This window comes from Melospiza melodia, unplaced genomic scaffold (genome assembly GCF_035770615.1).
Source record: "Melospiza melodia melodia isolate bMelMel2 unplaced genomic scaffold, bMelMel2.pri scaffold_18, whole genome shotgun sequence".
NCBI classification, from domain to species: domain Eukaryota; kingdom Metazoa; phylum Chordata; class Aves; order Passeriformes; family Passerellidae; genus Melospiza; species Melospiza melodia.
Genome location: NW_026948525.1, coordinates 8912832 through 8983224, shown reverse-complemented (window position 1 = coordinate 8983224; position 70393 = coordinate 8912832). Strand labels below are relative to the sequence as shown.

The 70393-nt window shown below is 51.5% G+C and overlaps 1 protein-coding gene across 3 annotated transcripts; it reads left to right on the top strand.

The window, feature by feature from the left end:
* Positions 1–32120: 32120 nt before the first annotated feature.
* Positions 32121–34480, top strand: LOC134433457 (UDP-N-acetylglucosamine transferase subunit ALG13 homolog). 3 transcript variants are annotated; one of them, XM_063182311.1, is made up of 5 exons: positions 32121–32201; positions 32609–32774; positions 32952–33087; positions 34024–34036; positions 34382–34480. In XM_063182311.1, exons 1-5 carry the CDS (start codon positions 32121–32123, stop codon positions 34478–34480), a joined length of 495 nt encoding a protein of 164 aa, XP_063038381.1. The 3 variants fall into 3 exon arrangements, with proteins under 3 accessions (XP_063038381.1, XP_063038382.1, XP_063038380.1); XM_063182312.1 differs by lacking the exon at positions 34024–34036 and having other exon boundaries at positions 32952–33086; positions 34368–34480; XM_063182310.1 differs by lacking the exon at positions 34024–34036 and having other exon boundaries at positions 32952–33106.
* The last annotated feature ends 35913 nt before the right edge of the window (positions 34481–70393 follow it).

Sequence of the window (70393 nt, the reverse complement as noted above, 5' to 3'; positions counted from 1 at the left end):
TCGCCAAAGCAGCCCAAGCTTCCCTCCTCTGTTTAGCCATCTCCCCCTATGGATCACGGTGTGCCCCTGGGATGGGATCTGGCCCTTTAAGGGTGCTATGCTGCTGGCGCTTCGGTGCAGACACCGAGGTTTCGCGCGGGGGGGGCAGTGAAGCAGAGGCTGGCTCGCGCGGGGGAAGCGGGAGCCCCCCCTCCCCCGCTGGAGCTGACAGTGAAACCGGAGCCGGCTCACACGGAGCCAGCCTGCGGGGGGCAATCCGCCCCCCCGCTGGAGCCGGCTCTGGCGGGGGAGGTGACCCCCCCACCGAAGCTGTAACCTGAGCCGGCTCACTGAGGGGTAGCGGCGGAGGCAGGGCTGGCGGCGGAGGCGAAGCTGGCTTGCTCCTCCCCCCACCATCCGACCCGCCTGAAGCTGGTGGCGGAGGCAAAGCTGGCTTGCTCCTACCCCCACCATCTGACTCGCCCTCCCCCTCTGACAGGAAAGGTGCAGATGGTTCCACTGCGCCTATAGAGAAATCCTCCACACCACTTTGCTGGGGACTCTTAGGCATAAGTACCTTAGTTACAGAGGGTTCCAGGGGATCATCTTCACGACCATACCCTATATTCCTCTTATGAGCTTCTGTTGCCCTTTCTGCTGCCTTTCTCTCAGAGACCTGCTGAAGTAACGTGTTATACACCACCCGCCATAACTTCCCGAATTTCTTTGCTGACTTATCATCGTCTAGTACTGTATCCCACAATATTTCCCCAAACTTTCTCCACTCTGATAACTCATGAACTGTATGAGGATTAGAAAAGATACCCTTAGCATGGCCATAAGCTAATAACCCTGGTAACTCCTTTTTTAAATCTATCCCTTTTATCCCACGCCGCTCTAAATAGGCGGTAAATAAATCATATGCCGCTTGCCTATCCATACCTATTAATCAGCGCGCGCTGTTGCAGCTCTCCAGGCTCCTGCGACACGTATTGGCTTAAGTCACCGTTGTGAACCTTAAGGGTGCTTCAAATTCCGGCACCGTCCTGGCTGCTGGGACCCAAACCCAACTTCCGGACCGTGGCGTAATCCCTTTTTCTTTTAATCCGAGAAAAAGGGCAGAGATTCGGTTATGCCCGCATTCTCCACCATTTGTCGACGGAAGGGAACCAGGACATATTTTGATCATCACAGGCTCGATTTTATTGATCAGTACGGCGGGTTAAATACAGTTAATAATGAGCTTCATACATATTGCAAAAGTTGAGCTCAGGATTGGTCAGCTTGCATATCAGCACCTACGCCTACTTCTACATTCCTATGGTTCTACTTTTGATACTTTCTACATATTCTTAGGATGTATTCAGGACTAATCTCAACTCCCTATCCTCATGTTGCAGCAAGGTCACTGCTGACTCTTCCTTTCAGCTTGCTGACTGCTGACTTTTCTCCTTCAGTTTAACCAGTGGCATTATATCAGTGTGGCCTTTCTCAGCTAACCAATTATTAATAATGCTCTCCACAGTAAGTCATGCACTCCTGTAGATGTGTTTTCAGACATAGATATTTACATATATATGCCTAGTGAATGGCCTCCTGGGGAGCAGGAACAAATGAGGAAGGAAACTGGGCTGATAAAACATGCTTCTGCTTCAAGAAAAACCCCCCAGTCTTCCCTTTCCAGAGAAGTCTATAAACTTTTTCTAGATTGGCCTAAAGGGGATAAACAAGTCCCTCCATGTCCTGATCTTTTACTAGTCTCAAATTATTTAGAAAAGTTTTAATTTCTATTTCTGCACTTCAGACCTGTTCTCCCAGCAGCCAGGGACCTGCACAGCTACTGTGGGTGGGGCAGGTGCTCAGGTAATTACCAACAAGTGCTTGGTAATTGCTAACAGCAGTTGAGGTGAGAAGTTGGCTTGTGCCTGGCTGAGGGCTTGAGGACTGTGGTGAGAGAAGGGATAGGGAGTGAAGTGGAAAAAATCAGTTACACAGGCAAATCTGAGGTGTAGGTGGAATTTAACTGGATTAGGTACTGCATTTCATGGACTTGATCTCATGAAGAACTGAACATTTAACTATGAGATAGGACTATTTAGTTGTTATTCTAAATGCTGCATTTACTAATATGTAATGTAGTTTCTTTGTATTTTGCTCAGAAGCTGTCCCAAAAACATTGAAGTCCAACTAAAGTCTTCATAAACACAAGTTAATAGCTTACTTTTTGTTAAAAACAGAAGCTGAAAGGGCCAATGGCTCTTGCATTCAGTAATTCACACATTTTAAAGGAAGTGGCTCACTCTTCTTCCTGTGTCTAGCTTGTCTCTTCAGGCTAGAAAACATTTCTGGGAGCATTTCCCTTCTGCTCCTATATCTCTATGCCCTTGGAATCTGATGGTAATACTATATTTTTCTAAAATTAGAAAATTTTAAATTTCTGTAGGCCCTTTCATTTTGTAATTTGCACCTGTCACTTGGGGCGGGGGGGGAAGTCTGATGAGTTTTTTTTCTTGTAGGCCTGTCAAATTGCAGTCCATTGCATTTAGCTGCAAAATCCTAGGTCATGCTAGGATTGCCTAGCATGCACAGAATGCCTGAAATGGACACTGGTAGAGGGTAAAAATATTGCCTGATACAGATACTATCAACTATTTTTAGTTCCTGACAGTCCAGTATTTCCCTTACCTAAGGGATACCTGTTCATATTTCTTTCTCTTTTTCTTGCAGCTTTCAGTTCTGTGATGACTGAGAAACAAAAATACAAAGTAAGGGTGTGCAGAGTAGATGGACTTTATGAGAATTAGGGGGCAATTTGACCATACACTGATCTGTATGATTGCCTTCTTCTGTGAGATTGTAGTGATGTTGTAATATATGTTGGGAAATAATTCATGCTATAAAAGTGTGTATTTCATAACAATTGCAAAATCCAAACAAGTCTCTGACCACAAGCAGCCTGAGAGGCAGATGTCTATTCAAATTCCAAAATTCCTGAAGGTGGCCAGATAAGATCGGCACTTTAGCCCAAGAATAGACACACCCAGCGCAATGATCACCATTATCCCGAGACATCGTCATCCTCATGTCATCGGAAGACACCCAAGAGTGATCATTGCCCTGTTGATAACATCGATCAAGATAGCCAAAGTCGCCAGAAATATACCTGTGAATACGTGACTTCCCTGAATCCGATCAGTGCTGGCTATCAACAAGGAAATGGCGATTGTCCAGCTCTGCACAGTGAAAGAACCAACTATGAATATGCAGAGTTACAAAAGAAACTGGGACTTCTTCGCTCAGGCATAATAAACTGTATAAAGCATCCCTGCAAGAAGCGGTGCTCGTGAATGGTGGAGGGTCCGATGCAATAGAGGTGGGATCCAGGTTCACCCAGCACCAACCCCGGGCTCAACACTGTCTCTTTGGCTGTGGTGGTTTTGAAGACCATATTTTAGTAGTGGAAAAAGATAAAGAAATCTTTTCAGATTTTTTACCAATTTGGCTTTTGATTGATCATTCATAACAGTTCATGATAAGCACCAGTACAAGCTGGACTTCCCAGAGCAGCCAACTGAAAGAATCTGAAAAGAAATGCAGGAAATGCCTTGGTAAACCTTGCCTGGAAGATGGGTGACTTTTTTTCAGTAATCTATAATCCATTCCCTTGGCCTTTGGCTTTCTTAACAAGGCCATTTGCATCCCAGATTCCCCATGAAGTGCAAAGCCTGAGCTTGTGGAAGTGGCTGAAAGATGCCCTGTTTCTCTGCAGGGACATTCAACTGGAACAGGAGCCAGAGCGCTGTCTGGGGAAGCCTCCTCCAAGCTGGAATTTGTGCCGTGCTGGGAGAGGAGAAGGAGGGGGAGAAGGCTGGCGCTGTGTGGCAGGAGCAGGAGGTTTGGGCCGCAGGACATTCCATCTGCACCACTGCCCCGCAATGGGCGGCTGTGCCCGGGGCTCTGGGCCTGGCCCCGTGTGCGCTGAGCTCCCTGGGCTGGGCTCAGGTTCCCGCTGGGACTGGGCAGAGCCTGGGCTCAAACTGGGGGCAGCAGCAGTGCAAAACACCTCTGGGCATCTGCGTTTCCTGCTGCTGGGAAGGAGCAATGAAGCGAGTTTAGAAGTTCTGGTTTCTGCTTCTCCTGGTTGATTTTTTAATTTAACTCCACACTGCGGAGGCGAATTCTGTGACAGCCACTGTCAGCTTATTCTATTTCAACAGTGCCAGCAACAGGGCTCTGTTTGAGCCCTGCAAATGTGGCCTGTGAAGCTTTAATTCCCCTCATCTTAGTGTTTAGGAGCTGGTGAGCATTCCAGTATCTGCTGATCTTTATGCCTGTGCCAAAAATACTGACTTCACTGTCATGAAAGCACCGTGGGTAGCACCAACTGAAAGCAGCACTTGCAGTTTCATGGATAAAATTCAGGTTGCAAGCAGAAGAGGGCCAAGAGCAGCCATGATCTGCAATTCCCAAGGCAGAGGCACCAGCAGCCTCCTCCTGTCACCTCAGGGTGAGTCAAACAGAGGTGGAAACAGTGCTGGAACCCAATCCTTTCTTCCTCTGAGGGCTGGCTCAGGGCAGCACAGGCGGGCCCTGAGCAGTCAGGGCTGTGTGTGAGTGCTAGTTGCTGTGCTCCAGAATTGAGCTGGAAAAAGCCCTTGGGAGCCGAGGCAGGAGCAGGTGGGAAGGGGCCGGCGCTGCTGCTGCTCCTGGCCGGGAGCCCCGGCTGGGCCGGGCCGGCGCCCCCTGCACTGCGGCTGCTGCTGCTGCCAGAGCTGGGCGGGACTCGGGGACAGGGAACGGACACGGGGGGACAGCAAAGGCCTGGCGGCTGCAGGGATGGTGGTGCTGGGGCCGGGGCCAGCACAGAGCTTCAGCCCGCAGTTAACCCCAAGGAAAACGCTGGGGAAAGGCTCCATTTCAGCCTTTCTGCACTTGTGGCTGTGAAAGGACTGAAATGAAAGGAGAACAATCAGGGCCTGACACCTTCTCCTTTGGGAGGAGCCCTGCGTCTGGGGCTGTGAGGGGCCATGAGGGACTGTGAGGGGCCATGGGGAACTGTGAGGGGCCATGAGAGGCTCTGAGGGGCCGTGAGGGGCCGCGAGGGGCCATGGGGAACTGTGAAGGGGTTGTGAGGGGCCATGAGGGGCTGTGAGGTGTCACTCTTGAGTCGAGAATGTCACAGGAACAGGCAGGAGGCAGTTGTGTAGAGAGAGTGAAAGAAGGTTTTATTCAAGAGAACTGTGCAGTTTTTATAGAGAAACAGAAAGACAAAGTAGAACAACACCACCTGCAGATTGTTTATACTTAACAAGTTATTACATCCCTACCATACCCTAAAAATTCTCACATGCTGCTGTGAGAAACACTTGCTGTTTCTCTCTCTCTCTTCCAGGGCATCCACAGTGAGAGGCTGTGAGGGATCTTGGGGAACTGTGAGGGGCCATGAGCTGTGGGAGGCTGTGAGGGGCCATGAGGGGCCATGGGGAGCTGTGAGGGGCTGTGGGAGGCCAGGCTCCTCATGGAACCAAGGATCCATTGTGACTGCAGTACCAAGGAAATCATTGTTGACAGTACAGAACCTCATGGAACCAAGGGGCCATTGTGGCCCAACAAGGCCTTGTGGAACCAAAGGGACCATGGTGACACTATGGAACCTCATGGTACCATAGATCCATTGTTACACAGCAGCCACAGCAGGGCCGCAGAACCAAGGAGATCATTGTGACACTTCACAACCTCATGGAATCAAGGCGTCTGTGTTACACTACTGAACCTCGTGGAGCAAAGGGTCCATTGTGACACTGTGGAACCAAGGAGACTGTTGTTGGCAGTAGGAAAGCTCGTGGAACCAAAAGTCCATTGTGACATTGTGGGGTGTCATGGAACCATGGAGACCATTAGGACACTTCAGGACCACTGGAATCAAGGGGCCATTGTGACACTGCAGGGCCTTGTATAACCAAGGGGTCCTTGTAGCATGGCAGGGCCTTATGGACTCAAGGGGATCAAAGTGACACTGTGGGGCTCCATAAGGGGCTTTGGAGCTCCATAAGGGGCTGTGGGGGCTCCATGAGACCACGGGGCCATTCTGACCATGGAACCAAGGATACTGTTGTTACACTACAGAATAAAGAAGGCCACTGTGAACCAGCAGGGGAACCCACTGGGACTATTGTGACACTTCAAGGGCATTGTGGAACAGCAGGGCCTCGTGGAAGCGATGAGACCATTGTGACATCCCAGGGCCTCATGGGAGCAAGGGGCCATTGGGACACTGTGGGTCCTCATGGAACCAAGGGGCCAGTGTAACACATCCTGGGGAACCCAATAGAACCAAGGGGCCATTTGGAGACTCTGTGACCACATGGAAGCAAGGGGCCATTGTGTCATTGTGCAGTCCCATGGCAAGAAGGAAACCATTTGGACACTGCAAGGCCACTTGGAAAGCAAGGGGCCATTGTGCCACTGCAGAGCCAAGGAGACCATTGTTAAATCACTGGGCCTCATGGAAAGCAAGATCTGTGGTGATCCTACAGGGCCTCATGGAACCAAGGGGCAATTTTGATGCTGCAGGGCCCCAAGGATCCAAGAATATGGAAAAGGTCTGGGTGGCTGGGCCTCCTGGGGGCTGCTTGACTGGTCCAGCTGGCCTTGGCATGTTGAGAGTTGCTTCTTATCAACCCCTGAAACCCTGGAATTCTGTGCATTCCTTCCTGTAGGAAAGAACTGTCCTTCTTCAGGGATTCAAGGCTGAAATTGGGATTCCTCCTCCAAATTTGATTATATCAAAGGAATTATTCCCATATGAAACCTGCCAGGACAGACAGCTCTGGCTGGCCTTGGCCTCTTGGGGGCCACTCCTCATCTGCCTTCAAAACACTGGGGGCCCGTTCTTTTCTTCCCATTGAAAAAAACACTTTCAAGTCCAGCAATCCATGGCCAAAATTGAGAATCCGCCTCCAAAATTCCGTATATCCAAAGATAGCTCCCAGGCAAAAGCTGCCAGGGCTATCTAGGTTCCCTTGGCTGCCCTGGTGGCCCTGGTGTTGCTGTAGGGCCTGAGTGCTCTCGGGGCTGGGCACAGCCCTGGGGGTGGCAGTGCCGGGGCTGCAGCAGGGACAGCCCATGGGCACTGCTGGGGCAGCGCTGATGCCTCAGGCCAGGCCCTGGGGGCTCCAGGCTCCTTGCCCAGGCCCTCTCAAGAACACAGCCAGGCAAATGCTCAGCACAGAAGACCCCTGTAAGCAGGCCCAGGCTGGCCGTGGGCAGGCTGGGGGCAAACAGCATGGCTGGGGCTCTGCAAGGGCCCTGGGGCAGACGGGAAGGAGCAGCAGAGCAGGGGCTGATCCATCCCCAGTGTGCTGCACAGCCCAGGGCAGCGTCCCAGAGCGTCCTCATGGAGCTGCCAACAACATCCCCCCTCTGCAGCCCTGGCCTCTCCCCCAGCTCACACAGGTGCCCCATCCTTGCAGGCACAGACACAGCAGCACTGGCTCAGCAGCCCCTGTTTGCATTGCACAGAGCAGGCAGGAGCACCCCCATGCTGTTGCTGTGGGGACATGAACATGAGGGAGCACAAATGCCATCAGCCCCTGGGGCCAGCAAGGGCTGGGGAACACCAGGGAAATCACTCAGCTTTGTCCTGGCCTCTGCAGACAGCCAGAAAGTTTGTTCCCATCAGCTGGGAATTTCCTGTCCCACTGCAGATGCTGTTGCTCAGGGCCAGGGCTGCCTGGCAGCCACCCCCAAACTGCCCTGAGCATTTCCTTTGCTTCACCTTTGTTTTCTTTCCTCTTCCTGATACAAATGTCTTCCCAATGCCCACCCCTGTTCCCTCCCCTGCAAACAGCCCATCCCTGGTTGTCCTTTCCTTTCTGGCCTCATTCTCCATTGCAGTTCCTGACTTGGCACCATGGGAATGTCCCTTGGGGAGCAGGATCATCCTACAAGTGCTGCAGGAATTGTCTGCAGGCTCCTGCAGTGCCTGGTGCTTCTCCCTTGCCAGAGGGAACCCCAGGCCAGGGGGGCACATCTGGGCTGCTGTGTCTGGCTCTGGGGCTCCCTGTTCTGGGCAATGAAGAGGAGCTGCAGAGGCTCTGCAGGACTGACAGGAGGGGCTTTGGGGCTGGCAGGAGAAGCTGAGGTACCTGGGCTGCTGGAGCTCCCCAAGAGGAGGCCCAGGGCTCCTCCTGCATCCCAGAATCAGCAAGGTTGGAAAAGACCTTGGAGATCCTCAAGTCCACCCAATGTCCTGACACTGCCTTGTCTCCTATCAGCCTCCTCCAGGACAAACAACCCCAGCTCCCTCAGCCCCTCCTCAAAGCTCTTGTGCTCCAGACCCCTCCCCAGCCTTGTTGCCCTTCTCTGGACATGCTCCAGCCCCTCCATGTCCTTCCCAAATTGGGGCCCCAGAACTGGACACAGCACTCCAGGTGCTGCCCAAGCAGTGCTGAGCACAGGGGAACAATCTTTGCCCTGCTCCTGCTGGCCACACCATTCCTGATCCAGGCCAGGAGCCATTGGCCTCCTTGGCCACCTGGGCACACTGCTGGCTCATGTCCAGCCTGCTGTCCATCAGTCCCTGCAGGTCCCTTTCTGCCTGGCTGCTGTCCAGCCCCTCTGGCACCTTGTTGAGGGAGGGAGGTAGGGACGGAACGGGTCCAGATCCAATCCTTCCTGAAATGTGGTGTTTGCTGGCACTGCCAGTTCCCAGATCTTGATATTTCCCTATTCTGGTACAGCCCAAGTGCAGCAACTTGCTGGCAAAGAAAGCCAAAACCAAGCAAAACCTGCTACCTACAGCAACCCGATCTTGGGTTTGCTGACACCACCAGTACCCAGATCGGGAATGTTTCAGATGCCTGCACAGCCTAATTCCATCAGTTTGCTGCCACAGAAAATTAGCATCTGGAAATTTCTCAGTGCCAGCAAAACCTAAATGCAGCAATTTTCTGGCAAAGAAAGCCAGAACTCAGCAACTTCCCAGTGCTGCCACCAGCACCACCCAGGTCTGGTGTTTGCTGCACAAATGCCCAGATCTGGAAATTTCCCAATGCTGGCACAGCCCAAGTCCAGCAATTTGCTGGCACAGAAAGCCAAAATCTGGCAATTTCCTGATGCCAATACAGGTGCCCAGACCTGGTGTTTGCTGCCACTGCCAGTGCTCACATCTGGATATTTCCCTGTTCTGGCAAAGCCAAATCCATCAATTTTCTGGTAAAGAAAGCCAAAATCTGGCAATTCCCTGCTACCATCATTGGCAATGCCAAGATCCGGTGATTGCTGGCACCACCAGTGCCCAGATGCGGGAATTTCCCAGTGCCAGCACAGCCCAAGTCTTGTAATTTCTGGCAAAGAAAGCCGAAACCTTGCAAATACCTGGTACCTACAGCAACCCAATCTTGTGTTTGCTGACACCACAGTGTCCAGATCCAGAAGTTTTAAGGTTCCTGCACAACATAATTCCAGCAATATGCTGGCATTGAAAGTTAGCATTTGGCAATTTCCTGGTGCTGGCACATTCCCCACCCAGATCTGGTGTGCGCTGGCACTGCCAGTGCCCACATCTGGCAATTTCCCTGTTCCGGCATCGCCCATGTCCAGCAATTTGCTGGCCAAGAAAGCTAAAACCTGGCAATTTCCCCTTGCCAGCACTGGCCAGTCTGGGGTTTGCTGGCAGCGGGACCCCAAGAAAAAGGAAGGAAAGAAGAAAGGAGGAAGGGGTCCAGATCCAGTCCTTCCTGGAGCCTGGAGCCTGAAATGAGCTGTTTGCTGGCACTGCCAGTGCCCAGATCTGGAAATTTCCCTATTCTGACACAGCCCAAGTGCAGCAATTTGCTGGCACAGAAATCCAAAACCTGTGGCAGCTTCCTGCTACTGGCTCTGGCACCACCCACATCTTGTGTTTCATGTAATCAGAACCCAGATTTGGAAATTTCTCAGTGCCAGCAGAGCCCAAATCTGGCAGATTTCTGGCAATGACACCACGCACATCTGGTGTTTGCTGGCAGTGCCAGCGCCCAGATCGGAAAACTTCCTGGTGCTGGCACAGCCCAAGCCCAGTGATTTGCTGGCACAGAAAGCCAAAGTTTGGAAATCTGCAGGTTCTGGCTCCAGCGCCACCATGATCTGGTGTTTGCTGGGACTGCCAGTGCCCAGGTTTGGAAATTTCCCAATGCCTTCACAGCCCAGGTCCAGCAATTTGATTTTAGCCACCTTAGGAAGAGAAGTTCCTCAGACTGTGACTTTCCTTTTTCTTGGAACTGTTTAAACCTGCTCTAGACTGAAAACCCAGACAAACACCGGCAGCTCACACCTGTGGCCCCCTGAGCTCTGGGACGCTGCATTCCAGCACCAGAGGGACTTAGAAGAGACCGAGTGAGCCAACTACAACCCACAAAAACGACTTTCTGAATTTGCCAACTCTTCAGCACTGTCCAAGGTTTTATTTAATATTATTCATTTTTCATACTTGTGAATACTTTACTTGTTAAAAAAACTGGGGTTTTTTTCACTTTTCTCAAGGGAAGTCTTTCCCTGAACTAGTAGGGGGAGGGGCCGCTTGAACTTGCTTTCTAGACAGACCCCTTTAGGAGGTTTCCTCCCCAAATTTGCCCTAATCCAGCACAAACAGTCACAATGAAAATTTCACCAGTGGCGGAATTTCCTGGTGGCAAATCTTGTGACAGAAGCTTGACCTTGTTCTCCATGAGAGATTTTTGGGAAGAGCAGACAGGAGAAGATTCCTGGAAAACTGAAACAGCTTTCCAGAAGTGAAATGAAAATGAAACAAACAATCCAAGATGTTTTCCTCTATTTATTTCTATGCTCCCCTTTTCCATGTTACACTATTTCTCCATCCCAGTAATTCCAGATGCACTGCACCTCTAAGATCGGTGACTTGGTGATTTTTAGACACTCTAAAATCCCATGAGCCACACACAGTTTTCCTTCCCCTGTTTTTACTGGAAAGCAACACTGGAGATGTAAGTGCAGTGCTCGGGTCAGGTAGGAATCCTACCCCAAGGGAAGGTGGCCCGACAGTGTTTGCCCCTCAGCAAGGACAATGCACAGCAGCAAGCGAGGGGATCGCTGTGCCAGTGTGCAGGAGTCAGGGCTCTGCATCCGGGCTCAGCGCTGCAAAGTTCCCGTGTTTGGGCAGACGGAGGGGCTGTCCCCGGGACGCGCGGGGCTCGAACGTGGGGCTCGTGGGGCGAGCGGGGAACGGACACGGGGACGAACGGCCCCGGTGCCTCAGTTGCGGCAGCGGCAGCGGCAGCGGCAGCAGCAGCGGCAGCAGCAGCGGCGAGAGCAGCAAAGCAGACAGTTTAAAACGCGCTTTCTCCTATTTTTCTTCCTCTTTCTCTTTGTCCCTTTCTTTCTCTCTCTCTCCTTTTCCCGCTGTCGGGCACCCTTCTTCCGCGGTCCCTTGCCCGGCGTCCCTCCCCTCTCCCCGCCTCCCTCTCCCCTGCCGGGCCGGGCCATGCCCCCGGCCCGCCCCCGGCCCCGGGCGGGGCTGCCCCGTGCCCGGCCCCGGCCGTCCCGCCGCGGTCTCGCCTCCGCCCGGCTCTGGCCGTGCTGGCGGTGGCGCTGCTGGGCGGGCATCAGTACGTGGTGCGGGGGCGGCATCGCCGCCCTTCGGCTCCGCCTGGCCCGAGCCCGGCCCCGGCCCCGAGGCAGGGTCCAGTCTCGAGCCCGGCCCCGGCCCCGGCCCTTCCCGGGGCCCGCGGAGGACACACGCGGCGCGGCCGCTCCTGCCACCTCCGCTGCGGCTTCCCCGGCCCGAGCTCCGCCGCTCGGCAGCGCGGCCGCCGGCCCCGAGCCTCCCGTGCCGCGTTCCCGGGAGCGAACGCCGGGGCATGGCCGGCCCGGGGCGGGTGAGGGGCGCTCGGGGGCCGTTGCTGGCCCCGGGCCGAGCGCTGACCGCCGCGTCCCGCCCGCAGGTGAGGCGCAGGAGGCCCTGCAGGAGCGGCACCGGCTGCGTTCGGTGCTGGGGCGCCAGAGAGCCTCGAGAGTGCCCAAGCTGGCCACTGTGGAGGAGGAGGAGGAGGAGGAGGAAGAAGGCCCTGGAGCTGCTCCAGCACAGGACAATGAAGAGGCGGTGCCGTTCCATCCACCGCAGGAGGGTGAGCGGCAGAGCTGGGCTGCAGGACTGGAGCCTGCGGCCAACTTGGCCCCATCCCATCCCATTCCATCCCATCCCATCCCCTGGGGAAATGCCCATGGACAGGGTGGAAGAGGGGCCGGGCAGACACCCCGCAGTGGCCGTGCTCCATCCCCTGGAGCATCCCGGGGCTCTCCCTGCCTGGGGAGTGCAGGGCTGGGCTGTGTTCTCCGGCCTCTCCCGCAGCCCCTCAGCTCTGGCTGCGCTCGCTCTTTGCCAGATGCAGCCCTGCAGCGCACACAGGAGCAGGAGCGCAGACGTGGCCGCTTCTGCAGCACAGCGCAGGTACCTGCAGCCACCCCCACCTGGGCCGGGCCTGCTGTCCCTGCTCAGCCCAGCACCGTGTGTGCAGCACTCCATGCAACATCCCCGGCTTCTTGCCCTTCTCCTACAGCTCATTTGCGACTTCATCAGGAGCATTTGGCAGAAGGAGACCAGCACCATGGGCACTGGGCTCAGAGCACACTCAGAGCTCCTCAATCATGAGACCAGTGCCACCCTGCTGGATTTGCTCCTGGAGAAGGGTGTTGCCAGGCCAGAACAAGTAAGCAGCCTGGGGCCAGGCTTCAATTCCCCCATGAGTGCCGTGCCTTCCCCAGCCACGCCTGGTGGTCCCTGGGAGCCTTTGAGGCCATGGCAGTGCGCTGGGAAGGGAAGGACTTCTCTGGGGACCCTGGGGACATTGTTCCTTCTGGCAGCTTTCCAAGTCTCCCCGTACCTTCTCCAGGTGCCCGCCATGGTGAGGTACATTCACTGCTGGCTCATGGCCAATGATTCTGCCGAGCACAGGCTGGACAAGGCCCTGCTGAATCTCACCGCAGCACACCCGGGTGACGCAGTCGTGACGCTCCTGCGTGTGGCCCCGTCCTGTGACAGGTATGGGGCCCACCTGCCCAGAAGGCTCAGGCCTTCCCAGCCCATCAGCCTGTACCACCTGTCCCAGGTGTCTGAGTTCCAGGGCCCTCTGGCTGCTGCCTTTCCCAGCCCTGGCACGTCAGGCCCCGAGCCTGCTGCCATGCTGCCTTGCTGCCCCTAAGGGCCCTGTCCCCACAGGGCTGGGCTGCCTGGCTGCTGCTGGCCAGGGCCAGTGGGCAGAGGCAGAGCCCGTGGTCAGCTGGGCCCCTGGGGATGCCCAGGCCACGGTGCCGTGTCTGAGACCGCCCCTGAGACAGAGCTCTAACCCTACAGAGCTGCTTTGACCATGTGGAAGACCATCATGGGCTCGCTCAGGACTGCAGAGCCAGTGCAGCTGATACTCCTGGATGTGCTGGGGAGCTGGCCAGAGCACAGCATGTGCACCTCTGATAGGGACAAAACGGGTGTCTTTGGCCTGACTGTGAGTTTCTGACACTGGCCTTTGCTGGCCCCAAGGCTCCCTCTCCAGCAGCTCTCCTTCCTCCTTCCCCCACTGCATCTCCCTGCCTCAGGCGCTGGCCTGAAACCTGGCCCAGGGGCAGCTTCAGGCCCACCAGGCCCCGTGCTCCCCCCTGCCAAGGTCTCTCAGGGGCCTCTCCCTGCTACGCTCGGGCCCCGCCACACGGACACCTCGGCACTGAGTGCTGTCTCGGGGGGCTTTGTCCCTTGCAGGCAACCGTGGTGATGTGGAAGATCCTCCAGGAGGCCCCTGTCCCACGAATAGTGGCGCCGCATTTCCCCCACCTGTTTGTGCATCTGCTCTTCCAAGTGTTCTTCAGCACAGAAGAGATGCCAGAGGAGGTCGACACCTTCTGGAAGCAATGCCAGGAAGAGCACGGCCTTGCCACCAGCCCCAACAGGTGCTCCATCCCACTCCTCCTGTCCCTGCCACATGGCCTGTGAAGGAGCCAGTGCTCCCAGTGTGACTTGGGCTTTGCTGTGCACACAGGTTTGCAGTGCAGACCCTGCAGTCCCTGCTCTGCCTTCTCCAGTGTGAGCAGGTGGTGGTGTCAATGGAAGGCAAGCGTGGCTGGGACACGCTGCTCTGCGTCGATACCCATCACTCTGCCGTGGCTCTGCTGGCCGGGTGAGACACCCCCTTCTCCCCATTGCTCCTGGCATTTGTGCCCTGTGCCCGGGCTGTCCCACACAGTCCCCGTGGCTGTGGGCCAAAGGGACGAGCGACAGCCAAACAGACTGGAAAAGGCTGGGAAAGGGGGTGCCCAGGAGCGGCCACACCTCAAAGGGCCCAGGTCCCCTGGCAGTGGGTGGTGGGGAAGGACAAGAACCATGTGAGTCAGTGCTGGGAAAGGCTTCCCCCACTCGGCTCAAGGTCTTAGTGACACTTTCCACCTTCCAGGGAGATGTGCCATGCATCCAGGCCCTTGTGTAAACGGATCTTATGCTGCCTTCTTGAGATGCTCAGCAAAGAGATGCCATACTGGGATTTCCCTGCCCTGGCATTCCTTGTGGAGGTGAGCCTCAAGGCCAGCATGACCTGGCCGAGCTGCCTCCCAGCTCTCTGCCCTCTCGTCGCCGCAGCCGCCTGGGATGGTGCCCGTGCCCTGCGCTGCTGCCTGGGCCCAGCCCCGTGCGGCTCCGGGCTCCTGCCGGCCGGCTCCCCCGTCACTGCCCTGTGCCTTGCAGGTCCTCGAGTGCCTGGACTTGAGGGAATGCAGGGACAGCATCATGGATCTTGTCTTGTCATGGCACCTGCAGAGGGACCGCGCAGACATTGGCAGCCAGCTGCTCAGGGCCCTCCTCCCGCGCAGGGACCATTCCCCGCTGGTGAGAAGGGGGCAGTGGCTGAAGCCGTGCAGGCAGCGTGGGGCTGGGTAACGCAGTCGCTTGGCCTTGCCTGGCCTTCGGGCGCTGGGGCAGCTGCTCCCAGCTCTCCTGCCTCCCGCTTCAGCTGCCCCAGTGCTTCAGGACAGGCCTTTGGCCTCTGGGCCCTGCGGCAGCAGGGTGGCCTTTCACAAAGTCGTGTTCCACACAGGCCGAAAGAATGTGGAGCCTGACCAAAAGGCTCGTGGAGCTCCTGCGGCTCAGGATGACCACCATGCTACTGGGCTATCTGTTCCTGGATAACGGTGCCCGCATACCCAGTCCCATTGCCCTGCATTTGGCTAAGGTGTTCCTACCACTCTTTGACCACGTAAGGCTCTGTGCCCCCAGCCACGGCCACTGGCTGCTGCCCGCACACTTGGTGCCCTGTGCAGATGCAGGCCTGTGCCAATGTGGGCCAGAACCAGCTGATGCTGAGCTCTTGCTGCCTTCCTGTTCTACAGGGTGATAGCCAGGTGCAGCAGCTCTCCATGATTGTCTTTCACACCTTGATTTCTGCTGTAGAAGAAGAAGGAAGAAAGCCCCTGATGACACAAGTGTGGCAGAGCCTGCTCCCACTGCTCTTCCACTGCCATGATGAGAATCTGCGTGTGGCACAGGTGAGGACTGGTGGGCTGCTGATGTCCCCCTGGCAGGGGGCTCGGCTGCCTCCTGCCCTGCACCTGCTGGACCGCAGCCTCCTCCAGGCTGCAGCTCCTGTGCCGTAGGGCTCTGGGGCCATGTCCGCATCTCTGCTGCTCTCCAGACTTCTCGGGAAACGCTGCTTTGTGCAGTCAAGTTCCTGAAAAGGAAAGATCTTGAAAAAACTGTGAAGAAAGAGAAACTCTCCAAGTTCACTGAGCTCCTGGTAAGGAGGGCCGGCATGCCCCAGCCTCAGCCTGGAGAAGGCCCCTGAGGACGGTGCTCAGCGTGCGGGGCTGGCAGCTGTGCCCCTGCCCGCTGCTGCAGCCAGAGGCCCCGCGGGCTCTTCTCCAGGCTCCCGTGGGCCCGAGCCGGGTGCCCATGGAGCCCCGGCCCGGCGGGGCTGCGGGGCGGGCCGGCACCGCGGCTCCCCGGGCAGCAGCCGGCCCTCTGCCCCCTCCCCTCGGGAGCCCTTGGCCAGCGGCTGCTGGCCGCGCCTCAGGGCTGTGCGGGCAGGCGAGGCCAGCGATGGGCGCAGGCAGCGCCCGGCCCAGGGGCTGAGCCCGCGCCAACCCTTCCCTCCTGCCGCTCTCTGCAGCTGGCAGAGGACAGGAGCCGAGCGGCCGAGCACCTGCGCCAGGCCCTGCGCTACGTGCAGAGCCCACAGGAGCCCCTGCGAGAGGCGGCCATCAGGTTCATGGGTGAGTCCCGAGCCTGGGCTGCCCCTCCCCTCCCCGGCCCGCCGCAGCTCGGCCCCAGCCCCACCTGCTGCCCCGGCAGCGACGGCCGTGCCCTGGGGCGCCGTGGAGCGCCGCCTGGCCTGGGCGTTGCTGCCGCCCTCTGGCAGCCGTGCCCTGGGGCGGCAGCGTGCGGCAAGGGCCCGGGCTGAGCTCTGCCCGGCCAGCAGCCCGTGTGGCCACAGCACCGGCAGCGCCGCTGGCAGGGAGCTGTGCCGCTGGGGCCGTGACAGGTTCTGTGTTCACAGGCATGGCCGGGCGGCGCCTGAGGGGGCAGCAGCAAGAGCTGCAGCTGGTCTGCACTGGTGAGTGAGGGCAGCGGGCTGACAGCGCGGGCTGCCGAGGGGAGCTGCAAGCCCTGCCCCAGCTGCGGAGGGCTCTGCTGCCGTGGGCAGAGAACACGGAGCTTTCAGGGCGCCATGGGCCATTGGTGGCCAGCAGCTTCGGACTGATCCCCTTGCTCCCTGCTCCCTTCTGGCCATGGCAAGAGCCGGCTGGAATGGCCCTGGCAGGGGGCTCTCCTTGGCTCCCCGCAGATCCGGCTCTGACCGTGCCTCTGTTCCTCTCTCTTGCAGCCCTGGAACGCCTGACGGAGGACAGGAGCAGTGCCGTGTCGCAGCTGGCACTTGAAACACTGCATGTCCTGAGGGAAATACAGCGTGGGCGATATTCCACCATCCAGAGGCTGCAAGATCAGCTGCACAGGGCATGGAGGACCCGGCCTCGTCTGTCGGGGCTCGGCTGGCTGCGCTGCCGGAAGACTTAGGAGAAGAGCTGATCCTGGAGGCTGTCTTTGCTGGGGCAACCTGAGCCAGGGGTAATTTTCCTTTTCTTTAATATTTTTCTGTTCTTCTTTTCATTGTTTTATCTATATTGAAAATAAATAATTTATAGGGTATATATAATTATATATATTCTTATAGATTATAGATTACTGTAAATAATTATAGAATGTATTATGATACACAGACTGCCAGGAGCTTTTCTTTGCTGCCCCGGGTCTGCAGGGCAAGAGGCAGGAAAGGGTGAAAAGGGAGCTTGTGCTCAGCAGCACAGGAGGCTGAGGGGTGCTGAGGCCCTGCAGGGGGAAAAGGGTGCTTGTGCTCAGCCAGCTGCCCAGGCGTGCAGCGGCCCAGGGGAAATGGCCAGAAGCCCCTTGGCCTTTGGTGGTTCTGCTGAAGCCTTTGTGCTGCCCACAGAGCGGCTGGGCAGGGGCCGGGGCTGCGGGGATCCCTGCCAGAGCGGTGCCTGGAGATGGCCACAAGCCCTGTGCCAGGCAGGAAGCGCCATCCGTGTCCTCCTGCCTGTGTGCTGCTGGCTGCCTTGCTGAGAGCTCCCAGGTGTCTCTGGATGGGGCTGCTCTGGAGCTGCTGTGGGGCTGCGGCGCTGCTGCCGGGCAGCTTGGCCTGGCTGGGGCAGCCCCTGAGGGGCTGGGGCGCTGGCAAGCCCTGGGCAATGGGCTGTCAGAGGCCACAAGCAGCCCCCCAGCAGCCGCCTTGATCCTGACAGAGTTGACTTGCAAGAGGGTTCCTGGGCACTCTGGCACTAACAGCATCAGTGTTGTTGGAAACCCAAATGCAGGGAAATCTCAGACCTTTGGTCTTGTCAGCAAAGCTTAGAATTAAGCACAGGACTTGATTGGAGACCTTGGAAAGGGCTTCCAAACTTAGGTGCTAGAAGCGAGAATGAGGATTTCTAGTTTATTATAGCAGAGACACGGGGAGGAGAGTTGAAGTGGAGGAAAGTTACGAGTTTTAGAGTCCAAGATCTAGAAAAAATAAAAGTAGTTACAATGGAAAACGAGAAGCTTAGGATGCAGTGCTGTAGGTTTGTGTGTCATAACATGATTGGCTAAGGAAGCTTACACTGTAGCAGGAGTCCCTAAGACGAAATATTGAAGGGTTGGCTCCAAACCACAAATATCTTTGTTGGTCGTGTCTTCTTGGCCAAGAAATCCTTCCAAGCTCTTGTAACTACAAGTCTTGCGGCCCTGTGAGCCATGCGGTGGAGATGTGAGCCAAACTCACCCTTCCTGTCTGTGTAGAAGTGAAGAAAATGCAATGGCATCATGTAAAAAACTCAGAGGTCCGCTCTCTAGCTCGTTCCAAACTCCTTCAACTCCTGCAGAGTGGGATTTAGCTACAAAGAGATGACAAGGACCCTTAGTGCTGCCTCTTTGACTCCAGAGCAGTTGCTTTAGAATCTTTCACATAACCCTGTGTAGTTATGTGCCAGAAATGGATCATTGGAAGAAACTTTCCCAAGTAACTTGCATGGAGGTTTGTTTGAAGGGTGTTTGAGGAGAAAGGCTCCCAGCAGAGGTCTGGGCTTTGGCCTAGCTGTGTCCCCTGCTGATTGTGAAGTGTGCCATCAGCTGCAGGGCTTTCTGGGCTAAAAATGTCATCAAGTCACTTGGACTTGCTCTTTATGGCCTCTAAAAGCTGGACCCAATTTTGGGGCAAATTTGGAGACCGCATCTATGGGTGGATGGGGCACCTAGGATTTTCCCAGTTGCTGGGAATGGTTCTCCAGGTCCCTGGAGTATCCATCCCATCTGGTTCTGCTTGTCCTGGTTCCCTGACAGCTGGGGCCCTGGGCAGAGCCCTGAGAGCCTGGTCTTCCCCCAGGGAAGGAGAAGGAGCCCCTGGAGAAGCTGTACCAGGTGAGGATGCTGCTGCTGCTGCTGCTGCTGCTGCTGCTGCTGCTGCTGGAGACAGCGATGGTGACATCAAGGATGACAAGCTCTTCCTCAGCCTGGCCACGGGAGGCTGAAGGTGATGGACTTTGATTCTGGCACCTTCTTCAAAGCCAAACTCCACAGGGAATTTGCAGATGAGTCCCCAGCCGGGGAAATTCTGCCAGATTTGGGCATGACCAAGCCCGGCTGGGAACCAAAGGCTCCCCCTTTGCTGGGGCAGATGCAACTCATTCTTCAGTGGCTGCCCAGCTGCTTTTGGCAGGGCTGGGGCATGGGCTGGGGTGGGCACGAAATGGGAGTGGGCTCCTGGCCCTGCCAACAGCCCCCAGCACCCACTGTGCCCCGAGCTGGGGCTGGGGCAGCCAGCCCGACACAAACAAACCCCCATGGTGGGAGCAGAGGTGGGGCTCCAGAACCCATGCTGGGGCTGCTTTGCTGTGCAGGCAAGGAAGGGCTTGGGCTGCACCACTGCCCTTGTTTGCTTTGGGGTCACTGTGATTTTGGGGGGCAGTGCAGGGGGGAAGAGAGAAAGTGTGGGCTTCCCTCAGCCATGGCTGGGTTTTTCCCTGGCATGCAGGGGTTTGGCCTTTCTCAAGGCCCTTACAGAGATAAGAGTTTTCACCGTTTTTCTTGTTTTCCCTTTTTGCATCTAATCTCTTTTCAATAATGTGTTGTTTGTTTTAGCAGAGGAAATGTTCCAGGTGATCCAGTGTGGATGGGGAAGTGCTGGGGAGCAGCTGTGGCGTGGATGGGCCATGCCCTTGGAGAAGGCTGAGGCCATGGTTTGGGAGCAGCTTTTCTTGCAGCCGTGGCTGGCGTGAGGTGGGTCCCTGTGTGCTTGGCAGGGTGGGATCAGAGCTTTTGGGAGCTGGCAGTGAGCACAGGAGCATCCTGCTCTGGGCAGCTGCTGAGGGCTGGATGTGCCGTGGCTGGCTGCAGGCTGGGCACATGTGCTGCCCTCCTGCTCTTTGCCAAAGGCAGAAGGGATGGGCAGCTCTGGGCACAGCTCTGGGCACAGTCAGCATGGCCTGGGCACCGCAGGCCTTGGCACAAGGGCACAGGAGCCCTCAGCTGACGGGCGGTTTCTGCTTTCTCTCCTTGCAGCCAGGCTCTGCGGGTGCTGAGGCTGCTCTGGGCTCTGCCAGGGCTCTGCTGGGCTCAGCCCTGGGCCCAGCTGGGCTGGCTCTGCCCTCACATTGCTCTGACAGCTCTGCATCAGACGAGCCCATTGCGAGCACAGCGCCTGAGCTTTCTGCTTTGGCAGGTGAGTGAGACTCTGCTGCAGGCCCAGAGATTGCAGCTGGGGACACACATCCAACTGGCAAGGACCCAAACTCTCCACAGTCCAGCTGAACACCTGGATCTGCACAGGGTGTTTTGTCTGTCCCATTCTTCCTTCTTGATTGGCTGGAATTGTGCAATTCCACTTTCTTCCTCCTCTAGAAGTGCCACGAGTGGGCCAAAGCTGGCGAGTTGGCCGTGCTCCTGAGGCAGTGCAGTCTGGAGCTGGTGGATGGAGAATTGCCCATCTGCACTGCCAAACCAGAGCAAAAAGCTGGCAGTGGGACTTTGTGTCTCTAAGAGATCCCTGACAGTTTCAAAGGGAATGTGCAGCTCATTCCCAGGCTGAGAAGGAAGGTCATCTTCTAAAGGATTTGGGCTTTGACAGAGTTTCCATTCCCAGTCCTGCTTGGAGCTGGAAGGGCACAAAGCAATTTCCTCTTGTTTCGACCAGAATTTAAAATAACAATATTGGAAACAATCCCCAAAAACTTTTTATAAAGACTGCTGACATCACTAAGATGGATCCATGCCATCAGCACATTTACAAAATGAATAACTGAGTTCTGTTTCGAATGATCAGTTACCTCTTAATTCAAAGTTAGAGAAGATTTTTAACTGCACACTTGGGTTTTGTTTTTATCTTTCACACTTTATATAGTTTTTTATTACTTTTTCCTTTTTTCTCCTTTCAATAGAAAACATGTCCTATCAAAGGAATGTCCTTTGCTCCTGGTTCCTGTGTGGAGCAGCTCCCTTCCTGCTGGCTGAGCTGCTCAGGCAGAGCCCGGCAGCTCCTGGCCCTGCAGGGCTGAGGCTTTTCCCCGTTGCTGGGCACAGACTGATGGAGCAGCACTGCTGAACTCGGGCACACAGAGGGACCAGCAGCAGCTGCCTTTGGCCACCTGAGGCTCCAAGACCCAAACTCTGAGCAGCCAGGGCTGGAAGAGACTGGCAGGATCTGATCCCTGACTCTGGGCAGACAGGGCTGAACAAATGACCCCGCAGAAGCAGCAGCAGCAGCAGCAGCAGATGGAGCTGACTTTGAGCACAGCCCCTGCCCCTTTTCCCTCCCGTGTGCAGTGGTGTCACAGCAGCCTGAGGCACCTGGGAGCCCCCAGTGCCAGCAGGGACTGGAGATGGCAGCCCTGGGCTCCTGGAGGCTGTGCAAGGAACGGAGCTGGGCACTCCCTGTGCATGGGGAGCTTCCAGATGGAAAAGGCTGCTGTGCCCAGGCAGCTGCAAGGGCACAGAAAGGAGGCTCTGGAGCACTGGATCTGTGCCAGTGCCACAGTCCTGGGCAGCAGCCAGCGAGCCCTGGGGGAACAGAGGGCACAGCACGAGGGACAGAACCAGGCAAGGGCAGAGACTGGAGAGAGCCAGGCCTGGGAGCAGGAGCAGCTGCTCCATTACACTCTTGGAGAAAGCTCTTGGCTGGTTCAAAGTGCTGAAAGGCGTGAAGGGCAGAGAGGAGGCCACAGCAAACAATGCTCCTGTTTGCACAGCCTCCCCTCTCCGTGTCCCAGAAGGAATTGCATGCACTGTGTTCTTCTCTCCGAGCCGTCTCATTCAGCATGAGCAACTCAGCACCAGGAGCTGAAGGAGCTGAAGCCTCAGGCCACAGGAGCTGGGCAAGAGGGAACTTTTGGAGCAAAGGAATGCTGCTAAAATAGCCCCAGCTGAATGCAGTGGATATAATCATGGAATCACAGAATCCTTTCTGTTGGAAAAGCCCTCTGAGCTCACCCAGTGCAGCCGCTCACCCAGCAGTGCCAAGCCCAGCACTAAACCACGTCCCTGAAGTGCCAAGGCCTGGACACCAGCCCTGAGTGAGGCCTGGACAGCAGGCCCTGAGCCAAAGGTGGCCTCTGGATGAACCTTCCAAGCAAACGTTATCTTTGTATCTGCTCCCTGATGAAATATGCATGGTTATTAGCACTGTGATAGATGTAGCCACTCCTTAGTGAGACATGTATTGACCTTTGTGTATTTAGAAGCCAGACAAGGCCATGAAATCTGACATCTGGCCTTGTTTGGGGCTGAATGGTCAAAGTCACCTCCCTTGGTTCCTCCTGGGGCCCTGGCCAGGCTTTGGGAGGGACCCAAGAGGAGGATGAAAGCAGATGTTGCCACACTAGCAGTACTGTCAGTTTGTTCATTCAGCACTGTCAGAGCTGGGCCCTCTCCCAGCGGGGTTGGAGCCTCACCTGGGGCTGGAGGCACCTGCAGGAATTCCCAGTGCCCAGGAGTGGCTCTGCAGCCCTTGGCTGTGACAGCTTCCCCAGCTGCTGTGTGGGTCTGGGGGATGGTAAAGGCTGAGGGTGAATGCTGCTGGATCTTTCTTAATCACTGCTGCAATCTTTGGTGGGGATGGTTGGCTGCATTGCTGAGCTGCTCCTTTTGTGATTCTTTGCTGCTCTGAACTGCAGGAAATGACACTGATTCCTTCAGCTGGAGTCTGTGCCCTTGGTGCTAATTTTGGCTACTGGTAATACAAAACTGGCACAGTCTGGCCAGATCCCAACAAAATGTCACTTGTTCAGTGTCAATGTGAGGAATCAGTGCCATCAAGAATTCCCAGCTGGGAAGCCCTTCCCTCGAATTCCCTGGCTCTGGAGTAGGCTGAGATCAGAGCCCCGTGTGGGCAGTGGGGCAGTCGGGTAAAAGAAGCTGCACCCCTGGATGGCTTTAAATGCATCCAAAAATTGCATATGGAAAAGGAAAAGAACTTGTGGGTTTGGGCAGACAAACATGAATTTGTTAAGGGTGCATTGGAAACAGCACCTTCAGAAGGAACAATTATTGTTGGAATGCTCCCACATGGAGCAAGAGAAGAAGATTTTAATTTTGAGCTCAGATGCATTTGTGCAAGTGAAATATCTATATACATAATAATATATATGTATTTATAGTATAGTAAGACCTCAATATATATATTTATATATGTCTGTATCTACTTTTATCTATATTTTTATATCACTATCTATGTATAAAATTATAATAATAATGTGAAGTAGTGTTGACAATACTAATTTGGTAGCTTTGGCAGCTCAGGGATGTAACACTAAATACCCTACAGAACTGGATTGGCCAGGACCTTAATGTCAGCGGTCAACTTTGTGAGATTGTATACAATGGAAAAAGGAGGAAGGGAGGAAATTGGCTATTTTTACAGGGTGTGCTGATGCTGTGATGCAGAGTGCTTTGTCTGTTCCTGTGAAAAATACAGTCATTAAGCCTGCAGGGTTTTTCATGCACAAGCTGCAGGACTGGTTGAACGGGTTGTTAAAAGAGCAGTGTAAAAAATGAGGAGATGGAACCTTTGCCCATGGAGAGCCCATGTCCCAGATGTGCTCCATGCCCTTCACAATGGCCCACGGGGGAAATGGAAACCCCCTGGCTGTGCACGGCTGCCCCCAATTTGCAAATCCAACCATGGGCAGTGAGACTTGGGCTGCCTGGGAAATTGTTCTGGCTGTGATGGCCCCTGGCAGGGCCAGCCCAGAGGCTGCGGGGCTGGGCCTTCATGCGTTGGAATTCATTAGGATAAATTCAAATCAAATGAGAGCTATCAATACCAAAACAGGAATTCAGATTCCTCCAGGACACTTTGCTTTGGTAACTGCTCCCTTGGAGCTTGGCCTTGCAAAGTGTTCCTGTCATGGCAGGAGGAATTGATGCAGAATATCCAGGAGAAATTACAGTAATTCTGTCAAACAATAATGAACAAGATTGGATTATTCAACCCCATGACAGAGTAGCACAATTATTGATCTTGCAATTTTAAGAACAATTGTGAAAAAAGGAGATCCACCTCCAGTCACCACCGTTGTGGGGATAAAGGGTTTGGATGCAGCAGCCCTAATAATGGAGCCAGAGTGTGGGTCCAGAGGCCAAATGGCCCTCCCGAGGCAGCTGAAGGAACAGCTCCTAGGAAAGACAACTCTGAGTCCTGAAACCTGGGCAGGAACAATGGGAATGTGTCCCTGCAGCCAGGGATTCTGTGTGAGAACAAGGAGATTTGACAGGATATTGTTTTACACATCCTGCCAGACCAGATCTCCCTGTTTGCCCCAAGGGCCCCTGTGGAAAATGCTCTGATCCACGGGGCTCCGTGTGAACGCTGCTGTGACACTGAGGGACTTGCACAGGAATTCCATCCAGGAGCCTGGGTGCCCCTCAGGGACTGGGACCCGGCCCCTTCCAGTCAGAGGGGAAAGGGTCCCCCCAAGCCTTGTTAGCCACAGACAGCATGGTAAAGCTGAACAGCAAAGGGCCTTGGGGCATTATTCTGGAATTAAAAAGGTGCCAGCTCCACGGACAACAGAATTCTTGTTCCTAACTCCAATGGGATTGAGAAAATAGAATGAAGAACGGTGTCACTAAAGTACTCCTGATGTCTGTAAGGTGTACCTTGATAGTCAGCCAGAATCTTTGTCTGCCACAAACACCTCTCGTTTTTCACCAAGGGGTTAGTCATCAAAATGTAATGATGGGTTATGATGGATTGCTGAGCTTCTTTTGTAATTCTTTGCTAATGATGATGTGCTTTGCTGAGCTTATCCTTTTGTAAATCTCTGCAGCTGTGCATGATATAAATGACACAATTCCTTAGGCTGGTGTCTGTGTCTTTGGTAGTGACCCTGCCCACTGGTGAAACAGGGCCCCCTCTTGCCTTAAGTGTTACCTGGGAAGGCAAAAACTTTCCCTCCAAAATTCCCCCCTTCCTCCCTGTTCCCCCCATTCCTACCCTGAGCATGATGTGCTCTGGTCTGGGGTATGCCTGGCTCAGTTGGGGTCCCCTGTCCTGGCTGTGTCCCCTGCCCAGCTCCCCCGCAGCCCCAGCCCCTGCCCAGCGTGGCCAGACCTCCTTACGAGAGTCCCTGCATCAATATCAGCCACTGAATGCTGCAATCACTTCTTGTGTAATAGGAACAGCAATAAAAGACACCCTTTATAATAGGAATACATATTTCTTATAAGCTCTTTGAACTCTTTCTCCATAACTGTCAAAGGAAACCCTCCTAATGAACTGCATTGGAGCAGAGGGAAATCAAGGCAGAGCCATGGTTTGTCATGACTTGCTTGATCCTAATGAGCCCCGTGGTGCATTTGGCGTGAGCCCTGGAACCTTAGGGCCTGGGAGGAGATTGCACAAACCTTGCCAGGAGTCAAAGTCAGAAGAAAACCCCAAACTGTCTCAGAGCACTAATGGCTCCCACTGAGGTCCATCCCCAACAGAGGCTCCTCATGGACTCCTTACAGGACAGAATTGGAGACCAGGATGGCACAAAAGCCTCTCAAACACTCAGTGTGGGAAGGAAAATCCAAAGTACCTTAAACACCTTGAGTGTCTCAAAGGATTAATGAGCCCTACTGAGTGTAAGTACAAAGCTCTCCAGGGACTAATTAACACAGATAATTGGGGCCATGATTGCACAAACCTCTCCCAGAGTCTGTATCCAAAGGGAAACACCAAGTACCTTAAAATAACTGAAGTACCTTGTAGCATTAATGAGCCCCACTGAGTGTTGTTACTGACAAAGCCTCTCCAGGGACTAATTAAAGCAGATAATTGGAGGCCATGATTGCACAAACCTCTCAGAGACTCCAAGGCAAAAGCAAAACCCAAAGTCCTTTGAAAAACCTGCAGTCCCTGTAGGGAGCATTCAGGAGCCCCCAGGGCCATTCCTGAGCAAGGCTCCCCAGGGACTCCTTCCAGCAGATCCTTGAGGCCACTGGGATGTGGGCTAGGGGCGGATGCTGAGGGCAGGACAAGGGGCTGACAGTGCCCAGCCTGGCTGGGGCTGTGCCAGGAGGCCCCAGGGCCTCAGGACAAGGTGTCTCCTCACAGCCCTTGGTGGCACAGACCCTGCTGTGCCCCAGGGCACAAGGACTCGGCTTCTCTTTTTCCCCAGCTGTCATCAGTGCCTCCAGTTCTCTGCTCTGCCTGGGGCCTTGGGACACTTTCTCAGTTGTGAACCTCAGTGGGACCCATTAAAAGTCCAAGAAAGTTTGGAGCTGGATTCTGACTTGGAGTTCTGGAGAGGTTTCTTCAGCTCCCTCTCAGGGACTGATGTTCAGGGCTCAGAGTAAAAGGGATGAAATTCAGGTATGATCTAGAAAATACTTCTTCCCTGTCAGGGTGGTGAAGTCCTGGCACAGGTTGCTCACAGAAGCAGAGTAAATAGTCTTAGAATTCTTCTTTTCTGTCCCATTGCTATTCCATAAGTTCAAGTTTGGTTTTCAGAGTGCCACCTTCTCAGCTGGTTGCCATTTGTGTCCTGCTTTCTCTCCTGCCTTCCTTTGTCTGCTCCTTTTCCCTTCCACACGGTCTCTCTTTACCTGTGGCAGCTCCCAGCCAAAGACCTTCCCCTGATTTTTTTTTTTTCCTTCCCAACTCGGGTGCTCAAACAGCCCTGGATGAAGTTCTGGAGGCTGGCAGTGAAATGTCTTTGTAAGATCTTGCTCTGCTTGTGTCTTGGCCCCTTCAGAATTTGGCCTTGAAGGGCAGGAGCATCTTTTCCTTGCTGGCAGCTGGAATTGCAGCCCATGGCAGTGAGTGCCAGAGATGTCAGAGGGCGATTGCTGAGGCTGCCGGGGCGCTGCTCCTGCCGTGCCTGCCAGGGGAGCTGTGCAGGGCAGGGTCAGGCTGCAGCAGCTGGCTGGGCTCCCCGAGCAGACAGCAAAGGCGGCTTTGCTGCACATTCTGCAGCTGGGAGCAGAGGGAAGAAGGGCAGGGAGTCCCTGACAGAATGCTGGAATGCTTGTGCCTGGAAGGAACCTGCCCATGGGTCCATCCAGGCTTAAGGTGCCATGAGGGAGAGGTGCCTCAGCCCCAGTGAAGGCACAAATGAGACCATAGGAGAACAAAACCATATTGTTTTGTTCATGGATTTTACTGAACAAGAAATGGGAGCTCAGGAGATCGAAATACGAAAGAGGTCTTGGAGAGAGAGAGCTTAGAAGATGATCAGTTGGAAGTAGATACTTTTTAAGGTCCTTTCCTGCATTCTGGGATTCTAGAAGACGTGTAGATGTGAATTTGGATTTAATATTCTTCTTCTTATTATAATTTCTTCTTCTTTCTTTCTCTTCTTCCCCTTCTTCTTCTTAATTGCTACTACTATTCTTTCTTCTTCTTTAAAATATTCTTCCTATTCTCCTTCTAAGTAATCTTATTTGCTTGCTATGCTTATTAACTATGTCATTCTTGATTTTTAATATTCCTTTATTAATTAATAGTTTTTCATCTTCCTCTTCATCTTCGTATTCCTATTCTCATTCTTATTATTCTTACTAAATTTACTACTACTATTTCTTATTCTTCTTCTTATTCCTATTCTTTTTTTTAAATATTTTCAAAATATCTTTTGTGTAAGTTTTTTTTAATTTTTTTTTTTACTACTACTATTTCTTAAACTCAACTTTAATTTGTTTCGGAGGAATGGTATGAGTCAAAGTCCTGCAGTCACATCCATGGAGCAACAGCTCCCACCTGTGCTCATTCCTCAGGGATACAATCCCAAAGGACCAGCGCGGAATCCTTTCAAGATGAGAGGAAATGGCCTTTGATGGCACCAGGGGAGGTTTGGATTCAATGTCAGAAAGAATTTTTCTCTGACAGAGGGTTGAGGCACTGGAAGAAGCTGCCCAGGGAGGCGGTGGAGTCGCCGTCTCTGAGGCGTTGAGGAGTTGTGCGGATGTTGCCCTTGAGGACGTGGTTGTGCGGTGATGATGGTGCTGCCAGAGTGCCAGTGGCACTGGGTGAGCGTCAGGGTCTCTTCCCACCTCGATGACTCTGGGATTCCCTGCTGAGCGTTCTGGCACCAATTGTGTCCCACACGTGCTGTTTAGGACTGGCCCCAGCAGTGACTGTGGGTGCTGGGGAGATGCTCCTGGCTGGCCGGGGCAGCTGAGGCTGCAGGGCCATGTCCAGGCCGAGGCCGCCTGTGTGGCTCCCTGGGGCCCCGCGCAGGGAGCAGCCATCATCGGCTGGCCCGGGCTGGGCAGGGCCATGGGTGCTGCTCCTGTAGCTGCCGCGCCAGGCAGGGCCAGCAGAGCAGTGCCCGCAGTGCCCACAGCGCCTGCTTGAGGCAGCCGGGCCGTTTGCTCGGGGCAGCGCTGCTGCCTGTGGGCCTGCGCTCCCGGCTGGCCAGCTGAGGCGCTGCCACGGCTCTGCGGGGCAGGCCCCTGGCTCTGGGGCCCTGCCTTGGGCCCCTGCTGGCCCATGGAGCCTTCGCTGCACAGGGAGGGAAGCGAGGCACACAGGGACTCCGCTGCCTGCCCCTCAACCCAGACCTCCTGAGGGACGGGTAGTGGCAGCCCATCTGTCGCAAGATCTGCCAGCCTTTGGGCCCTGCCTTCTCTTTCAGACAGCTCCAGGATACTGACTTCATGCCAGCCATCGTCCTCCTCCTCCTCCCACAGCAAGGGAGTGGGCCCGAAGCTGAAGATGCTGTTACCTGCACAGCAGTTCTGTGGCAGGTCTGTGCTGCTGCTGTCTTTCTCCGTGGAATCATCTCGGAGTTCTCTGAGTTTTGTTTTGCTGCAGCTGGAGAGGTCTTGGGAGCTGCTGAACTCTCCTTGGGACAGCTCTGGCTCTGCCCCACCTTGGTACTCTTGGCAAAGCTCAGTCTGGCTGTAGGATTCTCAGTCTTCATTGCTGCCAGCTGAGGTGCCCTCCTCACTCTCCTTCTCTGTCAGCACTGAGCCCTGCTCTGCCTCTTCCCACTGCTCCCTGGGGGTTTGGGCTCCCAGTGGGCTGGGTGAGGGGCTGGTGGGGCAGCAGGGTCTGTCTGGAGCAGGGACTGGGCTCTGTGTCCCTGCTGATGGCACCATCTCCCTGGGGGCAGGAGAATGTGCCTGCTTCTCCTGGCTGTTCGCACTTCCTTGCCTTTGCTGGCTCAGCTTTGGCTCAGTCACCTCCTTTTCCATTGGGGGCAGCTGCTGGGCTGTTGCCCTTTGTTGCCACTGGTAGGGCTGTTGCTGTGCCCCCTCTCCCCACAGCACACTCACAGCCGCCTTGCACTGCTGCAACTCGTGGGCACTCATTGCTCTGCATGGGGACGCTTCCTTGGCTGCCATTGCAGGCACCTACTGGAAGAATTCACAGCTTGTCCCCTCAGGCCAAGCTCTCGGGCCCCAACATCTCCCCACTTGTCATCTCTGTCACGTTTCTTCTCTTCTTCCATGATGACAAAGGGTCTCTCCTCCTCCTCCTCAGTGTCTGACCGTGGCCAGGCTGAGGCACCCACTGCCCCCACCAAGTGCCTGCTGAGGGCCTGGTCTTGCCCCTAGCTGGGCAGGGGGCTGGGTGACTGGAAGGAGTTGAGCTTTGTCTTTCAAAGGGAATTTTGGGGCATCAAGGGTGTCTTTGGTGTTACAAACTGAATGTAAAAATCCCCTGAGCAGTCACTGGCAGGTCAGGTCTGTGAGCACAGTGTGGTTTATGTGCAGGAACACGGGGCAGAGGCAGCAATGAAACAAGGCACAGCACCACACCTGGATTACCTGACCTCTTACCTGCCTCAAAACTGCACAGGCTCAGCTCCAAGCACCTCATTTTGAGAGTGATGTGTAGTTCTCACAGACCTCAGCCTAAGCACTCATGGGCAAAATTCTACTTATGCCCTACACAACTTCTAATTAAAACAGCAGGTACAAATTAGCATGAAATTGAATCCTTTAATGGATGGTTTTCCCTTTTCTCTTCCATTTAAAATCACCCTAACAAGCCTGATTCAATGTGCAAGTGGAATGTATCCTCCAGCGAAAATTCAAATTTAAGTCACTGCAATTTTACATGTGAATATTTTTTCCTCTAGCCCCTATACAGCATGAAGCTGGAAGTGCCTGCTGCAGAGGACACTGACTTCCAGTGACACACAGGGAATAAAACCCCAAAACTCCTAACATTTAATTATCCTGTCCTTTACCAGGTGCTGAACCTCATCTCCAACACCTGAAAAATTTAGTATTTTCCTTTTCATCCCAAATCCACCTTCTTCTCCCACAGCTGTCAGGGCCCTGACTGCACTAATTGTGTGACCAGTCTCAGCTGGGGCTTCCACTCACACTCTTGGACAGGGACTTTATTTAGCCTTGGGGTTTAAATAGAACAATAGAATGGTTTGGTTTTGCAGGGACCTTAAGTTCATCCAGTTTTAACTCTCTGCCATGGTCAGGGACACCTTTGCTGCTCCAAGCCCCATCCAGCCTGGCCTTGGATGCTTCCAGGGATCCAGAGGCAGCCACAGCTTCTCTGGGCACACTTTGCCAGGGCCTCACCACTCTCACAGGAAAGAATTAATTCTCAATATCCAGTCTAAATCTGCCCTTTTTCAGTTTAAAGCCATTTCCCTGTGTCCTGTCACTGCAGGCTCTTGTCCAAAGTCCCTCTCCAGCTCTCTCTTGGAGCTCCTTTAAGCACTGGAAGGAATTCTAAGGTGTCTCTGGAGCCTCCTCTTCTCCAGGCTGAACACTGATCTCTCCCAGCCTGTCTGCCCAGCAGAGATGTTCCAGCCCCTGAGCCTCTTTATGGCCCTCCTCTGAACCTACCTGACCATGTCCTTCTCCTGCTGGGATGACAGAGGTGACTCGTGGGTGTCTTTGCTGCTAATTCTGTTCCTGAACTGCTGTTTGGGTTTCCTGGGCTGACGTTGTGTCCATGTCTTTGCCGGATGGTCACTGGACCATGTCCTCTTGGTGAGCTCTTTACCTGGCTGGTGTTGTGGCCACCCTCAGCTCCCAGATTCCTTTTCCTGAGGGACAACAGCAAGAGCTGGATGAGGCTGGGCAGAGCCACTAAGTCCCTGTGCACTCAGGACACCAGTAATGTTTTGCTCTACAGCATTTTTCCCCCAGACAGTGTCTACTGTCAGCACTATTTCCTTTAATCAAAAAATAAATACATTTCAGCGTGGCTCATGATGCTAAATGAAAATAACAGGGGGCTAATGAGCATTGTGAACAAGGCATTAACATGGCAGAGGTTTCCACAAGAAGCTGCATCCTTCTTCCAACAACATGTATACACAACTGTGTCTACAGTTGTGACCTCATCTGTTGACTTTAATTCAGGGAATAAATAGATTTAGATGTCTAACTTTGGTTTATCTTTGTAGCAAATTATGCATTGTGTTACACTTACTAATAAGGAACAAAACTGCCAACTCTGTTTGTGCAACTGTTCAGGGGTCATTCTTACTCTTCACTGAACACATTTAACACATCTAATATTCATAACTGTGTTAGCACATTTAATATTCATGAGTTTGGGGTAGAAGTTAAAGTGTTACTCCCCCAGTAAGTGTTGTGGGAGGATTGGGCCAGTGTCAGTCTGTAAAGGGAGGGTGGCTGTGGCCCTGCTCTGGCAATGGCACTTCTGAACACACCCACACAGGCCGTCCGCGAGTTATGTGCGTCCCCAAGGCTGAAATAACACGTGCAGGCCAAAACTTTTCTAATCCCTTTTCCAAATTTATTTTTACCTCTTCTCCTTGAAAATCTAAAACCCTGGAACAGCCTTGGCTACCCCTCTAAACGCTGCTGGACAGTGGGCTCATTAGAGCGGCCACCATCGCTGCTGGTGCGGTACTGTGAGGGAGAACCTCACGGCGCAGTGGCAGCAGCCCCGCCGAAACGGGCGGACGGGAAAAACCCATGAAGAGAAGCCACGGTAGGGGACAAGGAGGGACAAGGAGGGACAAGGAAGGACAAGAAGGGACAGGAGGGTCAGGGAGGAACAAGGAGGGACAGGGAGGGAAGGAGGCATTCCCACCTGCCCCGTCCCTCTCCTCAGCCCTGCCGCCATTTCGGGAGCTCTGTGCGGGCGTGCGGCTCCCCCTGGCGGCCTCACAGCCGTCCTGTCCCGGTGGCCATGAAGTCCATGTTCGTCACCGTGAGCACCACCAGCTTCGATGAGCTGATCGCCGCGGCCCGCTCCCCGCCCGCGCTGCAGGTCAGTCGGCCGAGACACCGACACCGGCCCTGGCCCGGGCCTGCCCTCCCGGGGCTGGCGCCTGTGCGCCGCGGGCTGCCCTGCCCTCCCTGCCGCATCCCGGCAGCAGTGCCGGGGCGCCTGAGGGCGCCGTGGCGGTTCGGGGGTGCCCGGCGGAGAAGCATGAAGTGTTGCTTGAGGAAGGGGAGGGACGGCCTGTGGGACGGGGAGGGGGGGGGGGGGTGATACCGGGGCCGAGGCCGTCTGGAGCTGGGCACAGCCCTCACACAGCCTCTCTATCCCCGCCTCATCCCCTTCGTTCCACCTCCGTCATCCCCCCCTTCTTCTCCTTCTCTCTCTCCGTCCCCCCTCCCCACCATCTTCTCCGCCCCCCTTATCGCCTCCATCTCCCGGTGCCCTGCCCGCAGGCGCTGCAGAGCCGCGGGTACCAGAAGCTGGTGCTGCAGGCGGGCTGGGGCTCGCTGCCGCAGCCGCAGCCCAGCAGCAGCCCGGCCGCGGCGGTGGAAGCGTTCCGGTTCAAGGACTCGCTGGCTGAGGAGCTGCAGAGCGCAGACCTGGTCATCAGCCACACAGGTACAGCCCGGCTGCTTCTGGGGCTGCGGGAGCTCCGTGGGATGAGGTCTCTTCAGCCCGGGGTGAGCTGGCTGGGAGTGCTGAGCTCCACAGCTGGGTTGTTCAAGAGGCTCCCCTCTTTCAGCAGCGAGTAGGGGGATATTTGATCTCTCACCATGTTTTCTGTTCCTCTTGTAGGTGCTGGTAGCTGCCTGGAGACACTAGAGAATGGAAAACCACTAATAGTAGTAATAAATGACAAGCTGATGAACCATCAGCTTGAGCTGGCCAAACAGCTGCACAGAGATGGCTGTGTCCTCTACTGTAACTGCAGGTATGGAGCTGCTGGGGCTGTTCCTGCTGGGCAAGAGCATTCAGTCCATGTGACTGCACAGCTGAGAACGCAACAAGGTAATTTACATCCTTCTCTGTCATCTCCATCTGGATATTACATTTTCCAGAGTGAATAGACTAACACTATGTAGAAATTTACCACACTTACCAAGCTTTTTTACCACAATAATTATTTTTTTACCACTTATAAATATTTTTTCATTTGAGGTAACATATATTTAGATTAAAAAAAGAAAAACACTTCAGGGGATTAATAAAGCAGATATAGATATTATCTGGTTAGTAACTTTAAATACCCCTGTCTTTCAGGTACTCATTCAGGCTGCCCTTTTAACCAAACTTCCTGAATCCACCATACCATCTGACAAGTAGTTTCACAGATCCACTGCCTGTCACTTCAGGAGCAAAATTTAAACTAAACTAACAAAAACACACAAAAAACCCCCTACCCCACAAGCAAACAATGTGTGAAAAAATCCCACCATCACCAAAACTCCTAGCTCCTTTTTTTAGAGTTCATCCTGACTCCTGTTGGGTTTATTTCTCCTCCTGGTTTTGACTGTATCTTACTGTTTTCTCTTTACTCATGATTGACTCCACTCTAAAAATAAAAGATGACTTTTAAACTGAAGGCAGAAAAAATGTAACGCCCTTTACTTAGTCTGCATCTTGTTCCTTTGCCTTGCAAGCAGAGTTTCCTATGTTTCAGACGAGCTTTCTGAACAGACCAGGCCTGGCATTCATTTAAATTGAGCAAGTTTCCTAAACTTATTATCTTGGTGCTTCTGTCAGCTTTGGAATATTTATTTCTTTGTGTTGGGCAGTGCCAAGCATTCGAGCCTTATTTGCAGCCTGATACTAGCAAGTGACAGATTGATGTAGCTGTTCTTTCTGACCCTTTCTGTGATCAGGGGAGAACTCTTCCATGTGTTCAAATAGGATGGATTTCCTCTTATGGTTTATGGAGCAGAGCCTCAGATCTTGCTCAGTCTCCCAGCACTGTGACCACAGAAGATTAAAAAGTGTCAAAGTTGAGTTTGTCTCAGAAAGCTGATGGAAGTGTGTTCTCAGCAAGGCTCCCTACCAGCCAGTGCTGGCTGGGGCCTGCTGCTCTGGGCATTCTCTTCCTTTCCATACATATCCTTATTTAATATTTCCATGCTAAAGAATTATGTATGGATGCATAGAAAGAAAATTGTATTTAAAATTTTCCCATGGGGTGGCTATTTCTTTAATTTTTGCTTTTGGTCTCTTTTTACTGCACTCTTGTGGAGACAATGCAGTCAATGAACTTGTCAGCTTTTAAACCTTTTCCTCCTGGACAGCCAGAAAAGTTTGCTTCATTCTTGAATAAAGTTCTTGGGTTACAATAAACAAAACAGAGAAATAAAAAAGTTGGAACAAAATGTGTCATCTCCTCCACTTAAGATCTGCAGCTGGGCCAAACACTCAAAGAAAATTTCATTTAATATTAACTGATATTAGTGTCAAACTCATTCAGCTTTATGCATAAAAGAGTACAATGCCAATAAGGAGGGAGTATGGACTGTCGTGCGGCATGGACAGACATATTTCTGTCACAAAAGCTGCACTGGAATGGGAATTCCACCGATGAGGACAAGTTAAACTACTTCTTTACAGGCATGGCATATGCCTTCTGGTCTCTTGACCTTTTTTGCTAAACACAGGTGGAAATGTGAAATACAACGCTGTGTTTCATGTCAGGTACAAACAGGCGACGTGTATTTGTGAATGAGAAATGTGTGGACCCAGACAATGGGCGAGCTGTGAATTCTATTAATAAGTGAGGAAAATAAAGCATGGAAAAAGGCCTTTGAACCTATCTTTGGTTTGCAATTAACGCTGGTTGATTTAGGAGCATTGGAATTAAGGTGTTAAAGATAAGGCTTTTTGCTTGCATTGAATCCATAAAGAGCTCTGCAATAATAATCTTTTGAAGCATAATTTTAGAATATTACTTGTATCCTTGAAACTATAGCTTTGGAATATATAAAAAGGAAATATGCTTATCTCACGCCTTATTGAAGCAGAGAAAAACAGCTTGAGAAAGGAAGATGAACATCACCTGAAGCGTTATGAACAAAAATTCTGCCAATTTTTTTTTGTGAGAAAAAGCTTACCGTGGTTGCTGCTGGGCTGCTGCTTGTGTTATGGTAATTATGGGTCGTTGTCGTTAATAGTTGGTTTTGTATCAGTAAAAACTCCAGCTGAGACCAAGTTAATGGCCCTTCTCTGAGACAGTGAAGGGTGGAGACCTCCCAAACAGTGAGGAGAAGAGACTTTAGGGGGGGGAATATGCAAAATAACTCCAGGACCAGCATGCCATGAGAAGCTACTGCTTCTAGCTTGCTAAAAAAGACCTCAAAACAACAAGCCACCTAAGAGCTGAGAGATTGGAGTGATGTCTGGACGTCAGGAACGGAGCGCTGAGCCTGCAGAGATGCTGAACACCGTCGCATTCCCTCTCACCCTGAGCACGGGAGTTGTCTCGATGCCGGGAGCAGGCCAAGAGAGGTGGCAGGATTAACATCGGAAGGGGTCACCACGCCCTAAAGGCTCCCACGAGGACCGGACCCCCAGCTCTGCCCCTAGTGGACAAAGCTGCGCATGTCCTCCTCCTCCAAGTCACCCGGGGAGAGGCGACGGGAAGCTGCAGCCCCTTCCGAGCTGCCCAATCCTGAGCTGATCACTTTTAATAAAGGCACTAAAAGGAGAAAAAGTCTCCTGCCCTGTTTATTTTAGCTTGGGCGCTCGTCCGCAATTACCACGCCAGAAGAGGACACCAGGACTGGCCATCTTGGACCTCCAGGACAGCTGGCTATCAGGACCAGAGAGATCGGCTCAGGACCAGCGACACAGAGGAGCACTGGAGCACCAGACTGGTGAGAAATCCGGTGGCAGGAGTGGGAGACGTGCGCATGTGTGTGTGAGTGAGACGAGGGCTGGCAGCCGGACCTTCGGAGCAAGAGCGGACCTCTTGGTACCACATTTCCGAATGTTCGCGAGAAAGCCAGCCGGGAACAGGGGAAAGTGAGTGGAATTAGCGTGAGTGAGTCGTCTCCTAAGGGGGAAAAAAAAGGGCTCCCCCTCTCTGGGCATGCGGAGGGAATAGTTGTATGAGTGGAACGCACGAAAAGTAAGTCCTGACAGAGGGAAGTCAGGCAGATTGTAAGTCCCGAGAAGGATTCGGGTAGCTCACAAGCCCTGCAGGCAAAGTAAGTCCTGACAAAGGAGTCAGGCACAAACCCCAGCGAAGGAGGCTGCGTGTTGTTTTTAAGTCCTGATACGGTGAAGCCTAAAAATTGGCACGTTAGGCAAACTAAAAATCAGGCAGCAGCTCTTCCTGACTGAGGGAGTCAGGCACAACCTGGATTCTTAGGCTGACGTTTCATGTGTTCAAGTCCTGATAGATGTAAGACCTGACATTGGGAAAGTTGGACAATCAAGAGATCGGGCAGTTGTTTCAGTATAAAGTCCTGAGCATCATGCAGAAATTTGAAGTTCGGTGGAGGAGGCTGAAGCTCCTCAAACAAGAGGTTTATTTTTTTAAATTACCTGTCAGTAGAGGCACCTTTGGGATTTTTTACTGTTGAGACCTGAAAAATGGGAGGGTGTAATAGTAAAAAAAGACCGGCAAGAGACTGAGGAATATACCTTCCAATAGTCCCTTAAGAGAACTGTTGGAGAGATGGGGTTCTATAGAGGCCACAGAGGGATTAGATAAAATGAAAATGATCCACTACTGTGTAGAAGTGTGGCCGGAATTAGAGGTGCAAGGAGGATGGCCTTGGTGTGGGACAACGGACAAGTGGATGTGCCAACAACTAAATCATCTGACAGCTCGAGGAGATACTGATCCTGAGCAATTACTGTATGTATCTTGCTGGTTAAAGAATGCTATTGGGGATGAAGGGGTGCGAATTTGTAAGGTACAGAAGAAGAAGTAGATTCTTTTAGGTCCTGCTTAGGTTATTTTAATCTGTTCATAAATTGACATGTGCAAATGTGAATGTGACACTGTGTCACTGTGAATTGACATGTGACACTGAATCCAAGTACCTCCTCATGCAGTTTGAATAGACATGAAAATCAAGACCCTTCATGGCTGACAATCAATCAGACTCTCCCTACCCCCACCCCACCATTTCCCCCATCCAAGCCCTGGCACTCAGAGCAGCCTTGTGCAAATCTGAGCTCCCTCCAGCCCAGGCTGCACCTGCAGCTTTCAGCTCCTTGGCTCCAACACCCACCTGCTTTCCTTGGAGAAGGAGCTGTCCGAGACACAGAGGGATGTTCATTTAATCTCAGCCAACAAAGACAAGGGAAGGCACAGCTCCATCAAATGCAAAAGTCATTCCTGTGGTGGAAATTACATCTACTTTCCACAGACATTCTCAGAGCAATGGAAAACACCTTCTGTGGCCAGCACAGATCCCAAGGTCCCCCCAAACCCTTCCTGCCCCAATTCTGCCCAGATTTGCTCTTTGCACACATGAGTCACACGCTGAAGTCAGGAGCTCCCTCCATGCCCAGGGGGAGGAAAAGAGAGAAAGGGGATGAAGAGCTCTCCTGTGCAGAGACCAAAGTCCAAGTGCAGCCCATGCAGTGGGAACCACAACTCATCAGGTTTGTGTCCTTTGGCCTCAGGGACTGATGACACTCAGAGGCACAGAAAGGTTTCTTGTAAACAAACAGAACCTGATCATTTGAACAGTTTAATAACCATCACAGCTCTTCTCTCAGCTCTCTGGGATGTCCCAGCAGCATGTGACATGTCCCCTATCCCCCATGGATTTCTGTACAAGAACAGTTTTAGATCAGGACAAAAGAAAAAAAAGGTTCTGTGATAAATACAAACATAATTGAGGTGATGATTATTTTTATATTTATAATATATAAACTCGGAAATCTTGGTCAACTTCTTGCACCTCAAAGCATTAAACCAGTCAATTGAGAGGTACTTGAATGACCAGAAAGGACCTAGAGGAGAAAATCTGGGAGCAGCAGGAAGTACAAAGATCCAGCTGCTCTAAATGAAAAGATGTTCTTAGAAATGGCCATTAAAACAGGAGAGCAGGAAACACCTGATGGAAGAGTGAGATTAAATAATAAACTGAATAATGCTGACACAAGTAGATGAGAAGATCAGTGTTTCTTCTTCTGCCATCAGTATGCTTCCAGGGAATCCCTGTTCGTACTAGGAAAATTTTGCCATTTCTCAAAAGTACTCAAATGACCCACATAAAAAAGATCTGCTTGTATCTTATGATATAAGCAGGTATTAAAACCTGTGCCCCTTTCCAGGCAGACATCAGTTGTGTGCCTATGAACAGGCAGTGCCACTTGTGCCCTGAGGTTCCCAGCTGGGATTGGATCTCTCCGAGAGCACCCAAAGGAGAGCAGAGATCCTTGCAAGCTGCAGGTCCCTGACAGCCCCGCAGGGTTACTCTTCCATCAACATCTGCTCTGCTTCAGTCTGAAACAGGGCCCAGCATGGTGCCGGGATCATCAGAGAGCTGAGGTGTGTGCTGAAATTCAATGCCCTCCCCATCGCACAGCAGCCCTGCATTTCCCTCCTGCAGCCTTGGTCTCCAGCACAGCCATGGAGGCTCTTTGGGCTCTGGATTGTTGCTGCAGCCCCCAAGGACAGCTGAGCTCTGCCTTTGGCACAGTCAGGCCTGGCCAGCGCAGGCCATGCTCAGCAATTGCTTGTGTGTGCCTGGCCTTGCTGTCAGCCCTGGCAGCGGCCGCATGGCCCCTTTGTGGCCCTGTGCTGGCCCTGCCATGGTGGCCACACCCCTGTGCAGGCCCAGCCCAGGCCAGGAGCATTGCGGCTGAGAACGGCCCCTGTGCCATGGTGCCCACAGCAGCCTTGGGGCTCTGTGCCCCATGGCCTCCCTGCTGGGCAGCCTCTGCCAGCTCCTGCAGAGCCCGGGGCATCTGTGGGCCTGCACAGACAATGTAATGGGTTAAAACTTTAAGTTTGTTCATCAAAGCTGACAAAGTAATTCCAGTAAGACTATTGCATCACCTCTAGTTTGTCTAAGTAAATTTCCAGACTTTAAAGGATAAGGAAGATGAAACCAAAAGACAATAGTTTTCACAAACAGTTGTTTATCTGTTAGTAAACTGTTAATATGGGTGGGGGGTTTGCTATGATTGATAACACAGTATCAGCTTATCCACTCAGTAAACCTAGGATTCCAGGAACTCAGCAGACTGAGCCTAAGAATTCCAGGAATCAGAGAAAGGAAAATTACCAACTTTCATCTTCAGACCCCAGGAGGTGAACTATGACCACCTAAACACAAAAGAAGAATACGCAGAGTACTACACATCAGCCTGGAAGCAGGACTGTATAAGAACTCCACGGAAAATCAGATGAGTGCGGCAGTGGTAGAGCGGAGACTCTCCTGTCACGCAGCGCGCCCAGGACGCTGACTTTGCCTATTATCACTTGCTCTATCAATTAATAAATTTAATTTTATTTGGACTTATTAGTGGGTGATTCATTCCCCACCGCAACTAACCTATAACAGACAGCCCTGCCTCGTGCTCTCCAGACCTTTGGGCCAGCAGAGAGGCAGCCAGGGCTGGCCATGGCCAGGAACAGGCCCTGAGCCCTGCAGGAGGATAGAGCTGGGCCACAGCCAAACTCAGCTCAGGACAAAGCTGGGCTCAGCAGCCAGGGCTGCCAAGGGCTGGGCACAGAGACTGGGGCTGACAAATGTCCTGGGCACCCTCCCTGCTCTGTCCATGCCACCAAGGGCACTGAGCAGCCTCCTCTCAGGGCCACTTGCCTCTTTGCAATGCCTTGCACAGGCGCTGGCCCTGCCCCACAAGGCCTGGCCTGAGTCCTGCCCCTGCACACTCAGCCAGGCTGAGACGGACACTGATAGTTTCTGGGCCAGGCTCCAAGAGCTCCCTGCAAGCTCTGCCAGCTGCCCTGAGCTCTGGGCAGCACCAAGGGCCTCTCCCCAGCCCAGCCCAGCCGGCTCTGGCCCCGCAGCTCTGCTCAGGCCAGGCTGCTCTGGGCACTGGCCCCATGGCCTCAGCCCCTGGCAAGGGCACAGCAGCAGCTGCAGCTGCCACAGGACTCAGCCCGAGCCATGGGGGAAGGTGCTTGGCCAAGGCCAAAGGAGGCTCCCTGGCTGCCCTGCTCCCCTCGGGCTGAGGTGCTGAGAGCTCTGCAGCCCCTGCTGCCATCCCATCTGCCCAGGGCAGCACAAGAGCCGCGGCCTTGGGGCCCTCAAGAGCTGCTCCTGCTCCAGGCCCAGGGCCCATGCCAAAGCTGGGCAGCCACAAAGCTGTGCCCATTTCTGTTCATTGTTGCTCTGATGGGGATGGACCTTCATCCACTAGGAGGTTGGTGATCAGTTTTCCTACTCCGGAGGCCTCTTCTTTCTTGAGCTCTTCAGTTCACAAATTCACTGAAAAAGGCTCATAAACATTTGTTCAAAATAGACAAACAAGAAAAGCCCATGGGAATAATTTAAATTTTCAGTTCTTACTCAAAATGCTCAAACTAGAAAAACCCTGGAAATAATTTATATTTTCAGTTCTTCTGTGGTTAGTCAGACATTTCAGAAGTGCATTTAAATTGAATATACTGTATTGAAACAATGCAGAGAACATTGTTTTATCCAGTTTTCTTTTCCTGTTAATACATTGATATCAGCAATGCCCAATTGATATGGATCCCCAGCGTCTTCTGATGCAGTCTGAACAGATATGAAAATCAAAGCCCTCCGTGGCTGACAATCAAGAACACTTTTTCCCCATCCCCTCCCATCATTTCCCTCACCCAATCCCTGGCACTCCTATGGATCAGGAATGGTGTGGCCAGCAGGAGCAGGGCAGGGATTCTTCCCCTGTGCTCAGCACTGGTTGGGCAGCATCTCGAGTGCTGTTTGCAGTTCTGGGCTCTCCAATTGAGGAAGGACATGGAGGGGCTGGAGCGTGTTCAGAGAAGGGCAACAAGGCTGGTGAGGTGTCTGGAGCACAAGTCCTGTGAGGAGCAGCTGAGGGAGCTGAGGTTGTTTATCCTGGAGAAGAGGAGGCTCAAGGGAGACCTCATCACTCTCTACAACTCCCTGACAGGAGGGTGCAGCCAGGTGGGGGTCAGGAATTTTTCCCATGAAACAGTGACAGGACAAGAGGACACAGCCAAAAGCTGCACCAGGGGAAGTTTAGCTGGACATTAGGAAATATTCTTCACAGAAAGGGTGTTTGGGCATTGGAATGGGCTGCTCAGGGAGGTGGCTGAGTCACTGTCCCTAGAAGTGTTTAAAGAAAGACTGGATGTGGCACTGAGTGCCATGGTCTGGGTGACAAGGTGGTGTTGGGTCCCAGGTTGGACTTGATGCTCTCCAAAGTCTTTTGCAGCCTGGTTGATTCTCTGATGATTGTGACACTGCAGGTGCCTGGGGAAGCCAGGGGCCATAGGGACACTGCGCGGCCTGGTGGCACTAAGAGGACCATGGTGACACTGTGTACGACATGGCAGCACAGAGCCAAGGGCCCATTGTGACACTGTGGGGCTGGATGGAAGCAAGGAGTCCATGGTGACAGTCTGGGTCCTGCTGGAACCACAGAGGCCACTGTGACCCTGCAGGGCCTTGTGGAACCATGCAGAGCATTGTGACAGAGCAGGACCTGGTGTCATGATGGGGCCATTGTGACACTGCAGGGCCCCATGGAACCAAGGGGCCAGTGCTGCTCCTCAGGGATTCCTGGAATGAAGGAAACATGTTTGACACCATGGTGGCCCTTGGGACCAAGAGGCCATTGTGACATGGTGGAACCAAGGAGAGCATTGCTGCACTGCCAGACCTCCTGGAACCAAGGATCCATTATGACACTTCAGGGCCTTGGGGGACAAAGGGCCACTGTGACACTGTAGGGCCCAAGGATCCAAAGGACTTTGTGGCACCAAGGGGTCCCATGGAACCAAAGAGACATTGTGACACTGGGAGGCCTCATGGAATCATGGAGGCCATAGGGAAACTCTGGGGTCTCATAGAGTTGTGGTGACACCAAGCTGGCTGGGAGTGTTGATCACCTGGAGGGTAGGAGGGCTCTGCACAGGGCCCTGGACAGGCTGGATCCAGGGCCCAAATTCAACAAGGTGAGGTTTAACAAATCCAAGTGCTGGGTCCTGCACTTTGGCCACAACAAGCCCTGTAGCACTACAGGCTGGGGACAGAGTGGCTGGAGAGCAGCCAGGCAGAAAGGGACCTGCAGGGACTGATGGACAGCAGGCTGGACATGAGCCAGCAGTGTGCCCAGCTGGCCAAGAAGGCCAATGTCTCCTGGCCTGGATCAGGAATGGTGTGGCCAGCAGGAGCAGGGCAGGGATTCTTCCCCTGTGCTCAGCACTGCTTGGGCAGCACATCGAGTGCTGTGTCCAGTTCTGTGCCCATCAATTTAGGAAGGACATGGAGGGGCTGGAGCATGTCCAGAGAAGGGCAACAAGGCTGGGAAGGGGTCTGGAGGACAACTCCTGTTAGGAACAGCTGAAGGAGCTGGGGTTGTTTATCCTGGAGAAGAGGAGGCTCAGGGGAGACAAGGCGGTGTCAGGGCACAGATTGGACTTGATGATCTCCAAGGACTTTTCCAACCTTGCTGATTCTGGGATTCTCTGAAAGAACCCTTGGAGCAGTTGCAGGAGGAGCCCTGGGCCTCCTCTTCAGAAGCTCCAGCAGCCCAGGTCCCTCAGCTTCTCCTGCCAGCCCCAAAGCCCATCCTGTCAGTCCTGCAGAGCCTCTGCAGCTCCTCCTCACTGCCCAGAACAGGGAGCCCCAGAGCCAGACACAGCAGCCCAGATGTGCCCCCCTGGCCTGGGGTGCCTCTGGCAAGGGAGCAGCACCAGGCACTGCAAGAGCCTGCAGACAATTCCTGCAGCACTTGTAGGATGATCCTGCTGCCCAAGGGACATTCCCATGGTGCCAAGTCAGGAACTGCAATGGGGAGTGAGGCCAGAAAGGAAAGGACAACCAGGGATGGGCTGTTTGCAGGGCAGGGAACAGGGATGGGCACTAGGAAGAAATTTTTTGCCAGGGAAGAGTAAAGAAATCAAAGGTGAAGCCAAGGAAATGGTCAGACAACTTTTGGGGTGGCTGCCAGGCAGCCCTGGCCCTGAGCAACAGCATCTGCAGTGGGACAGGAAACTCCCAGCTGATGGGAACAAACTTTCTGGCTGAGTGCAGAGGCCAGGACAAAGCTGAGTGGTTTCCCTGGTGTTCCCCAGCCCTTGCTGGCCCCAGGGGCTGATGGCATTTGTGCTCCCTCAGGTTCATGTCCCCACAGCAACATCATGGGGGTGCTCCCACCTGCTCTGTGCAATGCAAACAGGGGCTGCTGAGCCAGTGCTGCCGTGTCTGTGCCTGCAAGGATGGGGCACCTGTGTGAGCTGGGGGAGAGGCCAGGGCTGCAGAGGGGGGATGTTGTTGGCAGCTCCATGAGGACGCTCTGGGACGCTGCCCTGGGCTGTGCAGCACACTGGGGATGGATCAGCCCCTGCTCTGCTGCTCCTTCCCCTCTGCCCCAGGGCCCTTGCAGAGCCCCAGCCATGCTGTTTGCCCCCAGCCTGCCCACGGCCAGGCTGGGGCTGCTCACGGGGCTTTTCTGTGCTGAGCATTGGCCTGGCCATGTTCTTGAGAGTGCCTGGGCAAGGAGCCTGGAGCCCCCAGGCCCTGGGCTGAGGCGTCAGTGCTGCCCCAGCAGGGCCCATGGCCTGTCCCTGCTGCAGCCCCGGCACTGCCACCCCCAGGGCTGTGCCCGGCCCTGAGAGCACTCAGGCCCTACAGCAACACCAGGGCCACCAGTGTTGTGTTGTGTTTTTAAATTCCCCAGTTTTCTCCCTTATTTATGTATGCTCCCCCTTTGTTCTGTGTTAAATGGTTCCTCCCTACTCAGTTTTCCCGCCACTGTGCCCCTGACAGTTAAGTTACCATGGATACCCCTTCCCCCTCCACTGTCAATCTCTTATGTTATGTAATTTCCCCTCCCAGGCTTTGCCTTATAAGTAAGTCTTCTCTCCTCCCTGGGCCCAGTCAATCATCCCCCACTCCTCCCAAGCTTCGAGAAACTTCTTCTCTCTGGGGGTTGTGGTTGGCTGGTGTCCCGGGGCCCCTCCTCTGCTTTACGTTTATTGGCTATATCCTCATGCCAGTTATGTTGTGTGCCTCCCTACCTATTCATAGATTGGTTTGCCGGGTTTCCCTCCCTTCTCCACCCCCTCCCTTTAAAACCTTGTTGCTCCGCCTGTTCGTTGCCATTTGCCGGGCGTTCTACCATCTGTTGGTTGCCCTCTGCTGTGGGACCTTCCAATAAACCGACCTGTTACCCCTAGCAAGTGGTCGCCTCCTCATTCGTCCTCTCAAGCGCAAATAGTCCGATTCCGAGATCCAGCCCAGCCCGAGGCCAAGACGCCAAGGGGGGCTGGCCTCCGATGCGTAGGGGCGTCGGCCATTCTCACCCCTTCAGCTAGCCGGACTTAGGGCCGCGAACGCCCTAGCGCAGTGTGGCGCCCAACGTGGGGCCTGAAAGTGGACACTTGGACAGCTGACCACTGACCGGACCCCTCGGAATTGGAATTACAGTTTTCCATTGGACGCTACGCTACCTCGGGTAGTAGCAGACCCTGTTTTAGGGGTAGCGCTCCCCGGGGATTGGAGTCCCAGCCCTCAGCACCACAAGAGGAGGACTCCAGGGACAGAAACCACCGCCCAGTTTTGCTTTTCGTCGCCACCGAGTTGGTAAGTCCAGGCCCTGCCTTGGGGACTCTCCGGGCTTCCCCCCTTGCCTTTTTACCTCTCCCTAGGGGTACATGCCCTGCCTTGGGGACCTACTCCCTGCCCTCTTTCCTTGAGGTACTTCCTCATCCCCGTGCCTTTTTTGTTTTCTTTTCCCTGTGGGTGCTGGCTTCCCCAGACGTGGGGCCCGGACCCATCCCCTAGTCTCCTTTTTTTTCCCTCCGGCCGGCTCTGACTTTGGGGCGGTGGGGGGGTGCAGGGGTCGGTGGTTGGCGATCTGTTGTTTTAGTTTGCGTTATTCACTTGGCGAGTGGTTGAACCATCAGAGGATTTCCCCCCTTTCTAGTAGCAGTAATTCCTGTGCTAGAAAGGTGCCATGGGTGCAGGCTTGGGAAAATCCCAAAAGGAGGTTTACTATGTTGTGAAAGGTTTATTGCTTGGGAATGGGCAAAAGCCCCCCAAGCAAGCGTTGAAATGTTTAGTTAGATGGATCTTTTCTAAGTTCCCCGAAACCTCCCCGGAACTTGTAAAGCAGCCACGATATTGGGCAGCTGTTATAGCGAAATTAGACGAGGCCATAAATTCTGGGGAGGCGAAGTTGGCCACCGTGGCTTATTGGGCGCGTAGGGTGCATGCAGCACTCCGCGTGTTTGGGGAGCTTAAGAAAGGTCCTGCTGGTTCTAGTTTATCCCCTCGTTCCCCTCGTTCTGTTGCCCTTGCCCCTCAAACCTCACCCGCATCCCGTAGGCAGGAGCCCTCGAGGGGGATTTTAAGGGCCGACCAGAGGCAGGGGGTCCATCCTGCCCCTGCTCCCCCTCGACCTGCTCGGCCTCCCCCTTCGAGGAGCCCTGGCCAGGCTCCTTCTCTCCCCTCTCCCTCAGCCCCTGTATCCAAGTCCCCAGTTCTAAATCCCAAGGTTGTGCGGTTTGTTGAAGACTCTCAAAATGGCTCCCTTGGAGCCCAAGATGGCGGTGGCCATGCGGCCGTTCCCGCCGGGGCTCCTTCTTCTCCTCCTAACCCTTTCCTCCCTGACGCCAACCCCTTCCTTCCCCTTGACCCTACCCCTTTTTCGGTTGTCCCTCCTTCGTATCCGCCCTCCGTCCCACCCATTTCTTCACCCTCTGCTCCTCCTTCGGCTCCTCCCCAGGTTCCTCCCCCAGTTCCGCCCCTCGTTGACTCCTCCTCCACTCCGCCTTTGTATTCTGCTCCGCCTCCAAACCCCACCAAGGAGGCAGAGAAGGTGGGTGTGCCGCGCCCACTCCCTCACCCCGCCTCACTACCAGACCCCGCCTCAACCTCCTCCAGTTCCAGTTCCCACGCTCCCCCTTCCGGCTCCCACTCTTTGTGTGGATGACCGGAAGCCGGAGCAGCCGCCTTTATTGGAAGCCGCTCCGGTCACCTACCACCTCAGCAGGGAGGGGACCTCTCAGGCCCACTGGGTGCCACTTGCACAGGCCCAGATCAAGGAACTGTGCAAGGCGCAGAAGGACTACTCCCGGGAGTCCGAGTACTTCCGGGGGATGCTCCGCAATGCCCTTGCGCGGGGAGATCTGGTGCCTGCGGACCTGAGGGCCCTCTTCTCCAGCCTTACTAGGCCCATGGAGTTCCGGGTCTGGGTGGCGGAATGGAGGAGGGAGATCTTGGAGGCTCTCCCAATTCTCTGAGGGAGTCCTTCAACATCTCATGATGCGGATGGGCTGGTAGTTTCTCAGGAACATCTGTTGGGTGAGGGACAATGGGCAGAGGGGGCAGTCCAAGCAAAAGCTCTATTCCCGTCGCAGCTTGTGGAGACCGTAAGGGCAGCCGAGCGGGCTTTTTACAAGCTGCACGTGGTAACCTCCCAGTGGGAGGACGATGAGGTTCGGCAAGGGGCCCAAGAGCCTTACATGGCCTTTATCGAGCGCCTCTACCGATATGTGGAGGCGCAGGCGACCGGGGACGAGGACAGGGAAAAGATGCTCCAGAGAATGGCATATAGCAATGCCAACTCGGAGTGTCGAAGGGCAATCAAGGCACTCCCTCGAAGTCCCTGGCCCCCGGTAGAGGCCATGATCGAGGCCGTGGTTGGCCAGGTCGCCTTAACATCGCGACCTAAGAGGTCATCAGTAACTTTTGCAGAATGCCCCGAGCCGGACTTCTTAGAGCTGGAAGTTGCCCCCGTTGCTGGACCCCCAATACCTGGGTCCGGCAGGAGATCAACGGCCACCCACCCCTGTCATCTTTGCGGTAAAATCGGGCACTGGATGCCTCAGTGCCTGATGCGACTGGACTATCTTGAATACCGCAGGAAGCGGGAAAGGGAGGAGAATAAGAATCAAAAAAACTAGACCAGGAATGCAGCCCCTCCCTGCGCGACGATAGAAGTGCGGCGGGACAAGTGACATCCAGCGGGGAGGAGGGAGATAAAGGAGAGCCGCCGTACGCTATGCTGGACTTGTCTTACCTTTCACCTGATGTGACATACACCTGTGGTATTCAGCCCACACCTGCTCTTAACATCATGTCCTTTGCTTCCCCTTACAGGCTGCAGCTCACTAGAGACATACATCTTCCTAATAGTGATTTACAGCTGGTCTCTGTCGACCTCCAACATCCGGGTCACTGGAGGAAATTAGGACGTTGCAGGTGGACCGTCGTCGGAGATACAAAGCACACGCCGCGAGACATTTACATCGTCCCGGGTTTGGTAACTACCGACCGGGACCGTTTCGCCGTAGGGCTGTACTGTGTCCGACCCCCTCTCTTTCTCCCCAAAGGACAGGTTATCGCCCAGGCCATTCCGGTTCCAGGGAAAGATCATTGGAAGAAGACTCCGGAGCAAACATCGCCTCCGACGGTGGCCTGGGCGCAGGTAGTGGGGAGGGAGAGGCCCCGCCTGACTTGTCAGCTCTCGTTGGGCGGGGACCGGAAGATCGTGAGGGGTCTATTAGACACAGGGGCAGATGTGACGATCATTCCCTCTCAGGAGTGGCCGTCACATTGGGACTTGCAAAACGCTGCCGGCACGATTCAGGGTGTTGGAGGGCTTCAATTGGCTAAACAATCAAGGGGCGTTGTCCAAATTACGGGGCCAGACGGGCAATTGGCTTCTGTACGCCCGTTCGTATTAGATTACACCGAGCCTCTCTGGGGGAGAGACCTACTAGCCCAATGGGGAGCCAGAATTGACCTTCCGAAGGCTCCTCAGGTTTTTTGGGCAGTGGCCACTGAGGAGCGCCAGACCTGGAAGCTGGATTGGCTGACTGATGAACCAGTACAGGTCTTGCAGTGGCCACTTAATAAACAAAAATTGAAGGCGCTCAACGAGCTCGTTCAGGAGCAGCTACTTAAGGGCAACATTGTGGAGACAATGTCTCCCTGGAATTCTCCAGTTTTTGTCATCAAGAAGCCCAATAAGGATAGGTGGCGGCTCCTGACCGACCTTCGCCAAATTAATGATAAAATTGTAGATATGGGCAGCCAGGGATGCCCTCCCCAGCAATGCTCCCCCAAAATTGGGATCTGGCAGTAATAGATATAAAGGATTGCTTTTTTCAAATTCCTCTTCACCCTGACGATGCCCCGCGTTTTGCATTCACGGTTCCGTCCATCAACCGTGAGTCCCCAGCCAAGCGCTATCATTGGCAGGTACTACCACAGGGCGTGAAGAACAGCCCTGTGATCTGCCAATGGTATGTCGCTTCGCTGCTGTCTCCAATATGTACAGCCCTCGGGGATGTTGTCATCATTCATCATTACATGGACGACATCCTCGTGTGTGCGCCCGACCACAGTCTGCTTGCCCATGCGCTTGACCTGACAACCAATGCGTTGGTTGCTGCAGGGTTCGAGCTCCAGCAGGATAAGATTCAGCGGATGCCACCTTGGAAATACCTGGGCCTTGAAATTACCAAGCGGACCATTGTTCCGCAAAAATTGGCTATTAGGACAAAAGTCCAGACCCTAGCGGATGTTCACCAACTGTGTGGGTCCTTAAATTGGGTGAGACCCTGGCTGGGCATTTCGACCGAAGACCTAGCCCCCCTTTTCAATTTGTTGAAAGGGGGAGAGGGGCTTAGTTCCCCTAGGGCTCTCACCCCAGAGGCACAGGTAGCCTTGGAGAAAATCCAAAAGGCCATTTCAGCCAGGCAGGCCCACCGGTATCACCCAGGCCTGCCCTTTAAGTTCATAATACTGGGAAAGTTGCCACACCTCCATGGCATCATCCACCAATGGGACATTGAGATAAGGGACCAAGGGCTGGGTGACCCCCTCTTGATAATAGAGTAGGTGTTCCTCAGTCATCATCGGTCCAAAAGAATGACAAAGCCACAAGAGTTGGTAGCCGAACTGATCCTCAAGGCAAGATCGAGGATCAGGGAGTTGGCAGGGTGCGACTTTTCATGCATACACATCCCAATTAAATTGGATTCGGGCCAACTTAAATTAAGGACCTTTGAAGAACTGCTGCAAACTAATGAATATCTACAGTTTGCACTTGATAGCTACACTGGGCGCATCGCAGTAGATCGGCCGGCCCACAAATTGTTTAATTCGGAGTTTAAATTATCTCTAAAAAAGGTTCAAAGCAGGGAGCCACTAGATGCCATGACAGTTTTCACGGACGCGTCTGGAGCATCCCACAAGTCAGTAATGACTTGGAAGGATCCTCAGACTCAGCAGTGGGAGGCTGATGTTGCTATTGTGGAGGGTTCTCCACAGATTGCTGAGTTGGACGCAGTCGTCAGGGCATTTCAGAGATTCCCTGAACCCTTTAATCTGGTCACAGATTCTGCGTATGTTGCGGGTGTAAGTGTCTCGGGCTGAACAAGCAGTTCTTCAAGAGGTGTCCAACAAGAGATTGTTTGAATTACTTAATAAGCTCGTGGAATTGGTCTCCCAACACGAGCATCCCTTTTATGTTATGCATGTTAGGTCGCATACTGATCTGCCTGGGTTCATAGCGGAGGGCAACCGTTGAGCCGATTCCTTGGCCGCGGCTGCTGTGACGCAGGGCCCTCTCCCAGACATGTTCGGTCAGGCTAAGATCAGCCACCAACTGTTCCACCAGAATGCGCCTGGCCTGGTTCGGCAATTCAATCTTACGCAGGACCAGGCTAAGGCGATAGTGGCCACATGTCCCCAGTGGCAAAAAGACCAAATGCCTACTGTGACCTCGGGGGCTAACCCCCGAGATTTGGCAAGCTGCGAGGTGTGGCAGATGGACGTAACACATGTCCCATCTTTTGGTCGACTGTGTTACGTCCATGTCTCAGTGGACACTTTCTCCGGGGCTATCTATGCCTCTGCCCACACAGGAGAGAAGGCAGTGGATGTCCAGAAGCATCTGCTTCAGGCATTCGCTGTCTTGGGCATCCCTAGGGCCCTAAAAACAGACAATGGCCCTGCGTATACTTCCAAGGAGCTGCGGAGCTTCCTACAGCAATGGGGAATAGTGCACAAAACCGGCATCCCCTATTCCCCGACAGGCCAAGTCATGGTGGAAAGGGCCCACCAGAGCCTTAAGAAGATCCTATCCCGACAACAACCGGCGATGAAGGTGGAAACCCCCCACGTCCGACTGGCAAGAGCTTTATATACACTTAATTTTTTGAACTGCTCTTTTGACAGCCAGAATCCTCCGGTGGTCCGGCACTTCGGCAGTCACCAGCAGCTGCAGCCGAAAGCCAGGCCCCCGGTTCTTGTAAAAGATCCGGAGACCTGGCGGACGGAGGGCCCTTTTGACCTGGTGACCTGGGGGAGGGGATATGCTTGTGTGTCCACTCCCTCAGGCCCCAAGTGGGTACCATCCAAATGGGTCAGGCCCTTTGTCCCGAAGCAGAGGACAAAGCAGGAGGCGGTACCACAGGTCCGGCAGGCATATTGGCGTCGGCGGAGGAAGTCACGCAATCATCCTTTGTCTTTCTCTCCTGGTCTCCTCCCAGTGACTGAGGAGCCCTCCCCTCCTTCTTCACCTCCACCCCTGGATCTCTTATGTTATGTTGCCTCCTATTCACCCCCGGCTCCAGTTATGACCCCTCGCACGTTTTATCTAAATTGGCTATTTGGTGAGGAACCATTTTTGTGATTTTGTGATACTTTTACTTGTCTCTTTCGTTTTAGTTACATCTCCTCAATGGCCTTGGTGTCAACATCGCTGACTCCCAACCCTTGTCTACTGATGATGCTCATGGCGACCTGCGGACTCCTGTTGTCACCTTCGGAGCCGTGGGTCATCCCCCAGCCAAAGGTCAACGTCTGGCGTGCCTTGGCACAATCGCTAGGACAGGACAGTATATGCCTAGACACCGGCGCAGCAGAGGACCCGATGTCGTCTTGCCTTGTGGGGATCCCATTCTCTCCAGGCGAGTTCCCTGTTACGTTCCAACGTGCCTTTTCCCCAATCCTATCCCAGAGTCTCACCATTCTCCCCAATTTTGATTCATCCAATGCTTGGAGAGACAGAGTGGTCAGGCTGGATCCTGCACCCTCCGAGCCCACCGAATTACATCTCCTCGGGTCAGCCAACGCCTCCATTTGTTTTCAGTTTGATTACGGCATTACCCCCGTTGAGAAGGGTAGTGAGGTGGTCCGCCAGTCCAAGAAAGAGTACCAAGCCAGGCAGTGGTGCCAGGCCGTTCTCAAAATCCTCGGCCCCACCACTACTGGACGGACCCCTTACTCCCTTCCAAGAGGCGTGTTTTTAATTTGTGGTGACCGAGCGTGGGCAGGCATCCCCTCTGGCCTGGTCGGAGGGCCGTGCACTTTTGGCCGGCTGACGCTGTTTACTCCCAACATTACCCAAATTATTAATTGGAAGAGAACAAACATCACAGCTGAATTGGGCAGAGCCAAAAGAGATCTGAAGGATCTCACGGAAGACTGTGATGATGAAATTACGCATTGGTCACACTCAAAATCCGTTGCCTTTACCATTCTGTTGCCTTGGGTATCGGTAGCGAAGGCTCTAGGTGAATTGGGCCGCCTAGAGTGTTGGGTAGCTAAACAAGCGAATCTTACATCAGCTGCGCTTTACGACCTCCTCACAGACCAGGAAATAACAAGGAAGGCGACACTCCAAAATAGAGCAGCAATAGATTTTCTATTGCTGCTCCATCACCATCGTTGTGAGGAGTTTGAGGGCCTCTGTAGGGGCCTGAGTTAACTTATGTATTGTAAATATATGAATGGCAGTGAAAGACCTTTGTATTGTATTAGTGACCCTGCCCTGGTTCTAGTTATTGTAAATGGGCTGCAGCTGTGATGTCCTTGATTGGGCAGCAGCTGTAGCCCATGGAGGTAGCTGAGATAAAAGGGGGCAGGGTGGTCAGGGAGAGCCGGGGAGAGGAGCCCTGACTGAGAAGCAACAACACCACTGCTGTGAAGATCTGCCGTGAGAAGACCATCGAGAGAAGCTATGAGACTCAGGAAATATAATTGTACAGCAATGTGAATACAACTTCTGGTGACCCCGACGTGATTAAGAACACGCAGCCAAGGAAAGAAGGTATGGAATCCCCCGGACAGCTGCAAGCTGTGGCAGCCTGAGAGCTGGGACTATAGAAGTAAAGACAGCTGCGAGCTGTGGCAGCCTGAGAGCTGGGACCCTGAGAGCTGGGACTATAGAAGTAAGGACAGCTGCGAGCTGTGGCAGCCTGAGAGCTGGGACTATAGAGGTAAAGACAGCTGCGAGCTGTGGCAGCCTGAGAGCTGGGACAGATATGTGTGTGTGGCAGCCTGAGAGCTGGGAGAGATATGTGTATGGCAGCCTGAGAGTTGGGACAGATATGTGTATTGTAGTTGTAGGGTTGCTAGAAGTAAAAGAGAAAAAAGAAAAAAAGAGAAAAAAAAAAAAAGAAAAAAAAAAAAAAAAAAAGGAGGATATGTATATATTCTATGTATGAGCTGTGGCAGCCTGAGAGCTGGGACAAATATGTGTCTGTGGCAGCCTGAGAGCTGGGACTATAGAGGTAAAGACAGCTGCGAGCTGTGGCAGCCTGAGAGCTGGGTCAGATATGTGTATGGCAGCCTGAGAGTTGGGACAGATATGTGTATTGTAGTTGTAGGGTTGCTAGAAGTAAAAGAGAAAAAAGAAAAAAAGAGAAAAAAAGAAAAAAAAAAAAAAAAAGAAAAAAAAAAAAAAAAAAAAAAAGGAGGATATGTATATATTCTATGTATGAGCTGTGGCAGCCTGAGAGCTGGGACAAATATGTGTCTGTGGCAGCCTGAGAGCTGGGACTATAGAGGTAAAGACAGCTGCGAGCTGTGGCAGCCTGAGAGCTGGGACAGATATTTGTGTGTGGTAGCCTGAGAGCTGGGACAGATATGTGTATGGCAGCCTGAGAGTTGGGACAGATATGTGTATTGTAGTTGTAGGGTTGCTAGAAGTAAAAGAGAAAAAACAAAAAAAGAGAAAAAAAGAGAAAAAAAAAAAAAAAAAAAGAAAAAAAAAAAAAAAAAAAAAAAGGAGGATCTGTATATATTCTATGTATAAGCTGTGGCAGCCTGAGAGCTGGGACAAATATGTGTCTGTGGCAGCCTGAGAGCTGGGACTATAGAGGTAAAGACAGCTGCGAGCTGTGGCAGCCTGAGAGCTGGGACAGATATGTGTGTGTGGCAGCCTGAGAGCTGGGACAGATATGTGTATGGCAGCCTGAGAGTTGGGACAGATATGTGTATTGTAGTTGTAGGGTTGCTAGAAGTAAAAGAGAAAAAAGAAAAAAAGAGAAAAAAAAAAAAAAGAAAAAGAAAAAGAAAAAAAAAAAAAAAAGGAGGATATGTATATATTCTATGTATGAGCTGTGGCAGCCTGAGAGCTGGGACAAATATGTGTCTGTGGCAGCCTGAGAGCTGGGACTATAGAGGTAAAGACAGCTGCGAGCTGTGGCAGCCTGAGAGCTGGGACAGATATGTGTCTGTGGCAGCCTGAGAGCTGGGACTATAGAAGTAAAGACAGCTGCGAGCTGTGGCAGCCTGAGAGCTGGGACCCTGAGAGCTGGGACTATAGAAGTAAAGACAGCTGCGAGCTGTGGCAGCCTGAGAGCTGGGACAAAAATGTCTATGGTAATTGTAAAATTGGTAAAAGAAAAGGGGGAAATGTAGGGGCCTGAGTTAACTTATGTATTGTAAATATATGAATGGCAGTGAAAGATCTTTGTATTGTATTAGTGACCCTGCCCTGGTTCTAGTTATTGTAAATGGGCTGCAGCTGTGATGTCCTTGATTGGGCAGCAGCTGTAGCCCATGGAGGTAGCTGAGATAAAAGGGGGCAGGGTGGTCAGGGAGAGCCGGGGAGAGGAGCCCTGACCGAGAAGCAACAACACCACTGCTGTGAAGATCTGCCGTGAGAAGACCATCGAGAGAAGCTATGAGACTCAGGAAATATAATTGTACAGCAATGTGAATACAACAGGCCTCTGCTGTCTGAACCTGTCCTCTCGAGCTTAGGATGCCAGACATTCCATCAGAAGACTTCAAGACCTTTTACACCAGGTTAAACAAGAAACATCCGACTGGCTGGGGGACGTCTTTAAGGGTTGGGGCCTCAGCGGGTGGGCCAGTTCTATTTTAGAGTCGGTTGCTAAAGTTGTGTTGAGCTTAATTGTCATTTCAGTTGTGATTGTGTTGATCCGCTGGCTGGTCCAAAAACTGATAGCCAAGGCCATCTCGCCAGCTGTGAACCATGTCACTATTCCATCGGAAGTGCCCTTCGAGCTGGAAGACCTCACCCCAGAGACCGAAGAGGACGCAGACGAGGAGAGGTCAACCGGGCAGCCACAGGAACATCTAGACACTGACGAACTCCAGCTCGAAGGAGGCGAGAAAAAGCTGAGCCAGCCACGGATTCCCAAACCTTGAATTTTTATGGACATTCCAGCTTCATTTTATTTTTATTTGTTAAGAAACGGGGAGATGTTGTGTTGTGTTTTTAAATTCCCCAGTTTTCTCCCTTATTTATGTATGCTCCCCCTTTGTTCTGTGTTAAATGGTTCCTCCCTACTCAGTTTTCCCGCCACTGTGCCCCCGACTGTTAAGTTACCATGGATACCCCTTCCCCCTCCACTGTCAATCTCTTATGTTATGTAATTTCCCCTCCCAGGCTTTGCCTTATAAGTAAGTCTTCTCTCCTCCCTGGGCCCAGTCAATCATCCCCCACTCCTCCCAAGCTTCGAGAAACTTCTTCTCTCTGGGGGTTGTGGTTGGCTGGTGTCCCGGGGCCCCTCCTCTGCTTTACGTTTATTGGCTATATCCTCATGCCAGTTATGTTGTGTGCCTCCCTACCTATTCATAGATTGGTTTGCCGGGTTTCCCTCCCTTCTCCACCCCCTCCCTTTAAAACCTTGTTGCTCCGCCTGTTCGTTGCCATTTGCCGGGGGTTCTACCATCTGTTGGTTGCCCTCTGCTGTGGGACCTTCCAATAAACCGACCTGTTACCCCTAGCAAGTGGTCGCCTCCTCATTCGTCCTCTCAAGCGCAAATAGTCCGATTCCGAGATCCAGCCCAGCCCGAGGCCAAGACGCCAAGGGGGGCTGGCCTCCGATGCGTAGGGGCGTCGGCCATTCTCACCCCTTCAGCTAGCCGGACTTAGGGCCGCGAACGCCCTAGCGCACACCAGGGCAGCGGGGCAGGGCCACGACAGCAGCACTGGCAACACCAAGTGCTGCTGCTGCTGGGCACAGCTGCTGTGCCAGCCCTGATCTGCCTCCAGCTCTGCACACAGACATTGCTGCTGCAGCTCCACAGAAGGCAGCAAAAGGGGAATCTCTACAAATAACTTTGCTGAGACATCCTTTATTCTGTCTAAAGCCTCTGAGAGAGCCCAGCTCCGCATCAACAAATCTGGGGCCAAAGTGAATGTGGAGCGAAAAAAAGTGGGAAATGGCAGAATCAATGACCTTGCTTTTGGACAGTCTTAAAAATAGAAAACAAGGAAAAAGAACCCTCAAAATAAAAGGAACAACATATATCAATGATTACTTTTATTACAGGTGATTTTACTGTTTCTGAAATTTTCTGGTCATAAGTGTCCGCACTGCAGCCTTGAGCTCCTTGTTCCTCAGGCTGTTGATGAGGGGTTCAGGGTTGGAGGCACACCGGAGTACAGAATTGACAGGGCCAGATCCAGGGATGGGGACGAGATGGAGGGGGGCTTCAGGTGGGCAAAAAAGCCAGTGCTGAGAAACAGGAAAACCATGGCCAGGTGAGGGAGGCAGGTGGAAAAGGCTTTGTGCCGTCCCTGCTCAGAGCGGATCCCCAGCACAGCCCTGAAGATCTGCACATAGGAGAAAACCATGAACACAAAACAGCCAAAACCTAAAGAGATGGAAGACATAAGAAGTCCAAGTTCCCCATGATAGGATTTGGAGCAGGAGAGCTTGAGAATCTGGGGCACCTCATAGAAGAACTGGCCCAGGGCATTGCCTTGGCACAGGGGCGGGGAAAATGTATTGGCTGTGTGCAGCAGAGCATTGAGAAAGCCACTGGCCCAGGCAGCTTCTGCCAAGTGGGCACAAGCTCTGCTGCCCAGGAGTGTCCCGTAGTGCAGGGGTTTGCAGATGGACATGTAGCGGTCGTAGCACATGATGGTCAGGAGAAAATTCTGCTGACATGAAAAATACATACAGAAATAGCTGTGCAGCACATCTTTTGTAGGAGATGGTGCTGGTGTCCCAGAGGGAATTGTGCATGGCTTTGGGGACAGAGCCAGATGTCTTCTTCTTCTCTTCCACCCATTCCTGCTGGGAAAGTAGCCCCTGCATGCCTTGTTCCTGTGCTGAAAGTTGACAGGTACAGTAAAAATTGAATTCACCCTTTTGGTATCAGCCCCAGGCTTTGTGTGGGCAGGCAGAGGCAGGCAGGAGGCAGAGCTGTCAGCAAAGGAAGGGCCCAGCCAGGTGGGGCACCCGGGGGATGCCGACAGCCTGCAGGGACAGAGGCGCAGGGCAGGGACACCGTGGGACAGCCTGGGCTGCACAGGGCACAGGGATGGGCAGCAGCTTCAAGACAGCCCTGCCAGAGCCAACTTGGGCAGCACTTTGGCCATGGCTGCTGGGCCTGGGCCTGAGGCAGGAGCAGGAGACAAGTGACCCTTGCAGGGCTGGGGCCTCATTGCCTCCTTGTCCCTGCTCAGCAGCCTGGCAGGGGCAGCCCCATGCTCCTACCCTTGGGATTGCACATCCCCACATGCCAGTGCCCATCCCGGGAAGGGCCCTGAGCAAGGAGGGAGGGACAGGATCTGCCTGGCCAGGGGCTGGGGCCCAGGCCTTTGCCCTTTGCATTCCTGAAACACATCCAGCTTTGCTCAGCACCAGAGACACCTTTGCCTTGCTTGTCCCCAGCTGTCATCACTGCCTCCAGTGTTCTGCTCTAACTGGAACCTGGGGACACTTTCCCAGTGGTGTCCCTCAGTGGGAGCCATTAAAACTTCAAGAAAATTTGGAGTTTAATTTAAACTTTGTGTTACTGACTCTCAAAGACTGAGTCTGATGTAAACAGCAGCAAAGCCCTGAGAGGGACATAAAGTTTTCCTAGTCCACTTATGGAGAAAGATTTCAAAGAGCAGTAATAAAATATACATTCCTATTTTAAAGGGTGTCTTTGATTACATTTCTCTTTAGAGCAGAGGTGATTGCAGCATTCTGTGATTGATATTGATCCAGGGTCTCTCCTCAGCAGCTCTGGCCTGCTCACAGAAGCTGTGCCTGGAGCTCTGACCCAGTGTGGACAACCTTGCTCCACATTGCCCAGCCCCATCCTGTCTGTCCTCACTCCCCTGGGACCTGCTGTGCTTGCAGAGCTGGCTGCACTCAGCCTAAGAGGGGTTTTCACTTTTTTGGGTTTTTTTGCAGTAATCTGAATCTCCTGAGTTTCCCTCTGCAAACAGCACATTGCTCAGGTGTGTGCCACCAAAGGCACTGCAGAGCTGCCCTGGGCCAGCTGTGAGGGTGTGAGGGTGGATCATCAGCCCAAGCTGCACTGGGCCACTGCAAGGGGCTGTGGCCATGGGCACTGCACTGACCCCACTGCTGGGTTTGGCTGCCACGGCCACCGTGAGAAATGAAACTGTCCTTGGAAACACTGGGGAGGTCTGGGAACGCTGTGGGAGACACTGGGACCTACTGGGAGTGACACTGGGGAGGACTGGGACAACCTGAGGACCCTGGGGGCATTGCGGAGAAAACTGGAGACACTGGGGCATCATGTAGATCACATTGGGAGGAACTGGGAACGACTGGGAATGAACTCAGGTGTATTGGGACAGACAGGGCTGCACTGGGAGGGATTGGAGGGACACTGGGGTTGAACTGGATTCTACTTGGAATGAAATGGGCTTTAGTGGGGTTATAATGGTCTGTACTGGGAATGGACTGGACTGTCCCTGGAAGGACTATAGGAGGGTGATTTGGCTGCTCCCGCCTCCCCCACATCCCATTTGCCGAGGCTCCCACCCATCACTGTTCGCAGCCAATCATCACTAGGAATCTGGGCCTAGGGGCGGTGCCTAAAAAGGCGCCATATTTTCTCTTTGCATACAACTCCCATCATGCCCCGCGGCCCCATTAAGCCCCATCGGAGCCGGGACTACAACGCCCGTCATGCCCCGCGCTCCACAGTACCCCAGGATCTGCCCCCATCTGTCCCATCAGTGTTCCCCAGCGGTGGGGACCCTCACCGCCCATTCGGGAGCCCCCAAAAGCGCCCCGGACCCCCTGAGTGCTCCCAACCCCACAGATGCCCAGTACAGCCACTTGTGGAAATTCATTTCCTCTCATCCCCTGCGGCCCCAGAGCCCCTCAGAACACAGTCCCGCGCCTAAAACTCCTGCTGTGCCGTGTGCCCTACAGATCCTGGTTAGAGCTCCCCGAGCTCCCCGCAAGGACTCCCGAATTTTTTAAGTTCCCATGAGGGTTTCAAGTCGCGGCTCGGATGCAAAAGTGTCCCATAACAGCCGTCCCTGACCCCCAAACATCGTGATCAAGCCACTTCTGGGACTACAGCTCCCATCATGCTCCGTGGAGCAACTCTGGCGCTATTCCAGCCGGGACTTCATCTCCCGTCATCCCCATGCCCTACCGAGATCCATTGCAGCTGCGCCTAGAACTCCCGTGATGCTCCGCAGCCCTATTAAATCGTATGATACCTGCGCCTTCAACTCCCATCACCCCCCGCGCCCCAGAGAGCCCCGTGAGAGCCCCCCAAGGGCCCGCCTGGACCCCGAAGGGCCCCAAATTCCCCTCCCTGACCTCCAAGGGCCCCCCTGGACCCCCAAGTGCTGCTCCGACCAAGAACTGTCCCTCGGAATCCCTGAGTGCCCCTCCAAGTGCCCACCCGGCTTCCCCAAGTGTCCTCCAGACCCTCAAGGTCTCTCTGAATTCCCTCCCCAGACCCAAAGCTGCCCCAAATGTGCCCCAGAAATGTCTCCAGGGACCCCTAAGTGCTGCCCCTTGACCCTGTGTGAGAAAAAGATGATGAAAAAGGTGTCAAAAAAGATGATAAAAAGACTAAAATTATAACTAATTAGCATAAAGAGGAAGAAATAAGTCGCCAATAAATATTAATTAATTAATGAAAGGAATTGTGTTTCTTAGCATGAGAGACAATTTTTTTTATTACTAAAAAATTTATAGATTTTTAAAGAAAAATACAAACCCAATGTAATAAAAATAATAAAAATATTATTATAAATTAGAATATTATGTTTATAACTTTATTTATTAATTAAATTTTATTTACAAGGAAAAATACTTTGATTTTTTATGTGTTTTGAGATGTCAGTCCCCGGTAGGTCATGTCAGACATAGTGAGGTTGGGGGTGAGGAGCAGCTTGTCCAAACAGGCTCAGCCTGCAAGGGGCTCATTCTTCTCCCTGCCCAGACCTCCTAAGGAGACATACAGCATCAAGATCACCTGGGAAATGCTTCTGTCCCTTCTTCTCTGAAATGAAAACAAAAAAAAATATTCCGTTGACTGAAAAGAAAAATCATGATGTGCACTTTGGAATCTTCCTCCTGAAAAGAACTCCAAACTGACTCTAATCACTGCACAAGCCCTGGACACTCAAAGACAGTGGAAGGGAGACAAAGAGCTCCTGAGGGCTTTCTGTATTTTAATCAGCCCCACGCTGGATTTGGGGCTGGCTCCAGGAGCCTCAGGCATGCAGAGAAGGATGGAGAAGCTGCTCAAGGAGTCAGCAGCAAAACTCCAAGTGCCTTGGAGCATGGCTGGGCCCCAGGGAGGGCAGGGAGTGCCAAAGGCTGCCCAGGGCCTGGTGAGAGCAGATCCTTGAGGCCAGGATTGCAGGGAGCCACAGGCTCTGAGCAGGGAACTGCAATGCTGAGCAAGGCCCGGCAGAGCTGGGTTTTCTCTCCTGTCAAGAGTCTCTGGGTAGACACTGTTGGTTTCAGGTCCATGGTCCCTGTACTGCTCTTGGCCTGCTCTGATTAGGGTGACAAAGGCAAAAAGCTCTGACCACGGTCCTGATGTTGTCTTATGTTTTCTGTTGTTAGAAGTGTTATTTTAATTCTTCATTTGGGTGGTGGCTTGTTGTTCTAGGGGTTTTTGTAAGGTCATTCTTTTCTTCCTGGTCTTATGGGATTTTCATATTTGGTTATTATGACATAATCCTCTTCTTTATGGTGTTGGGTGGTTCGCCATCTTAGATTAGAGTGGGAGTGATAGTAAAAGGTTTTAGAATCATAAAATTTCGGGAATTAGAAAGAAGCTAGACTCAGTGGGGCCCTGGAAAAATGTTTAAAATGGACTCTGAAAATGTTAGGCTTTGTGTTTGCCAGATCATGTGAAATTGCATTTACTTAAGCAGTATATGAAAAATGATATAATTGTGATGATTATTTAGTAATTAAATATAATTATTGTATAATCATAAGAGGAATCATGAGCAACTATGTTAGAAAATTAAGGGGCACCACGAGGAGCCCATGCTTGGCTGAAATCTATGTAGCCAATAGAACAATAGAAGTTTAATAATTAACATGAAAGTTATATAACGATAAAATATAAAAACGTATTCATCCTGAATGTATGGTTGGAGACAGATTTGAGTTTGTACCCCTGACACCCAGAGCTCTTCAATAAAAGCACCTGCATAGAATCATTCTTGTGATTATGTGCTTCTGAATGCTAACAGGAGCAGTGGGGGGAACACCTGACAGTGAGGGGATTTATATAATTATAAATCCCTTAACTGGCATTGGAACTAGACATAGCTATTAAACATTCAACAAACAATCTGTAACTAACATTGGAACTTTATATTAACTCCTTTAACAATGAACTTTATATCAATTTCTTTAACAATCGATTCTCTACCATTTTCCCCTCTAATTGTTCAATTGGGCTCAAGCCTGCATCAATTAGCAATTACTTCTTCTTGAAAGTACAATTTTTGATATTGGTTGTAAATTTGCTTGGCATCTTCATGTTCTTGGTCATTCATTATCATGGTTACTTTTGCTTCTTTCTTATTAAGCTCTTTTGGTATCATTACACTTGCTTGTACACCAGATGTTACAACTCGGATTATACAGGGGAGCATGCAAAGTAGGAGGATCAAACTAGCAATTTCACATAAGATGAAAAAGGCTATTTTATTCCACCAGTTTCCTTTTAATGACCAGAAATTGTCCCACCAGCTGGTGTCGAATGTAGGGGCCCACTCTTGTGTTCCAACATAAACTAACTTACAGATTTCCTTTGAGATATTTCTAATTACTTCAGTGCAGTCATCTATTTCTAAGCAGCACTCAGAGGAGTTAAATTTTCCACAAATAATAAATAATCTACTGCTAGTCTGATTTGATGCACCACAGTACTAGTCAGGGATAGTTGGTTGTTTATGTGGTCTAAAGCCAGAGAGGTTCGGTTCGATACCATCTCGAGTGCTTCTTGTAATCTCAGAATCCGATTTAACCCCGTGTAAATTGGGCTCCGGTGTCTCCAGGACCCATCTTGAGCCCAGGTCACTGGTCCATAAGTGCAAATTATTTCCTGGTGGTCCATACTGTGTTTTTCCGTGTCTGGGTTCCTCCAGTTTCAATTAAGTTTCTTTTTGGTCAGCTAGATCTGTTCAAATCATCATATACTGGGACCCCTAAGTTCAATCCAGACTCTTTTGGGAGTAAGAAAAATGACGGTTTAATAATTCCCATAGTGCAAGTGCTGCTTCACTCCCCGGGTAATTCAGTGTAAGCCACATTCCCACATATCCAAACCAGGTTTTCTGGAGCTTTCCGAGAAGCATCACTGATAGCCATTGGAAATTCCCAGTACTTGGATATTTCTCTCACTCCCCAGAATGGGTTTATTCCTTTTCCAGTACACTCATGGAATTAATCTCCTTCTTGATAGATACACCCCATTTCTTTCTTCCCAATGGACCAGTATTTATTGGGCTTTCTAGGGATCTGTCTAGCTAATGGATGTTTTACTTTTAAATATCTTTTACAGGACATTTCTCCTACTGGGGTTTTATACATTTTCCCTTTCCTAGAAATACATTACTCTTCTCCAATTATTTTAGACATTAATTCCCACCATTCTTTTCCTCTTTGTCCAACAGTTGGTACTTTTTGTCTCGTTTGTGTCCATTTTAACATATCTATTGGTCTTAAGCTGATCCCTTCCCAAGGCCAGACTTTGGCCATTTGTGTATTTCCACAGATTCAGCAATTACTTACATTCAACTCTTTACTGATCTTTTCCACTAAATCTATGAACCAGTTTTTCCCACTAGATGTTTCTAGGTCTTCTTTCTCATTTACTGATGTTGTTACTTCTTTCTCTTTTATTAAGTCCTCTGTGCCTTTTTGATTGGACTTATGTTCAAAGCAAAGCCAAGCATCTCCTATAGGACACTCCCCAAGCAGTCATTGCTGGTAAGTGGTTATATTTTGTGAAATCCAGTAAGTCTTCCTGTGCCCTTGGTAGGTTGCTAACAGAGAGAGGTTGACACAGTTTAAATTTGTATGTACTTGTATTAAAGATACGGTTTCTTCCCCTCTGTAAAGAGGGTAGTAACATTGAGCACATGGGCTCTTCTGATTTCCCAGCGTGTTGTTAACAAGTTAGATCAGTAAGAGCATTCCCAGGAGTCTGGTATGAGGCTTTCCCCTAAACTCTACAACTACAGAGCTGCACCCAGTGATTGGAGTGGCTGTTTTTAGGCGGACTGTAGACTCACCCAGCCTTGCCTCCTGCTTATGCTTTTCTCCTACAGAAGAGCTCATTGGTTTTAGTACAGAGTTTTTAATTCTCTCAGTGTCAACACATTTGACATTTCTTTACTAATTTATTTTTGCCCTGATGGATATTTTATAGGAGATTGCTTTGTACACTAAGATTGGAGTTAACTGGGGCATTTAAACTTTTTCACATGAAAACATGACCTAAAAACCTTGAACTCAATGGTCAGATGACTTTAAGAATTTTCGGTATCCAAAACGATAGAAAAAATACTCCAAACAAATAACGAGGTATTTACTCTTATGCCTAATCCTACAAAATTACAATATACGCGGAAATGAACAAAGGCTCCAACACAAACTAAAACCTGTACATTCATTATTAATCACTAACTAATAATAAATGCAACAGGAAAGTATCTACTTTTCAAACTCAAATTAAAATATAAATAACATTAACTACAATTTTTAACAGTTCTTAACAAGTTTTGATTATTTAAACAGTTCTTAACAAGTTTTTGACTATAGACAGTCTCCAATAGTCTTTAGGTCTCCTTTGGAGGGTTAGCTTTAGATCATCTGAGTGATTAGTCACAATCCATTCATCAGAAGACTTAGAAGGGGATGTGGTTGGTTTTGACTCTTCAGTGGGAGGTGGTGCAGGTCCTTTAATCTGGGTTATATGTGTCCACCCCTTCTCTTGGGCCATATGGCTGAATTGCTGGTGAGTAGGACCTGAAAAGGGCCTTCAAACTTAGGGGTTAAAGGTGAAGAGCTCCATGATTTAACTAACACCCAGTCCCCTGGATTGATGTTATGGCCCTTAGTGTCTAAGGGAGAGGTTTGAGGGAGATAACCCTTTCTCCTAAGATCTTCGAATGTACTTCCAATAGCCTTTAGATATTTTAGGGTGGCTGTCTCTCCTTCTGGATAAATTCCCGTGCTATATGGGGTTGTCAAGAAGAGGATTCCAAACATCATTTCATACGGTGAGACTCTTATACCTGATCGAGGCCTTGTTCTAATTTGTAACAGTCCTAAGGGTAGACAGTTAAGCCAATTCATCTGGGTTTCTGTAACTAATTTAGTTAATAGGTTTTGGATGGTTTTATTCATTCTTTTTACTCCTCTGGAGCTCCAGGGATGCCAATGGGCTGTGCAACCTCCATTTCATTCCCAGGGGTTCAACAACTTGTTGTAAAACTTGGACAGTAAAATGTGGACCTCGGTCAGAATCGACATTATTTATCAACCCATATCGGGGAATGATGTTTTCAAGGATTGCTTTTGTGGCTGCTTGGGCTGTCTCTGTTTTGGTCAGGAACGCCTCTACCCAATGGGTGAGGTGATCCACGGTAACTAATAAGTGTCTGTATCCCTGAACAGGGGACATTTCTGTGATGTCTACCTGCATATTTTGGAATGGCCACAAGGCCAACTCACTTCCCCCAGATCAGATAGTACTCTTCTCATTACTTTCTGATTAATTGGTTGGCAAGTTAAACATCCCTTGGTAACTGCCTTTGCTATGGTACGTACTCCCATGCACATATGATCCCTTGGAAAGTGGTCACATAATCCTTGTATTCCCCAATGGGTCAACTCGTGTAAGTCCATCATCACCTTTCAGGCTAGAGCTTTATTTAAAATTTGCTGTCCATCAGGGGTCCGCCATTCTCCATTTTCTTTTTGCTGTGATCTCATTTTTTCTAACTCTCTTAATTCTTTCTTGTCAAAGATTGGTTATTCCTCTTTCCTTTCCCTACTAGATGTTCCCTCTATCTTAAGAATTTTAACTGGACTTTCTTGTTCCTAAGCTACTTCTTTCACTACTTGATCAGCTAATCGATTTCCCTTTATTTTCGGGGTGTCCCCTTTTTGATGTCCTTTTATGTGAACTTTGGCTATCTCAATTTGTTTCCTTAGGGACTCTAGTGCTAATTTTCTTAGCTCTTCATGTATTAAATTTTTGCCTTTAGAATTTAGGTACCCCTGTTCTTCCCATATTTTTCGAATGTATGGGCAATCCCAAATGTGTACCAGGAGTCGATATAGGTTGTTCCTTTATCTTTTTCTAGTAAATCTAATCCTCTCTTCAGGGCACAGATTTCACAGCACTGGGCAGACCAATTTGTGGGTAGTTTTCCCATTTCCTGAACTTGCATGTTCTGCCCATCTATGGTTGCATACCCTGAGACCTGTTTACTGGCTACCATTTGTGATGGTCCATCTGTAAATAAAATTCTCCCATGTGGGAGGGGCTTATCTTCTAAATCTTCTCGCACTTTAGTCTGCATTTCAATAATTTGTAAACAATCATGTTCCAGGTCTTTTAATGGCTCTCCCGTGAGGAACAGGGCTGGATTTAAACATTTTGAAGTGAATAATTGGAGGCCCTTGGTACTTATTAGGTTGACTTCATACTTTAGTATTTGGGCGTCGGTTACCCCCTGAGGAGCCTTGTGACTTAAAACATCTTTCACATTTTGTAGTGTATGAATCTTCCCCTTTCAGGTTAGTTTCTGTGTGTCTTCTATTGGGGTGGCTGTTGCCTCTATCACTTGCACACAGGCTGGCCACCCTCTGGCTACTAGATCTGGTAACTTGGAGAGAGATGCGACTGGCTTCCTGCATCCTCCCAAGTCCTGGGTAAGGACTCCACAAGCTATCCCCTCTTCCACGTTTACAAATAGGTCAAAAATCTTTTAAAGGTCTTGTAGGCTCAGTACAGGGACACAGGACAATTTAGTTTTCAGATTCCGAAGTTGTTCCTTGTCATTTGAGGTCCAGGTTACAGGCTCTGAGTCTATCAATTTGTCATATGGAAATTTAACGCTTTTAGTGATTTAATACTGATCAAGCCATAATCTGCAATACTCAAACAAACCTAATAATTTTCTAACATCTCTTTTGGTCTTTGGGACAGGGATGGACAGAATTCCCAAAATTCAGGAGGCCACGAAAGGCTTAGACAAAATGAAAATTATTCACTATTGTATCGAAGTCTGGCCTAAGTTAAACCTGCAGGGGGAGTGGCCATGGTATGTGACAAGAGATCCATGGATGTGTTCCCAATTAAACCAACACCTGAAAACCTGAGAAAGTCCCAATCTTGAGCAGTTAACATATGCTGCATGTTGGCAGAGGGATACCACCGGCAATATTATAAAAGTCTGTAAACTACAAAAACAGGAGGAAAAGAATGAGGGGAGAGAAGAGGTTAGTGTTAAGTGGTACCCCCTTGATTACTTACCTCCTTCTCCATTCCCTCCTATTTACCTGGCAATGCCCCAGGCTCCTCTCCCAGATCCCCCCCTTTTACCTCTGGCGTCTCCATCCCCAGAATCAGCAGCTGCTCTGATCCCATTACCACCTCCAATTAACACTCCTATGGTCAATACTCCTACCCTAACCTCAACTCCCTTACCTGCTCCAAACACTACTGTCCCACCTCCCTCTAATCCAGTTATTTCTCCAGTCTCCCCCTCAGCCTCTTCAACTGTCTCTCCAGCCCCACCTCCAGTGTCCCTTCCTACAGGTTCAGTCTCTTTCCCCTTACCTACTGCTATACCATTGCTCCCTCCTAACTGGGAGGTGAGCACCTCCATCTCTAACCCAGTTAGTATGAGTCAACTAGCCCCACTCCTCCTGTTTCTTCCCAGAAGGGTAACCTCATGGAGGGACCTTACTGTAATACACAATCTAAAACATCTAAAGTGGAGAAGCTTTTTCCTCTTAGAGAAGTCCCCATGGGTGGGATATGTGGGGGACTTGTGTTTGCGAATGCCCCATTAACAGCCACTGAAATTCGAGGCTTTGAAAAGGAGTTAGGGAACTTAGTGGAGGATCCAGTAGGAATATCGAACCAAGTAAATCTATTTCTAGGCCTTAACATTTACACCTGGGGAGAGCTGAACTCTATTTTTAAAATTTTATTCAGCGCTGAAGAAGTGAGGATGATCAGGGACACAGGAATGCGGATGTGGGAGTGAGAAAATAATTCAGGAGATCCCAGTGACCAGAAATTACCCTTACAGGACCCCGAGTGGGACTCTAATGAAGAGGAAGATAGAATGAACATGGAAGAGTATAGGACCCTGATGGTTAGAGGAATAAAGAAATCAGTTCCCTGAAGTAATAACACAAAACTAGCTTTTGATAACATGCAAGAAAAGGATGAAACCCCAGCTACTAGGCTTAAGAGATTAAAGAGGAACTTCCAATTATATTCCAATATAGATCCTGATAGCTCTTAAGGCCAAGTACTTCTAAAAGTGCAATTTGTTACAAAATCGTGGCTGGACATATGGAGAAAGTTAGAGAAAATGGATGACTGGCAGGAGAAGGGAATAAATGAACTGTTAAATGAAGCTTTAAGGATATATTTAAGGAGAGAAGAAAAGAAAACTAAAGCTAAAGCTAGAATCATGGTAGCTGTAGCCAGGGAAAGTCTAGGCGTAAAGAGATCAGCAGGGACAACCATCGAGAATCAGTGAAAATGGACAAAAGTCCTCCTTTGAAACACCCAAAGATAAACCTATACTACCTCCATGGGTGGATACAAACAAGAGACCAGGGGCACCACTGAGTGACAGGAAATGTTATTACTGTGGAGAGATAGGACACATAAGAAGGGATTGCAATAAACTCTCTTTGGATGAGGCAATGGTAAAAGAACAAGAGGCTCTTGAGAGACTCCTGAGGGATGACAACAAGGGGTGTCAGGGGCTTTACATGCTAGGGGACCCAATGTACCATCAAGAAGAGCCTCTGGTAAACTTTGAAGTCGGTCCCCAAAGTGAGGAATTTGAATTTTTAGTTGATACCGGAGCAGATAGATCAAGTATAACGGAATTACCCGCAGGAGTGACAACTGGGAGAAAGGTCTGTGAGGTGATGGGAGCAGAGGGAAAACCATTTAGAGCCTCCATAGCTGAAAACGTAGAAATTAAAGGAAACGGAAGGCAGCGTGTGGCTGACTTTATCTATTTACCTAATCTAGAAAGTAATTTACTATTAAGGGACCTACAAATCTCATTAGGAGTGGGGATTATCCCAAAGGATGGGAGAATGATGGTTCAGATCATGAAATTGACATCAGGAGATACAGAGCAGATAAACGCAGAGGTTTGGGCAGGAGAAGGAAAGAGGAGCTATCTAGACATCCCACCAATAAGAATTGAAATGCAAAAAGGAATTCCTCCCGTTCAAGTAAAGCAATACCCAATGTCTATTGAGGGAAAAAAGGGACTGACCCCTGGGATTGAGCAGCTATTAGAGGAAGGTATCCTGGAGCCGTGTATGTCTCCCCACAACACCCCTATTTTAGCAATCAAGAAGGCAGATGGAAAAATACCAATTGGTCCAAGACTTAAGGAAGAAAAATAAGAGAACTATAACCAGGCATCCAGTGGTCCCAAATCCCTACACCCTCTTAAGTCAGATCCAAAGGGAGCATGCCTGGTTTACTATTATAGATTTAAAAGATGCATTTTGGGCATGTCCTCTTGCTGAGGAATGTAGGGATTGTTTCGTGTTTGAGTGGGAACATCCAGAGAAGAGGAGGAAACAACAATTAAGGTGGAAGCGCCTACCCCAAGGATTTACTGAGTCCCCAGATCTCTTCAAGCAAGCCTTAGAAAGGCTTTTAGAACAATTCAACCTGAGACCGAAGTACAAATTCTACAATATGTAGATGACTTATTAATATCTGGAGAGGAACAGAATAATGTCAGGGCAACGTATACGCCTTTTAAATTTCCTAAGAGCAAAGAGTTTAAAAGTATCTCAGAATAAATTGCAATTTGTGGAAGCGGAAGTTACTAATCTGGGACACATAATTGGGAAAGGATATAAGAAATTAAGTTCTGAAAGAATTTCAGGCATACTATCCATACAAGCACCAAAAACTAAGAGAGATGTAAGAAAACTATTAGGCTTATTTGGGTACTGTAAGTTATGGTTAGACCAATATACCCAAAATGTAAAATTTTTATATGACAAATTAGTAAATGCTGACCCAATAGAATGGAGAAATGAGGATGACAAAAAACTAAATAATTTGAAAGATAAACAATCCTCAGCACCTGTCCTAAGTTTGCCCAATCTGGAAAAAGAATTTGACCTATTTGTAAATACCAAAAAAGGAATTGCATATGGGGTGGTAGCCCAAGAGTGGGGAGGGTGCAAGAAACCAATTCCTTACATCTCCAAACTGCTACACCCGGTAGCTAGGAGGTGGCCCACCTGTATTCAAGCAGTTGCTGCAGCAACCACCTTAATTGAAGAGACTCAAAAACTCACCCTGCGATGTAGAATAAGAATCCATGCACCACATGACCTAAAAACAATTTTAAGGCCAAAGAGCCCAGAAGTGGCTTACTGACTCCAGAGTAATAAAGTATGAAATAATTTTAGTAGATGCTAATAACCTAGAGCTGGTAACCTCTAAAACTCTAAATCCAGTGCAGTTCCTCTCTGGAGAGCCATTATTAGAACTAGAGCATAACTGCTTGGAACTAGTGGACTTTCAGACAAAAGTTAGGGAAGATCTAGAAAAGATACCTCTACCTTATGGAATAAAATTATTTACTGATGGGTCTTCGAGAGTAGTGGAGGGAAAAAGGATGTCTGGATATGCAATAATTGAAACTACAGAAAAGGAAGACATGAGATTTACTGAGAAGGGCAAACTGCCTTCTAATTGGTCAGCTCAGTGTTGTGAAATCTATGCCTTAAAGAGGGGACTTGACTTATTGGAAGGGGGCCAAGGGACAATTTACACTGACTCACGGTATGCCTTTGGGATCATTCATACATTTGGAAACATTTGGGAGGAACGTGGGTATCTGAACTCCAAAGGAAAAAACTCAGTGCACACAGAACTGATAAGATTAATATTAGAATCTCTACCTAAACCTGCAGAGATCACAGTGGTGCATGTTAAGGGACATCAGAAAGGGAATACCATCGAGGAAAAAGGGAATCAGTTAGCTGACCAAGTGGCTAAGGAGGCAGCGTTAAACCCAGGGGAGCCAGTGAAATTACTCAGGTTAAACAAAGTGTTAGGCGAAGAAAGGAAAGGAAAACTAGTATTCAGTGAGAAAGAACTAAAAGCAATAAAAGAATTAAAAATGCATCAGGGGAACCAAGGGGAGTGGTTGACACCAGATGGGTGTAAATTTTTAAATAAAGCCCTAGCCCAGAAAATGTTAACAGAGATACAGGAATTAACCCATTGGGGGAGTCCAAGGGTTATGTGATCACTATTTAAGAGAAAACTTATGTATCGGAATACATGAGTTAGCAAAAGCAGTAACTGAGGGGTGCC

What these genes read in the sequence shown, in the direction of transcription:
- LOC134433457 (XM_063182310.1), top strand. Translation starts at nt 32,121, where the DNA reads ATGAAGTCCATGTTCGTCACCGTGAGCACCACCAGCTTCGATGAGCTG. An exon ending in GCTCCCCGCCCGCGCTGCAG is followed by an intron (nt 32,202 to 32,608) that starts GTCAGTCGGCCG and finishes CCCTGCCCGCAG; the next exon opens with GCGCTGCAGAGCCGCGGGTA. An exon ending in CCTGGTCATCAGCCACACAG is followed by an intron (nt 32,775 to 32,951) that starts GTACAGCCCGGC and finishes TTCCTCTTGTAG; the next exon opens with GTGCTGGTAGCTGCCTGGAG.